The 66613-nt window shown below is 44.6% G+C and overlaps 1 protein-coding gene across 2 annotated transcripts; it reads left to right on the top strand.

Annotated features, from left to right (window-relative positions):
• The first annotated feature begins 11379 nt into the window (after positions 1-11379).
• On the top strand, positions 11380-61226 carry LOC112226676 (2-phosphoxylose phosphatase 1). 2 transcript variants are annotated; one of them, XM_042296337.1, is made up of 6 exons: positions 11380-11534; positions 12567-12710; positions 33579-33767; positions 52842-52968; positions 58945-59084; positions 59187-61226. In XM_042296337.1, exons 2-6 carry the CDS (start codon positions 12632-12634, stop codon positions 60230-60232), a joined length of 1581 nt encoding a protein of 526 aa, XP_042152271.1. In that variant the 5' UTR covers positions 11380-11534; positions 12567-12631; the 3' UTR covers positions 60233-61226. The 2 variants fall into 2 exon arrangements, with proteins under 2 accessions (XP_042152271.1, XP_042152272.1); XM_042296338.1 differs by lacking the exons at positions 11380-11534; positions 12567-12710 and adding an exon at positions 30411-30540.
• Positions 61227-66613: the final 5387 nt, after the last annotated feature.

Below are 66613 nucleotides of genomic sequence, written 5' to 3'. Positions count from 1 at the left end.
CCAGATCCTCATTGGTATGTCAAATATGATGTTCATTTTGAAGGCATAGAAGGCCCTTCTTGCCTTGTCTCTTAGCTGGCTCACAGCTTTGTGGAAGTTACCTGTGGCTCTGATGTTTAGGCCGAGGTATGAATAGTTTTTTGTGTGCTCTATGGCCATGGTGTCGAGATGGAATTTGTATTTGTGGTCCTGGCCGACTTTACCTTTTTTGGAACACCGTTATTTTTTGTCTCACTGAGATTTACTGTCAGGGCCCAGGTCTGACAGAATATGTGCATAAAATCTAGGTGCTGCTGTAGGCCTCCTTGGTTGGTGATAGAAGCACCAGATCATCAGCAAACAGCAGACCTTTGACTTCAGATTCTAGTAGGGTGATGCCGGGTGCTGCCGACTGTTCTAGTGCACTCGCCATTTCATTGATATACAGTTGAAGTCGGAAGTTTACATGCACTTAATCAAATCAAATCAAATCAAATTTTATTTGTCACATACACATGGTTAGCAGATGTTAATGCGAGTGTAGCGAAATGCTTGTGCTTCTAGTTCCGACAATGCAGTAATAACGAGCAAGTAATCTAACTAACAATTCCAAAAAAAAACTACTGTCTTATACACAGTGTAAGGGGATAAAGAATATGTACATAAGGATATATGAATGAGTGATGGTACAGAGCAGCATAGGCAAGATACAGTAGATGATATCGAGTACAGTATATACATATGAGATAAGTATGTAAACCAAGTGGCATAGTTAAAGTGGCTAGTGATACATGTATTACATAAGGATGCAGTCGATGATATAGAGTACAGTATCAACGTATGCATATGAGATGAACAATGTAGGGTAAGTAACATTATATAAGGTAGCATTGTTTAAAGTGGCTAGTGATATATTTACATAATTTCCCATCAATTCCCATGATTAAAGTGGCTGGAGTAGAGTCAGTGTCATTGACAGTGTGTTGGCAGTAGCCACTCAATGTTAGTGGTGGCTGTTTAACAGTCTGATGGCCTTGAGATAGAAGCTGTTTTTCAGTCTCTCGTCCCAGCTTTGATGCACCTGTACTGACCTCGCCTTCTGGATGACAGCGGGGTGAACAGGCAGTGGCTCGGGTGGTTGATGTCCTTGATGATCTTTATGGCCTTCCTGTAGCATCGGGTGGTGTAGGTGTCCTGGAGGGCAGGTAGTTTGCCCCCGGTGATGCGTTGTGCAGACCTCACTACCCTCTGGAGAGCCTTACGGTTGAGGGCGGTGCAGTTGCCATACCAGGCGGTGATACAGCCCGCCAGGATGCTCTCGGTTGTGCATCTGTAGAAGTTTGTGAGTGCTTTTGGTGACAAGCCGAATTTCTTCAGCCTCCTGAGGTTGAAGAGGCGCTGCTGCGCCTTCCTCACGATGCTGTCTGTGTGAGTGGACCAATTCAGTTTGTCTGTGATGTGTATGCCGAGGAACTTAAAACTTGCTACCCTCTCCACTACTGTTCCATCGATGTGGATGGGGGTGTTCCCTCTGCTGTTTCCTGAAGTCCACAATCATCTCCTTAGTTTTGTTGACGTTGAGTGTGAGGTTATTTTCCTGACACCACACTCCGAGGGCCCTCACCTCCTCCCTGTAGGCCGTCTCGTCGTTGTTGGTAATCAAGCCTACCACTGTTGTGTCGTCCGCAAACTTGATGATTGAGTTGGAGGCGTGCATGGCCACGCAGTCGTGGGTGAACAGGGAGTACAGGAGGGGGCTCAGAACGCACCCTTGTGGGGCCCCAGTGTTGAGGATCAGCGGGGAGGAGATGTTGTTGCCTACCCTCACCACCTGGGGGCGGCCCGTCAGGAAGTCCAGTACCCAGTTGCACAGGGCGGGGTCGAGACCCAGGGTCTCGAGCTTGATGACGAGCTTGGAGGGTACTATGGTGTTGAATGCCGAGCTGTAGTCGATGAACAGCATTCTCACATAGGTATTCCTCTTGTCCAGATGGGTTAGGGCAGTGTGCAGTGTGGTTGAGATTGCATCGTCTGTGGACCTATTTGGGCGGTAAGCAAATTGGAGTGGGTCAAGGGTGTCAGGTAGGGTGGAGGTGATATGGTCCTTGACTAGTCTCTCAAAGCACTTCATGATGACGGATGTGAGTGCTACGGGGCGGTAGTCGTTTAGCTCAGTTACCTTAGCTTTCTTGGGAACAGGAACAATGGTGGCCCTCTTGAAGCATGTGGGAACAGCAGACTGGTATAGGGATTGGTTGAATATGTCCGTAAACACACCGGCCAGCTGGTCTGCGCATGCTCTGAGGGCGCGGCTGGGGATGCCGTCTGGGCCTGCAGCCTTGCGAGGGTTAACACGTTTAAATGTCTTACTCACTTCGGCTGCAGTGAAGGAGAGACCGCATGATTCCGTTGCAGGCCGTGTCAGTGGCACTGTATTGTCCTCAAAGCGGGCAAAAAAGTTATTTAGTCTGCCTGTGAGCAAGACATCCTGGTCCGTGACTGGGCTGGGTTTCTTCCTGTAGTCCGTGATTGACTGTAGACCCTGCCACATACCTCTTGTGTCTGAGCCGTTGAATTGAGATTCTACTTTGTCTCTGTACTGGCGCTTAGCTTGTTTGATAGCCTTGCGGAGGGAATAGCTGCACTGTTTGTATTCAGTCATGTTACCAGACACCTTGCCCTGATTAAAAGCAGTGGTTCGTGCCTTCAGTTTCACACGAATGCTGCCATCAATCCACGGTTTCTGGTTAGGGAATGTTTTAATCGTTGCTATGGGAACGACATCTTCAACGCACGTTCTAATGAACTCGCACACCGTATCAGCGTATTCGTCAATGTTGTTGTCTGACGCAATACGAAACATCTCCCAGTCCACGTGATGGAAGCAGTCTTGGAGTGTGGAGTCAGCTTGGTCGGACCAGCGTTGGACAGACCTCAGCGTGGGAGCTTCTTGTTTTAGTTTCTGTCTGTAGGCAGGGATCAACAAAATGGAGTCGTGGTCAGCTTTTCCGAAAGGGGGCGGGGCAGGGCCTTATATGCGTCGCGGAAGTTAGAGTAACAATGATCCAGGGTCTTTCCACCCCTGGTTGCGCAATCAATATGCTGATAAAATTTAGGGAGTCTTGTTTTCAGATTAGCCTTGTTAAAATCCCCAGCTACAATGAATGCAGCCTCCGGATAAATCGTTTCCAGTTTGCAGAGAGTTAAATAAAGTTCGTTCAGAGCCATCGATGTGTCTGCTTGGGGGATATATACGGCTGTGATTATAATCGAAGAGAATTCTCTTGGTAGATAATGCGGTCTACATTTGATTGTGAGGAATTCTAAATCAGGTGAACAGAAGGATTTGAGTTCCTGTATGTTTCCTTCATCACACCATGTCACGTTGGCCATAAGGCATACGCCCCCGCCCGTCTTCTTACCAGAGAGATGTTTGTTTCTGTCGGCGCGATGCGTGGAGAAACCCGCTGGCTGCACCGCTTCGGATTGCGTCTCTCCAGTGAGCCATGTTTCCGTGAAGCAGAGAACGTTACAGTCTCTGATGTCCCTCTGGAATGCTACCATGCTACCTTAAGTTGGCGTCATTTCAACCACTCCACAAATGTCTTGTTCAACAAACTATAGTTTTGGCAGGTCGGTTAGGATATCTACTTTGTCCAGGACACAAGTAAATTTCCCAACAATTGTTTACAGACAGATTATTTTACTTATAATGCACTTTATCTCAATTCCAGTGGGTCAGAAGTTTAAATACACTAAGTTGACTGTGCCTTTAAACAGCTCAGGAAATTCCAGAACATGATGTCATGGCTTTAGAAGCATCTGATAGGCAAGTTGACATCATTTGAGTCAATTGGAGGTGCACCTTTAGGCCTACCTTCAAAGGCCTACCTTCAAACTCAGTGCCTCTTTGCTTGACATCATGGGAAAATCAAAAGAAATCAGCCAAAAAGAAGTGTAGACCTCCACAAGTCTGGTTCATTCTTGGGAGCAATTTCCAAACACCTGAAGGCACCACATTCATCTGTACAAACAATAGTACGCAAATATAAACACCATGGGACCATGCAGCCGTAATACCGCTCAGGAAGGAGACGCATTCTGTTTCCTTGAGATGAACGTACTTTGGTGCAAAAAGTGAAAATCAATCCCAGAACAACAGCAAAGGACCTTGTGACGATGCTGGAGGAAACAGGTACAAAAGTATCTACATCCACAGTAAAACGAGTCCTATATCGACATAACCTGAAAGGCCGCTCAGCAAGGAAGAAGCCACTGCGCCAAAACCGCCATAAAAAAATCCAGATTAAGGTTTGCAACTGCACATGGGGACAAGATCAGACTTTTTGGAGAAATGTCCTCTGGTCTGATGAAACAGAAATAGAACTGTTTGGCCATAATGACCATCGTTATGTTTGGAGGAAACACCATCCCAACCGCGAAGCATGGAGGTGGCAGCATCATGTTGTGGGGGTGTTTTGCTGCAGCAGGGACTGGTGCTCTTCACAAAATAGATGGCGTCATGAGGAAGGAAATTATATGGATATATTGAAGCAACATCTCAAGACATCAGTCAGGAAGTTAAAGCTTGGTCGCAAATGGGTCTTCCAAATGAACCATGACCCCGAGCATACTTCCAAGGTTGTGGCAAAATGGCTTAAGGACAACAAAGTCAAGGTGTTGGAGTGGCCATCCACAAATCCCTGACCTCAATCCTATAGAACATTTGTGGGCAGAACTGAAAAAGCATGTGCGAGCAAGGAGGCCTACAAACCTGACTCAGTTACACCAGTTCAGTTAGGAGGAATGGGCCAAAATTCACCCAACTTATTGTGGGAAGCTTGTGGTTGGCTACCCGAAATGTTTGACCCAAGTTAAACAATTTAAAGGCAATGCTACCAAATACTAATTGAGTGTATGTAATCTTCTGACCCACTGAGAATGTGATTAAATAAATAAAAGCTGAACTAAATATTTCTCTGTACTATTATTCTGACATTTCACATTCTTAAAATAAAGTGGTGATCCTAATTGACCTAAGACAGGGAATTTTTACTAGGATTCAATCTCAGGAATTGTGATAAACTGAGTTTAAATGTACTTGGCTAAGGTGTATGTCACGCCCTGGTCAAAGTATTTTGTGTTTATCTTTATGTATTTGGTCAGGCCAGGGTGTGGCATGGGGTTTTGTAATTGTGGTGTGTTTGTCTTGGGGTTTTGGTGGTGGTATTGGGATTGTAGCTTAGTGGGTTGTCTAGCAAGGTCTATGGCTGTCTGGAGTGGTTCTCAATCAGAGGCAGGTGCTTATCGTTGTCTCTGATTGGGAACCATATTTAGGCAGCCATATTCTTTGAGTTTGTCGTGGGTGATTGTCCTTAGTGTCTTACTTGTACTCTCTGTTAGTTTGCACTAGATAGGCTGTTTTCGGTTTTCATTACGTTTATTGTTTTGTAGTGTTTAGTGTTTAGTCGTGTTTACGTTTTGTTTAATAAATATGGATCGCAATCGACACGCTGCAGTTTGGTCCGACTCTCCTTCATCACCACTAGAAAACCGTTACAGAATCACCCACCACCAACGGACCAAGCAGCGTGTTAACAGGCAGGAACCACAGGAGAGGCAACAGAGGCAGCAGCAGCAGGAGCAGCAGCAGCTGCAGTGGGAGAGGCTGCACCACCTGGAGAAATGGACATGGGAGGAAGAACTGGACGGTAAAGGACCCTGGGCTCAGCCTGGAGAATATCGCCGCCCCAAGGAAGAACTGGAGGCGGCGAAAGCTGAGAGGCGCAGATATGAGGAGGCAGCACGGCGTAGCGGATGGAAGCCTGAGAATCAGCCCCAAAAATTTCTTGGGGGGCTCAGGGAGAGTGTGGCAGAGTCAGGAGTCAGACCTGAGCCAACTCTCCCTGTTTATCGTGAGGAGCCAAGGAGGAGACCAGAACCAGAGACTGTGAAGGAGTTAATGGGGAAATTGGAGGAGAGAGAAATGAGGGAGTTGCTGTGTTGGTGCTTTTTGCATGGAATTCGCCCGACGGAACGTGTTGGGGATTTGATGGCACCTGGGTTAGCGCTCCATACTCGTCCTGAGGTGCGTGTTAGTCGGCTGGTGAAGTTGGTGCCAGCCTCACGCACCAGGCCTCCTGTGCACATCCCTAGCCTTGCACATCCTGTGCCAACACTGCTCTCAAGATCTCCAGTACGCCTTCACGGTCTAGCCCATCCTGTGCCACCTCCACACTCCAGTCCTCCAGTAGCAGCTCCCCGCTCCAGGCTTCCTGTGCGTGTCCTCGATCCAGTACCACCAGTTCCAGCACCATGCACCAGGCCTTCAGTGTGCCTCGCCTGTTCAGCGCAGCCAGCGCTTTTCTCCTCTCCTGCGCTGCTGGAGTCTCCCGCCTGTTTAGCGCAGCCAGAGCCTTTCTCCTCTACAGCGCTGCCGGATCCTCCCGCCTGTTCAGCGCAGCCAGAGCCTTCCTCCTCTACAGCGCTGCCGGAGCCTCCCGCCTGTTTAGCGCAGCCAGAGCCTTTCTCCTCTCCTACGCTGCCGGAGTCTCCCGCCTGTTCAGCGCAGCCAGAGCTGCCAGCCTGCATGGAGCAGCCAGAGCTGTCAGTCCGCATAGAGCAGCCAGAGCTGTCAATCTGCATGGAGCAGCCAGAGCTGTCAGTCTGCATGGAGCAGCCAGAGATGTCAGTCTGCATGGAGCAGCCAGAGATGTCAGTCTGCATGGAGCAGCCAGAGCTGTCAGTCTGCATGGAGCAGCCAGAGCTGTCAGTCTGCATGGAGCAGCCAGAGCTGTCAGTCTGCATGGAGCAGCCAGAGCTGTCAGTCTGCATGGAGCAGCCAGAGCTGTCAGTCTGCATGGAGCAGCCAGAGCTGTCAGTCTGCATGGAGCAGCCAGAGCTGCCAGTCTGCATGGAGCAGCCAGTCTGCATGGAGCAGCCAGAGCTGCCAGTCTGCATGGAGCAGCCAGAGCTGCCAGTCTGCATGGAGCAGCCAGAGCTGCCAGTCTGCATGAAGCAGCCAGAGCTGCCAGTCTGCATGAAGCAGCCAGAGCTGTCAGTCTGCATGGAGCAGCCAGAGCTGCCAGTCTGCATGGAGCTGCCAGTCTGCAAGGAGCAGCCAGAGATGTCAGTCTACATGAAGCAGCCCGAGCTGCCAGTCTGCATGAAGCAGCCAGTCTACATGGAGCAGCCAGAGCTGCCAGTCTGCATGAAGCAGCCAGAGCTGTCAGTCTGCATGGAACAGTCAGAGCTGTCAGTCTACATGAAGCAGCCCGAGCTGCCAGTCTGCATGAAGCAGTCAGTCTACATGGAGCAGCCAGAGCTGTCAGTCCGCATGGAGCAGCCAGAGCTGTCAGTCTACATGAAGCAGCCCGAGCTGCCAGTCTGCATGAAGCAGCCAGTCTACATGGAGCAGCCAGAGATGTCAGTCTGCATGAAGCAGCCAGAGCTGTCAGTCTGCATAGAGCAGCCAGTCTGCATGGAGCAGCCAGTCTGCATGGAGCTGCCAGTCTGCATGGAGCTGCCAGTCTGCATGGAGCTGCCAGTCTGCAAGGAGCTGTCAGTCTGCACGGAGCTGTCAGTCTGCACGGAGCTGTCAGTCTGTAAGGAGCTGCCAGTCTGCAAGGAGCTGCCAGTCAGCACGGAGCCGCCAGAGCGGTCAGTCTGTAAGAAGCCGCCAGAGCTGTCAGCCTATATGGAGCAGCTAGTGCCGCCAGTCTGCCCAGCGCCGCCAGTGCCCCAGTCTGCCCAGCGTCGCCAGTCTGCCCAGCGCCGTCAGTCTGCCCAGCATCGCCAGTCTGCCCAGCATCGCCAGTCTGTCCAGCGTCGCCAGTCTGCCCAGCATCGCCAGTCTGCCCAGCGCCGCCAGTCTGCCCAGCGCCACCAGTCTGCCCAGCGCCGCCAGTCTGCCCAGCGCCGCCAGATCTGCCAGTCAGCCAGACTCTTCCAGATCTGCCAGTCAACCAGACTCTTCCAGATCTGCCAGTCAACCAGACTCTTCCAGATCTGCCAGTCAACCAGACTCTTCCAGATCTGCCAGTCAACCAGACTCTTCCAGATCTGCCAGTCAACCAGACTCTTCCAGATCTGCCAGTCAACCAGACTCTTCCAGATCTGCCAGTCAACCAGACTCTTCCAGATCTGCCAGTCAACCAGACTCTTCCAGATCTGCCAGTCAGCCAGGATCTGCCAGTCAGCCAGGATCTGCCAGTCAGCCAGGATCTGCTGAAACCACCAGCCAGCCAGGAGCTGGTAGATCTATCTACCTGCCTGAGCTTCCTCTCACTCCTGAGCTTCCTCTCACTCCTGAGCTTCCTCTCACTCCTGAGCTTCCTCTCACTCCTGAGCTTCCTCTCACTCCTGAGCTTCCTCTCACTCCTGAGCTTTCTCTCACTCCCGAGCTTCCCCTCAGTCCCGAGCTGCCTCGGTCCCGAGCTGTCCTTCAGTCCCGATCTGCTCCTCAGTCCAGTGGGGTTCTGGGTGGGGACTACTAGGCCATGGTCGGCGGCGAGGGTGGACTATCCAGGGACGAAGGGAGAGGGGACTAAGACATTAAAGGAGTGGGGTCCACGTCCCGCGCCGGAGCCGCCACCATGGACAGACGCCCACCCGGACCCTCCCTATTGTTTTGAGGTGCGTTCGGGAGTCCGCACCTTAGGGGGTTCTGTCACGCCCTGGTCAAAGTATTTTGTGTTTATCTTTATGTATTTGGTCAGGCCAGGGTGTGGCATGGGGTTTTTGTAATTGTGGTGTGTTTGTCTTGGGGTTTTGGTGGTGGTATTGGGATTGTAGCTTAGTGGGTTGTCTAGCAAGGTCTATGGCTGTCTGGAGTGGTTCTCAATCAGAGGCAGGTGCTTATCGTTGTCTCTGATTGGGAACCATATTTAGGCAGCCATATTCTTTGAGTTTGTCGTGGGTGATTGTCCTTAGTGTCTTACTTGTACTCTCTGTTAGTTTGCACTAGATAGGCTGTTTTCGGTTTTCATTACGTTTATTGTTTTGTAGTGTTTAGTGTTTAGTCGTGTTTACGTTTTGTTTAATAAATATGGATCGCAATCGACACGCTGCAGTTTGGTCCGACTCTCCTTCATCACCACTAGAAAACCGTTACAGTGTATGTAAACTTCCGACTTCAACTGTATATGTTGAAGAGTGTGAGGCATAAGTTGCATCCCTGACTCAGCCCAAGGCCCTTTGGAAAGAAATATGTGTGTTTTTTTGGTCAATTTTAACCGCACACTTGTTGTTTGTGTACATGGATTTTATAATGCCATACGTTTTCCCCCCAACACCACTTTCCATCCATTTGTATAGCAGACCCTCATGCCAAATTTAGTCAAAGGGTTTTTTGAAACCAACAAAGCATGAGAAGACTGCCTTTGTTATGCTTTGTTTGTTTATCAATTAGGGTGTGCAGGGTGAATATGTGGTTTGTCGTACGGTAATTTGGTAAAAAGACAATTTGACATTTGATCCGAACATTTTTTTAACTGAGGCAATGTACAAGTCTGCTGTTAATGATAATGCAGAGGATTTTCCCAAAGTTGCTGTTGACGCATGTCCCATTGGTAGTTATTGGGGTCAAATTTGTCTCCACTTTTGTGGATTGGCGTGATCAGTCCTTGGTTCCAAATATGGAAGAAGATGCCAGAGCTGAGGAGGATGTGAATGAGTTTAAGTATAGCCATTTGGAATTTGTTGTCTGTATATTTGATCATTTCATTGAGGATACCGTCAACATCACAGGCCTTTTTGGGTTGGAGGGTTTGTATTTTGTCCTGTAGTTCATTTAATGTAATTGGAGAATCCAGTGGGTTCTGGTAGTCTTTAATAGTTGATTCTAAGATTTGTATTTGATCCTGTATATGTTTTTGCTGTTTGTTCTTTGTTATAGGGCCAAAAAGATTGGAGAAATGGTTTACCCATACATCTCCATTTTGGATAGATTTTGTTGTTTGTTTAGCATTTTCCAATTTTCCCAGAAGTGGTTAGTCTATTCTTCAATTACATTGAGCTGATTTCTGACGCACTGTTCCTTCTTTATCCTTCGTATTTTTTTGGTGATTCACCATAGTGAAGGCGTAGACTCAGGTTTTCTGGGTCTCTATGTTTTTGGTTGGATAGGTTTCTCAATTTCTTTCTTAGGTTTTTGCATTCTTCATAAAATCCTTTGCCATTGTTATTCATTTTGTTCAGATTTCTGTATGACATTTTTGTATTTGATAAGGAAGCTGAGAGGTCAAATATAATGTTTAGGTTTCCTACTGCCAAGTTTACACCTTCACTATTACAGTGAAACGTTTTGTCCAGGAAGTTGTCTAAAAGGGATTGAATTAGTTGTTGCCTAATTGTATTTTGCTAGGTTTCCACACTACATTTCTTCAATCTATAGCATTTCTTAATATTATTCAGCTCCTTTGGCTCTCTTTCTCTCTCCCTCTCTCTCTCTCTCTCACACAGTCTGTGTGTGCATTTCTAACAACATCCCAATATTCTAATCTTCTACCCTTGATGTTCTTGCTGCTTTTCTTCTACCCCCTCCCGCCTGTCCTCATTTCCCTCCTTTCTTCATCAGCCAGGGGATCACCTCTTCTACATCATCATCAAAAGCCAGTGGTGTAAAGTACTTAACTAAAATACTTTAAAGTACTACTTAAGTAGTTTTTTGAGGTATCTGTACTTTACTATTGAAATTTTTGACAACTTTTACTTTAATTTCACTACATTCCTAAAGAAAATAATGTACTTTTTACATTTTCCCTGATAGCAAAAAGTACTTATAAAGTTATATTTTGACAGGAAAATGGTCCAATGCATACACTTATCAAGAGAACATCCCTGGTCATGCATACTGCCTCCAATAAATGTGTAAATAAATGTCAGTGTTGTAGTGTACACCTGGCTATCCGTAAAGTAAAATAAAAAAATAACATTGTGCTGTCTGGTTTGAAACTATTAATAATTTTACTTGCGATACTTAAGTATATTTAAAACCAAACACTTTTAGACTTTTACTCAAGTAATATTTTACTCTCACTTTTACTTGAGTCATGTTCTGTTAAGGTATCTTTTCTTTTACTACAGTATGACTTTTGGGTACTTTTTCCACCACGGTCAAAAGCATCGACTGATTATAGCCCTAGTATACGTAGAACTATGGGCCGGGAAAAATAACCTTCAAGCTGTTTCTCAGCAAAATGATTCCTATTTTGATGCAATCGTTTAGAATAACTTATCTCATCACAACATCATATCGGTTGATGGCCATAGAATAATGGTGATGACAGGATGATCCTCCACGTTTCACACCAGAATAGTGGAGATGCGAGACAAAAGTAGAGGGGTGCAATCGGTGGCATTGCGAAGGTTTTCCAGGAGACGGCGCAGTGAGCCATTACGTTTCAGTTGCATATGAAAAGGGGAGTAGAAGGCTAGCACAGCAAAGTGGAGCCAGCAAGCAGGACCCAGGACAGCCACACGGATAGGTAGTTCAGAGGAGTAAAAGCCGGCACGGCGCTTGGTGGATTCAAGTTCTGATTGAGATTCGCTACTTGGTAAGATGATCCGAGATAAACGACCAGCAAGCAATATGTTAATTAGGCAGTTTAGCTACATAGCATTTTCCCACGAGTTTGTCCCGAGTAGGTACATTGTAAACAAAGGCTTGGCGTTTTGTAATAACGTCGTTATTAAGGTAGCTACGAATTCACCGAAACCATTCGATTCTGCAAAAAAGCCGACAAGTTTACTACCACATATTTAGCTTTACAAGTTGTAAATTTAGCTGTTATACCGGAAGCATTGATGCTACTATAGTGCATGTGTTAGATATAACAATATGAAAGTTATCTACATAGCCAGTTCGCTAGCTAACAAATAATCCCTTCCCTTGTAGCTGGTCAGCATAGCATTGTGGCCGAGACGAGCAGACAAGCTGTCACAATGCGCCAATAATGTTTTAATTAGTGCAATCATCATGAAATAGTATCTCCTCGCTGGTAGCCTACTACAATGTTTCAGTAACGTTAATCACTACAGGAGTTCCACAGAAGAGTTTTACCACATTAAGATGCATACAGATTAGCTACATATAATAACATTCATACATTGAGAAGCAAAAACAATTTTGAGACAGTTTAGTTTGTCCAACTCTAAACCTTATAATTGTTTCATATTTGCATGAACATGTTTTGAGAGAACATCTCAAGTCATGTAGGCAGTTTCTGAGGGGAGGTGATTGAGGATAATGATTGAGGCACCATTTTTACCTCATCTAGCCATGCTCTTATTTTTAGTCTGTCTAATAGTAGGGTTGCGTTGTGTATAACTGACGTAAATGGTGGGCTTTTTACATGTTCTTTCTGCTTTTCCCTCCCTGATTGTTCCTGTATCCCTGCTCTCTCATAGGTCTATTCATAGAAGGCAGGATGTACAGGGGAAAATGCTACAAACTGTGGCTGACTACTTTCTTTAGTTCATTTGTGTGGTTCATTGTGTGCAGTAAAGTTTTTTCTTCTATAGGTTTAGAGGTGTGTTATAGGCATGTTTGTTTCATAATGTTGGTTGTTTTTGTTGTGCCTATTTAGACAGCAGGAATGGGGCAAGGTGTGGGTGGTTGACTGACAGGGAGACGGACCAATCACTTGTCAGGATGCTGGCTCGGAACCGCTTCATCCTCCTGGTGGTGGTGGGGGCGGTGCTGGCCATCGTGAGTCTCAGCCTCCAATTCTGTAAGTAAACTGTGTGTGTGTTTGTGTAGTGTATTGTAGTGTCTCTACATCTGCCATTATTTGTGGTTGGAATTTGTGTGTGATTGTTTGGTGTGTATATCCAGGTATGTTTATGTATGATCACATGGTGTGTGTGTATTATATCTGACCACGAGTGTATTCCACTCCAAGCGACCCATTTACATGGAAACAAAGACAGGTCCTCTAGAGATTCTATATTTAGACCAGTCCTATCCACTATGATACCTTGAGATACTCTTAAGTGTTCTCCCAATGACGTGTCGGTAGAAAATGGCCTCTGCCACCGTTAGGTCATTGTGCCCCATCTCCCCTGTGCATAGAAAAAAAATGTGTCCTCGATGGTAATAAATACAAGGAAACAGGCCAAGTCGATTTGATGCGTAACACTCTTACTGTGGGTGGATGGAAGAGTCCTTTCACTGTTAAATGAAAATAACATAATTAGAAAGAAGGCTAGAATATTATTGAGCTGCAGAAATAACATCCATATTTGAAAGAAAAATCCTAGTCCCAGATTATGTTGGGTATGAAATATGCTGTATAGTGCATACAGTGGGGCAAAAAAGTATTTGGTCAAAAATCAAATCAAATCAAATTTTATTTGTCACATACACATGGTTAGCAGATGTTAGTGCGAGTGTAGCGAAATGCTTGTGCTTCTAGTTCCGACAATGCAGTAATAACCAACAAGTAATCTAGCTAACAATTCCAAAACTACTACCTTATAGACACAAGTGTAAGGGGATAAAGAATATGTACATAAAGATATATGAATGAGTGATGGTACAGAGCGGCATAGGCAAGATACAGTAGATGGTATTGAGTGCAGTATATACATATGAGATGAGTATGTAAACAAAGTGGCATAGTTAAAGTGGCTAGTGATACATGTATTACATAAGGATGCAGTAGATGATATAGAGTACAGTATATACGTATACATATGAGATGAATAATGTAGGGTATGTAAACATTATATTAGGTAGCATTGTTTAAAGTGGCTAGTGATATATTTTACATCATTTCTCATCAATTCCCATTATTAAAGTGGCTGGAGTTGAGTCAGTGTGTTGGCAGCAGCCACTCAATGTTAGTGGTGGCTGTTTAACAGTCTGATGGCCTTGAGATAGAAGCTGTTTTTCAGTCTCTCGGTCCCAGCTTTGATGCACCTGTACTGACCTCGCCTTCTGGATGATAGCGGGGTGAACAGGCAGTGGCTCGGGTGGTTGCTGTCCTTGATGATCTTTATGGCCTTCCTGTGACATCGGGTGGTGTAGGTGTCCTGGAGGGCAGGTAGTTTGCCCCCGGTGATGCGTTGTGCAGACCTCACTACCCTCTGGAGAGCCTTACGGTTGTGGGCGGAGCAGTTGCCGTACCAGGCGGTGATACAGCCCGACAGGATGCTCTCGATTGTGCATCTGTAGAAGTTTGTGAGTGCTTTTGGTGACAAGTCGAATTTCTTCAGCCTCCTGAGGTTGAAGAGGCGCTGCTGCGCCTTCTTCACGATGCTGTCTGTGTGGGTGGACCAATTCAGTTTGTCTGTGATGTGTACGCCGAGGAACTTAAAACTTACTACCCTCTCCACTACTGTTCCATCGATGTGGATAGGGGGGTGTCCCCTTTGCTATTTCCTGAAGTCCACAATCATCTCCTTAGTTTTGTTGACGTTGAGTGTGAGGTTATTTTCCTGACACCACACTCCGAGGGCCCTCACCTCCTCCCTGTAGGCCGTCTCGTCGTTGTTGGTAATCAAGCCTACCACTGTTGTGTCGTCCGCAAACTTGATGATTGAGTTGGAGGCGTGCGTGGCCACGCAGTCGTGGGTGAACAGGGAGTACAGGAGAGGGCTCAGAATGCACCCTTGTGGGGCCCCAGTGTTGAGGATCAGCGGGGTGGAGATGTTGTTGCCTACCCTCACCACCTGGGGGCGGCCCGTCAGGAAGTCCAGTACCCAGTTGCACAGGGCGGGGTCGAGACCCAGGGTCTCGAGCTTGATGACGACCTTGGAGGGCACTATGGTGTTAAATGCCGAGCTGTAGTCGATGAACAGCATTCTCACATATGTATTCCTCTTGTCCAAATGGGTTAGGGCAGTGTGCAGTGTGGTTGAGATTGCATCATCTGTGGACCTATTTGGGCGGTAAGCAAATTGGAGTGGGTCTAGGGTGTCAGGTAGGGTGGAGGTGATATGGTCCTTGACTAGTCTCTCAAAGCACTTCATGATGACGGAAGTGAGTGCTACGGGGCGGTAGTCGTTTAGCTCAGTTACCTTAGCTTTCTTGGGAACGGGAACAATGGTGGCCCTCTTGAAGCATGTGGGAACAACAGACTGGGATAGCCACCAATTGTGCAAGTTCTCCAATTTAAAAAGATGAGAGAGGCCTGTAATTTTCATCATAGGTACATTTCAACTATAACAGACAAAATTAGAAAAAAAAATCCAGAAAATCACATTGTAGGATTTTAAAGAATTGATTTGCAAATTATGGTGGAAAACAAGTATTTGGTCACCTACAAACAAGCAAGATTTCTGGCTCTCACAGACCTGTAACTTCTTCTTTAAGAGGCTCCTCTGTCCTCCACTCGTTACCTGTATTTATGGCACCTGTTTGAACTTGTTATCAGTATAAAAGACACCTGTCCACAACCTCAAACAGTCACACTCCAAACTCCACTATGGCCAAGACCAAAGAGCTGTCAAAGGACACCAGAAACAAAATTGTAGACCTGCACCAGGCTGGGAAGACTGAATCTGCAATAGGTAAGCAGCTTGGTTTGAAGAAATCAACTGTGGGGGCAATTATTAGGAAATGGAAGACATACAAGACCAATCTCCCTCGATCTGGGGCTCCACGCAAGATCTCACCCCGTGGGGTCAAAATGATCACAAGAACGGTGAGCAAAAATCCAAGAACAACACGGGGGGACCTAGTGAATGACCTACAGAGAGCTGGGACCAAAGTAACAACGCCTACCATCAGTAACACACTACGCCGCCAGGGACTAAAATCCTGCAGTGCCAGACCTGTCCCCCTGCTTAACCTCTAATGACTCCCCATCCCGCATGAGGGAGCGTAATCATCGACTGACACTATTTAGCATAACGCAACGGACATCACAAGTGAAATATTTTGAGACACAGCTTAGCCTTTTGTTAATCACCCTGTCATCTCAGATTTTCAAAATATGCTTTACAGTCAAAGCTAGACAAGCATTTGTGTAAGTTTATCGATAGCCTAGCATAGCATTTTGTCTAGCTAGCAGCAGGTATCTTGGTCACGGAAATCAGAAAAGCAATCAAATTAAATCGTTTACCTTTGATGAGCTTCAGATGTTTTCACTCACGAGACTCCCAGTTAGATAGCCCATGTTCCTTTTTTCTCAAAATATTATTTTTGTAGGCGAAATAGCTCCGTTTGTTCTTCACGTTTGGCTGAGAAATCGCCCGGAAATTGCAGTCACGAAAACACCGTAAAATATTCCAAATTAGCTCCATAATATCGACAGAAACATGGCAAATGTGGTTTATAATCAATCCTCAAGGTGTTTTTCAAATATCTATTCGATAATATATCCACCGGGACAATTGGTTTTTCAGTAGGACTGATTGGAATAATGGCTACCTCTGTATTTTACGCGAGAATCACTCTGGGAGCCATCAGGTGACCAGTTGCGCAATGTAGCCGCTTACGGGTATTCTTCAACATAAATGCGTAAAACTATGTCACAGTGCTGTAGACACCTTGGGGAATACGGAGAAAAAGTAATCTGGTTGATAGCCCATTCACTGCTCAATAGGGACGCATTGGAACTCAGCGCTTTCAAAACATGAGGCACTTCCGGATTGGATTTTTCTCAGGCTTTCGCCTGCAATATCAGTTCTGTTATACTCACAGACAATATTTTTTACAGTTTTGGAAACGTTAGAGTGTTTTCTACCCTAAGCTTTCAATTTATATGCATATTCTAGCATCTTGTCCTGACAAAATATCCTGTTTCCTACGGGAACGTTCTTTTTCCAAAAATGAAATACTGCCCCCTAGTCACAAAAGGTTTTAAGCCAGTACATGTTCAGGCCCGTCTCAAGTTTGCTAGAGAGCATTTGGATGATCCAGAAGAAGATTGGGAGAATGTCATATGGTCAGATGCAACCAAAATATAACTTTTTGGTAAAAACTCAACTCGTCGTGTTTGGGGGACAAAGAATGCTGAGTTGCATCCAAAGAACACCATATCTACTGTGAAGCATGGGGGTGGAAACATCATGCTTTGTTTTTCTGCAAAGGGACCAGGACGACTGATCAGTGTAAAGGAAAGAATGAATGAGGCCATGTATCGTGAGATTTTGAGTGAAAATCTCCTTCCATCAGCAAGGGCATTGAAGATGAAACGTGGCTGGGTCTTTCAGCATGACAATGATCCCAAACACACCGCCCGGGCAACGAAGGAGTGGCTTTGTAAGAAGCATTTTAAGGTCCTGGAGTGGCCTAGCCAGTCTCCAGATCTCAACCCCATAGAAAATCTTTGGAGGGAGTTGAAAGTCCGTGTTGCCCAGCAACAGCCCCAAAACATAACTGCTCTAGAGGAGATCTGCATGGAGGAATGGGCCAAAATACCAGCAACAGTGTGTGAAAACCTTGTGAAGACTTACAGAAATCGTTTGACCTCTGTCATTGCCAACAATGGGTATATAACAAAGTATTGAGATAAACTTTTGTTATTGACCAAATACTGATAACAAGTTCAAACAGGTGCCATAAATACAGGTAACAAGTGGAGGACACAGGAGCCTCTTAAAGAAGTTGTTACAGGTCTGTGAGAGCCAGAAATCTTGCTTGTTTGTAGGTGACCAAATACTTATTTTCCACCATAATTTGCAAATAAATTCATTAAAAATCCTACAATGTGATTTTCTGGATTTTTTCCCCTCATTTTGTCTGTCATAGTTGAAGTGTACCTATGATGAAAATTACAGGCCTCTCTCATCTTTTTAAGTGGGAGAACTTGCACAATTGGTGGCAACTTTTTTGCCCCACTGTATATGTAATTTCCTCCATCACGTTCTCTCTCTCTGCTCTCCTTTCGTATTGCTCTTTTATCTTCCCTTCAATTCCTGTAGTCTATATTTTCCTGTATCGCTCTGTTGATGTTATTGCCTCCCCCTCTCTCCTCTTCCATTCCCTCTCCTGTCATCTCTCTCTGTCTCTACTTTCTTCTATTCTATCGCTCTCGCCATATCTCTCCTCCTGTTTTCGTTTCCCTCCTTCTCAGTCCTCTGTTCCGCTAAGCTTCACACCTCTCTTACTGTGGGGACTCCCTGTCGCTTGTCAAACAGGTGTCACACCTCTGCTGCCATGGCGACCCCAGTCCAGATTTCAGAGAGGTCGTAGAGGCAGGCAGAGTGTCAGAGTCATGGCAAACCATCTGTTATTGCCTGTCTGTATCACACACTGTAATCAATCAAGTTTCAGCAAAAAAAATGAAATCCACACACAAACAAATTCAATACACTAGCTTGTCTTCCCAATGTTCAAAATAATCAGAAAGAAAAGAAAGATGGAGTAAGAGAGGAAAAGTGAGAGAAGTAGCGTAAGAAAGAACAGACCAAAACAGGAAGATAACAGTCAGAGGCTAAAATAGAAAAAGAGAGAGATAACTTAAGCAGAAAACAGATAAGAGAGGGAGGGAAAGTGGAGGACAAAGAAGAATGACAATCAATGGAACATGAAGTGCTGCTGTCCCACTGGGCCTTCCCCTGTAGTAGAGGATAATGACTTGCAGTCTGATGAATAAGTTATGACAGCCTCTCTCCAACACACAGACAACCTACAGATCACATGACAGGGAAGGAGAGGGCGCTAACACAGACCATACTTTGGTTACATAAATCCCATGTTGCCTCAAGTGATCGAGAAATCAATCAAGAGTCAAGACACATTTCTCAATGACAAATTAAGGGAACCATATGAGCCTAGGCATATGCATGTGTGTCGTGCACTCGCATGCACGCAAACACTCAATGGTAACAATTTACAGAGGGATTTCATTCAGCATAATCTTTTATTGCCTTTTGTTTTTGCTAAAGGAGAAGATTAGAGGGCAGGAGCAGAGAATGGTTTTAAGTAGTGCATTAAAGTTACTTCAGCCTACAATCCCCCTCAGACAGACACACACCTCTGCTTTTGAGGGAGAGAGAGAGGGAGAGGAATGATGGTAACAGGGTCACAGAGTTCACACATTCTCAATGCAGAGTTAAGACATGCACTCACAGAATTGCAATCTTTTCTGGCATCTGTAAAGACTTGAAGCAAGAGAGCAGGGTACAGAGAGAGAGAGAGAAAGGTACGTATATAATGAGAAGAATGGAGAGGGAGAGAGGAGAGACAGGGAGAGAGACTAATCCACAGAGATGAAGTGAGAGAACATCAGAGGAAATAGAGAGAGAGAAGAGAATAATCCACAGAGATGAAGAGAGATAGAACATCAGAGGAAATAGAGAGAGGGGAGAGAATAATCCACAGAGATGAAGAGAGATAGAACATCAGAGGAAATAGAGAGAGGGGAGAGAAAGGAATAGGGAGAGAGAGAGATAGAACATCAGAGGAAATAGAGAGAGGGGAGAGAATAATCCACAGAGATGAAGAGAGATAGAACATCAGAGGAAATAGAGAGAGGGGAGAGAATAATCCACAGAGATGAAGAGAGATAGAACATCAGAGGAAATAGAGAGAGGGGAGAGAAAGGAATAGGGAGAGAGAGAGATAGAACATCAGAGGAAATAGAGAGAGAGGAGAGAATAATCCACAGAGATGAAGAGAGATAGAACATCAGAGGAAATAGAGAGAGAGAAGAGAATAATCCACAGAGATGAAGAGAGATAGAACATCAGAGGAAATAGAGAGAGGGGAGAGAATAATCCACAGAGATGAAGAGAGATAGAACATCAGAGGAAATAGAGAGAGGGGAGAGAATAATCCACAGAGATGAAGAGAGATAGAACATCAGAGGAAATAGAGAGAGGGGAGAGAATAATCCACAGAGATGAAGAGAGATAGAACATCAGAGGAAATAGAGAGAGGGGAGAGAAAGGAATAGGGAGAGAGAGAGATAGAACATCAGAGGAAATAGAGAGAGGGGAGAGAATAATCCACAGAGATGAAGAGAGATAGAACATCAGAGGAAATAGAGAGAGGGGAGAGAATAATCCACAGAGATGAAGAGAGATAGAACATCAGAGGAAATAGAGAGAGGGGAGAGAATAATCCACAGAGATGAAGAGAGATAGAACATCAGAGGAAATAGAGAGAGGGGAGAGAAAGGAATAGGGAGAGAGAGAGATAGAACATCAGAGGAAATAGAGAGAGGGGAGAGAATAATCCACAGAGATGAAGAGAGATAGAACATCAGAGGAAATAGAGAGAGGGGAGAGAATAATCCACAGAGATGAAGAGAGATAGAACATCAGAGGAAATAGAGAGAGGGAGAGAAAGGAATAGGGAGAGAGAGAGATAGAACATCAGAGGAAATAGAGAGAGGGGAGAGAATAATCCACAGAGATGAAGAGAGATAGAACATCAGAGGAAATAGAGAGAGGGGAGAGAATAATCCACAGAGATGAAGAGAGATAGAACTTCAGAGGAAATAGAGAGAGGGGAGAGAAAGGAATAGGGAGAGAAAGAGATAGAACATCAGAGGAAATAGAGAGAGAGAAGAGAATAATCCACAGAGATGAAGAGAGATAGAACATCAGAGGAAATAGAGAGAGAGAAGAGAATAATCCACAGAGATGAAGAGAGATAGAACATCAGAGGAAATAGAGAGAGGGAAGAGAATAATCCACAGAGATGAAGAGAGATAGAACATCAGAGGAAATAAAGAGAGGGGAGAGAATAATCCACAGAGATGAAGAGAGATAGAACATCAGAGGAAATAGAGAGAGGGGAGAGAAAGGAATAGGGAGAGAGAAAGATAGAACATCAGAGGAAATAGAGAGGGAGAGAATAATCCACAGAGATGAAGAGAGATAGAACATCAGAGGAAATAGAGAGAGGGGAGAGAATAATCCACAGAGATGAAGAGAGATAGAACATCAGAGGAAATAGAGAGAGGGGAGAGAATAATCCACAGAGATGAAGAGAGATAGAACATCAGAGGAAATAGAGAGAGAGAAGAGAATAATCCACAGAGATGAAGAGAGATAGAACATCAGAGGAAATAGAGAGAGGGGAGAGAATAATCCACAGAGATGAAGAGAGATAGAACATCAGAGGAAATAGAGAGAGAGAAGAGAATAATCCACAGAGATGAAGAGAGATAGAACATCAGAGGAAATAGAGAGAGGGGAGAGAATAATCCACAGAGATGAAGAGAGATAGAACATCAGAGGAAATAGAGAGAGGGGAGAGAATAATCCACAGAGATGAAGAGAGATAGAACATCAGAGGAAATAGAGAGAGGGAGAGAAAGGAATAGGGAGAGAGAGAGATAGAACATCAGAGGAAATAGAGAGAGAGAAGAGAATAATCCACAGAGATGAAGAGAGATAGAACATCAGAGGAAATAGAGAGAGAGAAGAGAACAATCCACAGAGATGAAGAAGATAGAACATCAGAGGAAATAGAGAGAGGGAGAGAATAATCCACAGAGATGAAGAGAGATAGAACATCAGAGGAAATAGAGAGAGGGGAGAGAATAATCCACAGAGATGAAGAGAGATAGAACATCAGAGGAAATAGAGAGAGGGGAGAGAATAATCCACAGAGATGAAGAGAGATAGAACATCAGAGGAAATAGAGAGAGGGGAGAGAATAATCCACAGAGATGAAGAGAGATAGAACATCAGAGGAAATAGAGAGAGAGAGAATAAACCACAGAGATGAAGAGAGATAGAACATCAGAGGAAATAGAGAGAGGGGAGAGAATAATCCACAGAGATGAAGAGAGATAGAACATCAGAGGAAATAGAGAGAGGGGAGAGAATAATCCACAGAGATGAAGAGAGATAGAACATCAGAGGAAATAGAGAGAGGGGAGAGAATAATCCACAGAGATGAAGAGAGATAGAACATCAGAGGAAATAGAGAGAGGGAAGAGAATAATCCACAGAGATGAAGAGAGATAGAACATCAGAGGAAATAGAGAGAGGGGAGAGAATAATCCACAGAGATGAAGAGAGATAGAACATCAGAGGAAATAGAGAGAGGGGAGAGAAAGGAATAGGGAGAGAGAAAGATAGAACATCAGAGGAAATAGAGAGGGGAGAGAATAATCCACAGAGATGAAGAGAGATAGAACATCAGAGGAAATAGAGAGAGGGGAGAGAATAATCCACAGAGATGAAGAGAGATAGAACATCAGAGGAAATAGAGAGAGGGGAGAGAATAATCCACAGAGATGAAGAGAGATAGAACATCAGAGGAAATAGAGAGAGGGGAGAGAATAATCCACAGAGATGAAGAGAGATAGAACATCAGAGGAAATAGAGAGAGAGAGAAGAGAATAATCCACAGAGATGAAGAGAGATAGAACATCAGAGGAAATAGAGAGAGAGAAGAGAATAATCCACAGAGATGAAGAGAGATAGAACATCAGAGGAAATAGAGAGAGGGGAGAGAATAATCCACAGAGTTGAAGAGAGATAGAACATCAGAGGAAATAGAGAGAGGGGAGAGAATAATCCACAGAGATGAAGAGAGATAGAACATCAGAGGAAATAGAGAGAGGGGAGAGAAAGGAATAGGGAGAGAGAGAGATAGAACATCAGAGGAAATAGAGAGAGAGAAGAGAATAATCCACAGAGATGAAGAGAGATAGAACATCAGAGGAAATAGAGAGAGAGAAGAGAATAATCCACAGAGATGAAGAGAGATAGAACATCAGAGGAAATAGAGAGAGGGGAGAGAATAATCCACAGAGATGAAGAGAGATAGAACATCAGAGGAAATAGAGAGAGGGAGAGAATAATCCACAGAGATGAAGAGAGATAGAACATCAGAGGAAATAGAGAGAGGGGAGAGAATAATCCACAGAGATGAAGAGAGATAGAACATCAGAGGAAATAGAGAGAGGGGAGAGAATAATCCACAGAGATGAAGAGAGATAGAACATCAGAGGAAATAGAGAGAGGGGAGAGAAAGGAATAGGGAGAGAGAGAGATAGAACATCAGAGGAAATAGAGAGAGGGGAGAGAATAATCCACAGAGATGAAGAGAGATAGAACATCAGAGGAAATAGAGAGAGGGGAGAGAATAATCCACAGAGATGAAGAGAGATAGAACATCAGAGGAAATAGAGAGAGGGGAGAGAAAGGAATAGGGAGAGAGAGAGATAGAACATCAGAGGAAATAGAGAGAGGGGAGAGAATAATCCACAGAGATGAAGAGAGATAGAACATCAGAGGAAATAGAGAGAGGGGAGAGAATAATCCACAGAGATGAAGAGAGATAGAACTTCAGAGGAAATAGAGAGAGGGGAGAGAAAGGAATAGGGAGAGAGAGACATAGAACATCAGAGGAAATAGAGAGAGAGAAGAGAATAATCCACAGAGATGAAGAGAGATAGAACATCAGAGGAAATAGAGAGAGAGAAGAGAATAATCCACAGAGATGAAGAGAGATAGAACATCAGAGGAAATAGAGAGAGGGAAGAGAATAATCCACAGAGATGAAGAGAGATAGAACATCAGAGGAAATAGAGAGAGGGGAGAGAATAATCCACAGAGATGAAGAGAGATAGAACATCAGAGGAAATAGAGAGAGGGGAGAGAAAGGAATAGGGAGAGAGAGATAGAACATCAGAGGAAATAGAGAGGGGAGAGAATAATCCACAGAGATGAAGAGAGATAGAACATCAGAGGAAATAGAGAGAGGGGAGAGAATAATCCACAGAGATGAAGAGAGATAGAACATCAGAGGAAATAGAGAGAGGGGAGAATAATCCACAGAGATGAAGAGAGATAGAACATCAGAGGAAATAGAGAGAGGGGAGAGAATAATCCACAGAGATGAAGAGAGATAGAACATCAGAGGAAATAGAGAGAGAGAAGAGAATAATCCACAGAGATGAAGAGAGATAGAACATCAGAGGAAATAGAGAGAGGGGAGAGAATAATCCACAGAGATGAAGAGAGATAGAACATCAGAGGAAATAGAGAGAGAGAAGAGAATAATCCACAGAGATGAAGAGAGATAGAACATCAGAGGAAATAGAGAGAGGGGAGAGAATAATCCACAGAGATGAAGAGAGATAGAACATCAGAGGAAATAGAGAGAGGGAGAGAAAGGAATAGGGAGAGAGAGAGAGAATACAGGAACGAAAGCCAAACTAACAGTGACGTGTTTTGGAGTATAGCTATGAGGCAGTGACATGGAGACAGACAGACCACAGGGATTAGAGGCAGACAGACAGATAGACCACGGGGAGTAGAGGCAGACAGACAGATAGACCACAAGGAGTAAAGGGAGACAGACAGATAGACCACAGGGAGTAGAGGCAGACAGACAGATAGACCACGGGGAGTAGAGGCAGACAGACAGATAGACCACAAGGAGTATAGGGAGACAGACAGATAGACCACAGGGAGTAGAGGCAGACAGACAGATAGACCACGGGCAGTAGAGGCAGACAGACAGACAGACCACAGGGAGTAGAGGCAGATAGACCACAAGGAGTATAGGGAGACAGACAGATAGACCACGGGGAGTAGAGGCAGACAGACAGATAGACCACGGGCAGTAGAGGCAGACAGACAGAGACCACGGGGAGTAGAGGCAGACAGACAGACCACGGGGAGCAGAGGCAGGCAGACAGAGACCACGGGGAGTAGAGGCAGACAGACAGATAGACCACGGGCAGTAGAGGCAGACAGACAGAGACCACAGGGAGTAGAGGCAGACAGACAGACCACGGGCAGTAGAGGCAGACATACAGAGACGACAGGGAGTATAGGCAGTCAGACAGACAGACCACGGGGAGTAGAGGCAGACAGACAGATAGACCACGGGGAGTAGAGGCAGACAGACAGACCACGGGGAGTAGAGGCAGACAGACAGACCACGGGGAGTAGAGGCAGACAGACAGACAGACCACGGGGAGTAGAGGCAGACAGACAGACAGACCACGGGGAGTAGAGGCAGACAGACAGATAGACCACGGGGAGTAGAGGCAGATAGACCACAAGGAGTATAGGGAGACAGACAGACAGACCACGGGGAGTAGAGGCAGACAGACAGACAGACAGACCACGGGGAGTAGAGGCAGACAGACAGACAGACCACGGGGAGTAGAGGCAGACAGACAGGTAGACCATGGGGAGTAGAGGCAGACAGACAGACAGACCACGGGAGTAGAGGCAGACAGACAGACAGACCACGGGGAGTAGAGGCAGACAGACAGAAAGACCACGGGGAGTAGAGGCAGACAGACAGGTAGACCACAGGGAGTAGAGGCAGATAGACCACGGGGAGTAGAGGCAGACAGATAGACCACGGGGAGTAGAGGCAGACAGACAGATAGACCATGGCGAGTAGAGGCAGACAGACCACGGGGAGTAGAGGCAGACAGACCACGGGGAGTAGAGGCAGACAGACAGATAGACCACTGGGAGTAGAGGCAGATAGACCACGAGGAGTAGAGGCAGACAGACAGAGCCCACGGGGAGTAGAGGCAGACAGACAGACCAGAGGGAGTAGAGGCAGACAGACAGATAGACCACGGGGAGAAGAGGCAGATAGACCATGGGGTGTAGAGGCAGATAGACCATGGGGAGTAGAGGCAGATAGACCACGGGGAGTAGAGGCAGACAGACAGATAGACCACTGGGACTAGAGGCAGATAGACCACGGGGAGTAGAGGCAGACAGATAGACCACGGGGAGTAGAGGCAGACAGACAGATAGACCATGGCGAGTAGAGGCAGACAGACCACGGGGAGTAGAGGCAGACAGACCACGGGGAGTAGAGGCAGACAGACAGATAGACCACTGGGAGTAGAGGCAGATAGACCACGAGGAGTAGAGGCAGACAGACAGAGCCCACGGGGAGTAGAGGCAGACAGACAGACCAGAGGGAGTAGAGGCAGACAGACAGATAGACCACGGGAGAAGAGGCAGATAGACCATGGGGTGTAGAGGCAGATAGACCATGGGGAGTAGAGGCAGATAGACCACGGGGAGTAGAGGCAGACAGACAGATAGACCACTGGGAGTAGAGGCAGATAGACCACGAGGAGTAGAGGCAGACAGACAGAGCCCACGGGGAGTAGAGGCAGACAGACAGACCAGAGGGAGTAGAAGCAGACAGACAGATAGACCACGGGGAGTAGAGGCAGACAGACATATAGACCACGGCGAGTAGAGGCAGACAGACCACGGGGAGTAGAGACAGATAGACCACGGGGAGTAGAAGCAGATAGACCATGGGGAGTAGAGGCAGACAGACAGATAGACCACGGGGAGTAGAAGCAGACAGACAGATAGACCATGGGGAGTAGAGGCAGACAGACAGATAGACCACGGGGAGTAGAAGCAGATAGACCATGGGGAGTAGAGGCAGACAGACAGATAGACCACGGGGAGTAGAAGCAGATAGACCATGGGGAGTAGAGGCAGACAGACAGATAGACCACGGGAGTAGAAGCAGACAGACAGATAGACCATGGGGAGTAGAGGCAGACAGACAGATAGACCACGGGGAGTAGAAGCAGATAGACCACGGGGAGTAGAGGCAGACAGACAGAGACCATGGGGAGTAGAGGCAGATAGACAGATAGACCACGGGGAGTAGAAGCAGATAGACCACGGGGAGTAGAGGCAGACAGACAGATAGACCACGGGGAGTAGAGGCAGACAGACAGATAGACCACGGGGAGTAGAGGCAGACAGACAGATAGACCATGGGGAGTAGAGGCAGACAGACAGATAGACCACGGGGAGTAGAAGCAGATAGACCACGGGGAGTAGAGGCAGACAGACAGATAGACCATGGGGAGTAGAGGCAGACAGACAGATAGACCACGGGGAGTAGAGGCAGATAGACCACGGGCAGTAGAGGCAGACAGACAGATAGACCACGGGGAGTAGAAGCAGATAGACCACGGGCAGTAGAGGCAAACAGACAGATAGACCACGGGAGTAGAGGCAGATAGACCACGGGGAGTAGAGGCAGACAGACAGATAGACCATGGGGAGTAGAGGCAGACAGACAAATAGACCATGGGGAGTAGAGGCAGACAGACAGATAGACCACGGGCAGTAGAGGCAGACAGACAGATAGACCACGGGCAGTAGAGGCAGACAGACAGATAGACCATGGGCAGTAGAGGCAGACAGACAGATAGACCATGGGCAGTAGAGGCAGACAGACAGATAGACCACGGGCAGTAGAGGCAGACAGACAGATAGACCATGGGGAGTAGAGGCAGACAGACAGATAGACCATGGGGAGTAGAGGCAGACAGACAGATAGACCACGAGGAGTAGAGGCAGACAGACAGATAGACCACGGGCAGTAGAGGCAGATAGACCACGGGGAGTAGAGGCAGACAGACAGATAGACCACGGGCAGTAGAGGCAGATAGACCACGGGCAGTAGAGGCAGATAGACCATGGGGAGTAGAGGCAGACAGACAGATAGACCATGGGGAGTAGAGGCAGACAGACAGATAGACCACGGGGAGTAGAAGCAGATAGACCACGGGCAGTAGAGGCAGACAGACAGATAGACCACGGGGAGTAGAAGCAGATAGACCACGGGCAGTAGAGGCAAACAGACAGATAGACCACGGGGAGTAGAGGCAGATAGACCACGGGGAGTAGAGGCAGACAGACAGATAGACCATGGGGAGTAGAGGCAGACAGACAGATAGACCATGGGGAGTAGAGGCAGACAGACAGATAGACCACGGGCAGTAGAGGCAGACAGACAGATAGACCACGGGCAGTAGAGGCAGACAGACAGATAGACCATGGGCAGTAGAGGCAGACAGACAGATAGACCATGGGCAGTAGAGGCAGACAGACAGATAGACCACGGGCAGTAGAGGCAGACAGACAGATAGACCATGGGGAGTAGAGGCAGACAGACAGATAGACCATGGGGAGTAGAGGCAGACAGACAGATAGACCACGGGAGTAGAGGCAGACAGACAGATAGACCACGGGCAGTAGAGGCAGATAGACCACGGGGAGTAGAGGCAGACAGACAGATAGACCACGGGCAGTAGAGGCAGATAGACCACGGGCAGTAGAGGCAGATAGACCATGGGGAGTAGAGGCAGACAGACAGATAGACCATGGGCAGTAGAGGCAGACAGACAGATAGACCACGGGCAGTAGAGGCAAACAGACAAATCATACATGTTTAGAACTGATAATTGTCGTGACAGTAGTGTGTGGTATTGGTCGTGACAGTAGTGTGAGGTATTGGTCGTGACAGTAGTGTGTTTTATTGGTCGTGACAGTTTTGTGGTATTGGTCGTGACAGTAGTGTGTTTTATTGGTCGTGACAGTAGTGTGAGGTATTGGTCGTGACAGTAGTGTGAGGTATTGGTCGTGACAGTTGTGTGGTATTGGTCGTGACAGTAGTGTGAGGTATTGGTCGTGACAGTAGTGTGTTTTATTGGTCGTGACAGTTGTGTGGTATTGGTCGTGACAGTAGTGTGTTTTATTGGTCGTGACAGTAGTGTGAGGTATTGCTCGTGACAGTAGTGTGAGGTATTGGTCGTGACAGTTGTGTGGTATTGGTCGTGACAGTAGTGTGAGGTATTGGTCGTGACAGTAGTGTGTTTTATTGGTCGTGACAGTTGTGTGGTATTGGTCGTGACAGTAGTGTGTTTTATTGGTCGTGACAGTTGTGTGGTATTGGTCGTGACAGTAGTGTGTTTTATTGGTCGTGACAGTAGTGTGAGGTATTGGTCGTGACAGTAGTGTGAGGTATTGGTCGTGACAGTTGTGTGGTATTGGTCGTGACAGTAGTGTGAGGTATTGGTCGTGACAGTAGTGTGTTTTATTGGTCGTGACAGTTGTGTGGTATTGGTCGTGACAGTAGTGTGTTTTATTGGTCGTGACAGTTGTGTGGTATTGGTCGTGACAGTAGTGTGGGGTATTAGTAGTGTGGGGGTATTGGTAGTGACAGTTGTGTGGTATTGGTCGTGACAGTAGTGTGGGGTATTAGTAGTGTGGGGTATTAGTCGTGTGGGGTATTGGTCGTGACAGTAGTGTGGGGGTATTGGTCGTGACAGTAGTGTGGTATTGGTCGTGACAGTAGTGTGTGGTATTGGTCGTGACAGTAGTGTGGGGTATTGGTCGTGACAGTAGTGTGGGGTATTGGTCGTGACAGTAGTGTAGGGTATTGGTCGTGACAGTAGTGTGGGGTATTGGTCGTGACAGGAGTTTGGGGTATTGGTCGTGACAGTAGTGTGTGGTATTGGTCATGATAGGAGTGTGGGGTATTGGTCGTGGCAGTAGTGTGTGGTATTGGTCGTGACAGTAGTGTGTGGTATTGGTCGTGACAGGAGTTTGGGGTATTGGTCGTGACAGTAGTGTGGGGTATTAGTAGTGTGGGGTATTAGTCGTGTGGGGTATTGGTCATGACAGTAGTGTGGGGTATTGGTCGTGACAGTAGTGTGGTATTGGTCGTGACAGTAGTGTGGGGTATTGGTCGTGACAGGAGTTTGGGGTATTGGTCGTGACAGTAGTGTGTGGTATTGGTCGTGACAGTAGTGTGTGGTATTGGTCGTGACAGGAGTGTGGGGTATTGGTCGTGGCAGTAGTGTGTGGTATTGGTCGTGACAGTAGTGTGTGGTATTGGTCGTGTCAGTAGTGTGTGGTATTGGTCGTGACTGTAGTGTGTGGTATTGGTCGTGACAGTAGTGTGTGGTATTGGTCGTGACAGTAGTGTGTGGTATGTTTTGTGGACCCGTTTTAATTCTCTGGTGTGAGAGATGCAGGGAGGAAGAGCAGTCGTGGTCCATCCTGTGTTTAAGGTTTACTGTAGCAGCTGACTCTTTACCACAGTGCAGGCGGTGTAAAACACTGAGGTGTAAGGCTGGAAGGAAGCCCTCATCAGTGTAATGGGCTCACCTTTTTCAACTCTCAGCCAATGCATACAGTCAGAACTACCTGCTAAACCCCTAATTACTGGCCCTGCTGTATGTTTCTTAAGGCCAGCTAGTTGTTGCGTAGACCTGGCCCATTGATGTTGTGTGTGTACTGTAGGAAGATGCCTTAGGCTAGCATGTGTATTGCTTTGGTAGTATACCCTGTGTTTATGTGTGTGTGTGTGTGTGTGTTTATGTGTGTGTGTGTTCATGCTCCAGGCATGTAAACAACTGTGTGTTTGCGGGTGTGTGAGTTGGCGTTGATGCCCTGGGCTTGTGCGGCTTGTGTGTGTGTTTCTTCTCTTCAGTGTGTGTGTGTGTGTGTGCGTGCGTGTGTGTGTGTTTGTGTGTGTTTCTTTAGAGTGTGTATGTGTGTGTTTCTTCAGTGTCTGTGTGTGTGTGTTTCTTCAGTGTGTGTGTGTGTGTCTTTCTTCAGTGTGTGTGCTCCTAGTCTGAGGTAGTCTGTTGTCTGTTACAAAAGGCCCTTTGTGTGGGCGACTGTGGCAGACCAGGGTAGTGAGCAGGCCTCCAATTGGGCCGTGGGTCTGCCTAGTACGTAGGCGTGTGTGTGTTTGTCGGTGAGTGTGTGTGCGGGGAGAGGGGGACCAGTTCAGTGAATGGGTTCCAGTGTGTGTCTGGCCCTCTATCCAGTGAGCAGATCTCAGAATGCTCTCTTTCGCTCACACACACCTCTTCCTCCTCTTCCTCTTCACCGGTGAGTCTATACTGATGCTAACTGACATTCTATACTGATGCTAACTGACCTTCTACACTGATGCTAACTGACCTTCTATACTGATGCTAACTCACCGTCTATACTGATGCTAACTCACCGTCTATACTGATGCTAACTCACCGTCTATACTGATGTTAACTGACCTTCTATACTGATGCTAACTGACCTTCTATACTGATGCTAACTCACCGTCTATACTGATGCTAACTCACCGTCTATACTGACGCTAACTGACCTTCTATACTGATGCTAACTGACCTTCTATACTGATGCTAACTCACCGTCTATACTGATACTAACTCACCGTCTATACTGATGCTAACTGACCTTCTATACTGATGCTAACTCACCGTCTATACTGATGTTAACTGACCTTCTATACTGATGCTAACTTACCATCTATACTGATGTTAACTGACTGTCTATACTGATGCTAACTCACCATCTATACTGATGCTAACTCACCATCTATACTGATGTTAACTCACCATCTATACTGATGCTAACTCACCATCTATACTGATACTAACTCACCATCTATACTGATGCTAACTCACCATCTATACTGATGCTAACTGACCATCTATACTGATGCTAACTCACCATCTATACTGATGTTAACTCACCATCTATACTGATGCTAACTCACCATCTATACTGATACTAACTCACCATCTATACTGATGCTAACTCACCATCTATACTGATGCTAACTGACCGGTGTTAACTGACTGATGTGAACATTTGCTAGTAACATTCTAACCTCAATCTATGACCAAGAGTTTTACCAGAGAATTGGATTTCTACGTATGCTATATAATTTGACACGTCAAGTTTTCCTGGTCATGGTTACACTGTTTTTCTACCTTCAAATGTCTTTCCCGTTTCCACTCCACTCTGTGGCTCGGTACATTCAACATATCAATACCTCTCACATGGGGAGTGTGGGTTAATATGGATACCCTCACTTTAAGATAGTGTGGTTTGTATTTAGGCTAGTTCCTCTGTAGTCTGTTTCTAAAGAAATCGAATAAGCAATGGAACTATACCACCGTAGCTTTATCATCTAAGGGTGATGTGTGACCAATGCTGGATCTAGAACTGTGGTGTTTCTACAGTCTGTTAGTTATTAGTTAGTAAGATAGTGAAAACATGATGTAACAATTTTATGACAGGAAGTGAAATACCCTGCCTCCAACGTCTATCTCCACCCCTTGCTCTCTCTGTCTGCTGTGTTCAGGAAATCTGAACGAGGTTCAACCCAATGCCCTACCCTCTATCTCCCACCGTTACCCCCTACCTCCTACCCACTACTCCCTATCTTCCTACCTCCTAATCTTACCTCCTACCCCCTACCTTCCTACCTCCTACCCTTACCTCCTACCAATATCTTCCTACCCACTACTCCCTACCTTCCTACCTACTACCCATACCTTCCAACCTCCTACCCCTACCTTCCTACCCTTACTCCCTACCTCCCACCCTTGACCTCCTACCACTACCCCGTACCTCCCCAGCCATCCCCAACACCCAGCAGTTCTGTCCAGCAACACTGTTGACTTTATGATTTCAGCTGGAACTTGGAGGGGGGAGCTGGTGAAACTCTGTGTGTGTGCTTGACTATGAGAGGGTGAGAGTTATGTGAGCCTGTGTGTATGTGTGTGTTTCTATGTTCCTGTACAAGTGTATGTGTGTGTGTCTGTTGGGGAGAGATTGTTTAAAGGTTGTTATAGGAATGAAAGGGCCTCTCTCCTTGATGATTAGAAAGCGTCTTGCTCTCTCTCTATTTGCAAAGTGAGGTAATATTTACCTACTCCACTGCCTGGCTTCAGGACAACCAGGGTTTCTGAGGTAAGTGTGTGTGTGTGTGTGTGTGTGTGTGTGTGTGTGTGTGTGTGTGTATTCCCAGGATCCTGCATTTCTGAATGGAACTGCAATGGTTCCCACACCGCTCTCCCCATTGGGCCGCCTGGCCCAGGGGTCACAGGTTAATGGCTGTCAAGGCAACCCTGTGGTAGTGGTTAGGGGTTCTGTACAGGGTTCTGCTGCTGTTCACATGTAAATGGGCTAGGGCTGAGGGGAGGCTGGGCTGAGGGTAGGCTTGGCTAGGGCTGAGGGGAGGCTGGGCTAAGGCTGGGCTGGGGCTAGGGCTGGGCTGAGGGGAGGCTGGGCCTAAGACTGGGCTGAGGCTGGGCCTAAGACTGGGCTGAGGCTGGGCCTAAGACTGGGCTGAGGCTTGGCCTAAGACTGGGCTGAGGCTGGGCCTAAGACTGGGCTGAGGCTAATAGATGTTATAGACCTTTATACAGGAGAGTCCTTTGAGCAATGGATGTCAATGTTGTTTGTTACTACGGTTAGGTCTGCTTTGGTGTTGCTTGTTACTACGGTTAGGTCTGCTTTGGTGTTGTTTGTTACTACGTTTAGGTCTGCTTTGGTGTTGTTTGTTACTACGGTTAGGTCTGCTTTGGTGTCGTTTGTTACTACGGTTAGGTCTGCTTTGGTGTCGTTTGTTACTACGGTTAGGTCTGCTTTGGTGTTGTTTGTTACTATGGTTAGGTCTGCTTTGGTGTCGTTTGTTACTACGGTTAGGTCTGCTTTGGTGTCGTTTGTTACTACGGTTAGGTCTGCTTTGGTGTTGTTTGTTACTATGGTTAGGTCTGCTTTGGTGTCGTTTGTTACTACGGTTAGGTCTGCTTTGGTGTCGTTTGTTACTACGGTTAGGTCTGCTTTGGTGTTGTTTGTTACTATGGTTAGGTCTGCTTTGGTGTCGTTTGTTACTACGGTTAGGTCTGCTTTGGTGTCGTTTGTTACTACGGTTAGGTCTGCTTTGGTGTTGTTTCTTTGCTAACTTTCCTCCCGCTCTCACATTCTCTCTCTCTCTCTCTCTCTCTTTCTCTCGCTATACTTCTCTCTCTCTCTCACTCAATCCCTCCTCTGCTCTTTCATTCAGTCTCTCTCTTCCTGACAATCTCTTGAACATTGAGGAATTGACCCCCCCCCTTCTCCTCTATCTGCAGTGCACCTAATCCCCACTACGCCCATGGGTGAGGAGCGCCACCCCCAGGATCAGGGTCAAGTTCAGGGCCAGGGGAAGAGCAGGAAGAGAGTGATCCCTGTCCCTCCCACAGAGGATCCTGATCCAGACCCCATCACTGAGGCTTATGGCTACTGCAACACCCCCGACCGCTCTGAACAGGCCTGGGAGGGTGAGACACGCACACACACACACAGAGACACACACACACACACATATAGGGGCCTGGGAGGGTGAGACACGCACACACAGGCCTGAGAGGGTGAGACACGCACACACACACACAGAGACACACACACACACACATATAGGGGCCTGGGAGGGTGAGACACGCACACACAGGCCTGGGAGGGTGAGACACGCACACACAGGCCTGAGAGGGTGAGACACGCACGCACACACACACACACTCACAGGCCTGGGAGGGTGAGACACGCACGCACACAGGCCTGAGAGGGTGAGACACTCACACACACACACACACACACACACACTCACACAGGCCTGGGAGGGTGAGACACACACACAATCTAATCTGCTGTTCCTTTGGTAAGTGGGAAGAAAGAGCAATGTTTCAGTCCTCTGCAGTCTGCTAGCGTGTTAGCCATTTGCTCAACCAATCAGCGAACACAGGTCAAAGGGTTTAGAACAGAACCATATGGAGTCAGTCAGTAACAAGGAAGGCTTAGCCATGTGGAGAAATACAGAACATTTAGATGTGTTGTGTCATGTAAAGAGAATTGATAGACTGGTGTTGGGTCATGGTTAGCTAGAGTATAGAGAGGGTTAACCTCTTGAACCTCTGGGGGCAGTATTTCATTTTTGGATGGAAAACGTTCCCATTTTAAACAAGATATTTTGTCACGAAAAGATGCTCGACTATGCATATAATTGACAGCTTTGGAAAGAAAACACTCTGACGTTTCCAAAACTGCAAAGCTATTGTCTGTGAGTGCCACAGAACTAATGCTACAGGCGAAACCAAGATGAAATTTCATACAGGAAGTGAGCCAGATTTTTGAGGCCCTGTGTTCCAATGTCTCCTATATGGCTGTGAATGCGCAAGGAGAGAGCCTACACTTTCTGTCGTTTCCCCAAGGTGTTTGCAGCATTGTGACGTATTTGTAGGCATATCATTGGAAAATTGACCATAAGAGACTACATTTACCAGGTGTCCGCTCGGTGTCCTCCGTCGAAACTATTGCGTAATCTCCAGGTGCGTTCATTTTTCCATTTTGAACAGAGGAGAAACCAAACTGCCACGAGTGACTTATCATCGAATAGATATGTGAAAAACACCTTGAGGATTGATTCTAAACAATGTTTCTGTCGATATTATGGAGTTAATTTGGAAAAAAGTTTGCGTTGTAATGACTGAAATTTCGGGGGGTTTTCTCAGCCAAACGTGATGAACAAAACGGAGCGATTTCTCCTACACAAATAATCTTTTTGGAAAAACTGAACATTTGCTATCTAACTGAGAGTCTCCTCATTGAAAACATCCGAAGTTCTTCAAAGGTAAATTATTTTATTTGAATGCTTGTCTTGTTTTTGTGAAAATGTTGTTTCTGAATGCTAGGCTTAATGCTATGCTAGCTATCAATACTCTTACACAAATGCTTGTGTAGCTACAGTGCCTTGCGAAAGTATTCGGCCCCCTTGAACTTTGCGACCTTTTGCCACATTTCAGGCTTCAAACATAAAGATATAAAACTGTATTTTTTTTGTGAAGAATCAACAACAAGTGGGACACAATCATGAAGTGGAACGACATTTATTGGATATTTCAAACTTTTTTAACAAATCAAAAACTGAAAAATTGGGCGTGCAAAATTATTCAGCCCCTTTACTTTCAGTGCAGCAAACTCTCTCCAGAAGTTCAGTGAGGATCTCTGAATGATCCAATGTTGACCTAAATGACTAATGATGATAAATACAATCCACCTGTGTGTAATCAAGTCTCCGTATAAATGCATCTGCACTGTGATAGTCTCAGAGGTCCGTTAAAAGCGCAGAGAGCATCATGAAGAACAAGGAACACACCAGGCAGGTCCGAGATACTGTTGTGAAGAAGTTTAAAGCCGGATTTGGATACAAAAGATTTCCCAAGCTTTAAACATCCCAAGGAGCACTGTGCAAGCGATAATATTGAAATGGAAGGAGTATCAGACCACTGCAAATCTACCAAGACCTGGCCGTCCCTCTAAACTTTCAGCTCATAGAAGGAGAAGACTGATCAGAGATGCAGCCAAGAGGCCCATGATCACTCTGGATGAACTGCAGAGATCTACAGCTGAGGTGGGAGACTCTGTCCATAGGACAACAATCAGTCGTATATTGCACAAATCTGGCCTTTATGGAAGAGTGGCAAGAAGAAAGCCATTTCTTAAAGATATCCATAAAAAGTGTTGTTTAATGTTTGCCACAAGCCACCTGGGTTCGCGCCCAGGCTCTGTCGTAACTGGCCGCGACCGGGAGGTCCGTGGGGCGACGCACAATTGGCCTGGCGTCGTCTGGGTTAGGGAGGGCTTGGTCGGTAGGGATGTCCTTGTCCCATCGCGCACCAGCGACTCCTGTGGCGGGCCGGGCACAGTGCACGCTAGCCAAGGTTGCCAGGTGCACGGTGTTTCCTCCGACACATTGGTGCGGCTGGCTTCCGGGTTGCATACACGCTGTGTTAAGAAGCAGTGCGGCTTGGTTGGGTTGTGTATCGGAGGATGCATGACTTTCAACCTTCGTCTCTCCCAAGCCCGTACGGGAGTTGTAGCGATGAGACAAGATAGTAGCTACTACAACAATTGGATACCACGAAATTGGGGAGAAAAAGGGGTAAAAATTCAGCAAAAAAATAAATAAAAATGGCTAGGTATCCCCCTTACCCCCGTCAATGTCAATTTCTTGTTCTTAAACGATGAGAGAAGTGCTACACCTGGTGGAGAGAGATTGTAAGACAGAAATAGTTGCTTTATGCGTGCTGTACGCTATGGCGGTTGCGCACATTTGTACGGATTTCACGATACAGTTAAATGTGTTGTTTTACAGAGTCAGCCATAGTAGTACAGTACCCCTGGAGAAAAGTAGGGTTAACTGTCTTGCTCAAGGGCACATAGACATATTTGGTTGATACGGTCATGGTTAACTAGATAGAGAGGATAAAGAGTCATGGTTAGAGGATAGAGAGGATAAAGAGTCATGGTTAGAGGATAGAGAGGATAAAGGGTCCGGGTTAGAGGATAGAGAGTCATGGTTAACTAGATAGAGATGATAAAGAGTCATGGTTAGAGGATAGAGAGGATAAAGAGTCATGGTTAGAGGATAGAGAGGATAAAGAGTCATGGTTAGAGGATAGAGAGGATAAAGGGTCATGGTTAGAGGATAGAGAGGATAAAGGTCCGGTTTAGAGGATAGAGAGGATAAAGAGTCATGGTTAGAGGATAGAGAGGATAAAGAGTCATGGTTAGAGGATAGAGAGGATAAAGAGTCATGGTTAGAGGATAGAGAGGATAAAGAGTCATGGTTAGAGGATAGAGAGGATAAAGAGTCATGGTTAGAGGATAGAGAGGATAAAGGGTCCGGGTTAGAGGATAGAGAGGATAAAGAGTCATGGTTAGAGGATAGAGAGGATAAAGAGTCATGGTTAGAGGATAGAGAGGATAAAGAGTCATGGTTAACTAGATAGAGAGGATAAAGAGTCATGGTTAACTAGATAGAGAGGATAAAAGTTCAGGGTTAGAGGATAGAGAGGATAAAGAGTCATGGTTAACTAGATAGAGAGGATAAAGAGTCATGGTTAGAGGATAGAGAGGATAAAGGGTCCGGGTTAGAGGATAGAGAGTCATGGTTAACTAGATAGAGAGGATAAAGAGTCATGGTTAGAGGATAGAGAGGATAAAGAGTCATGGTTAGAGGATAGAGAGGATAAAGGTCCGGTTTAGAGGATAGAGAGGATAAAGAGTCATGGTTAGAGGATAGAGAGGATAAAGGTCCAGTTTAGAGGATAGAGAGGATAGAGAGGATAAAGAGTCATAGTTAGAGGATAGCGAGGATAAAGGGTCCGGGTTAGAGGATAGAGAGTCATGGTTAACTAGATAGAGAGGATAAAGAGTCATGGTTAGAGGATAGAGAGGATAAAGAGTCATGGTTAGAGGATAGAGAGGATAAAGGTCCAGTTTAGAGGATAGAGAGGATAAAGGTCCGGTTTAGAGGATAGAGAGGATAAAGAGTCATGGTTAGAGGATAGAGAGGATAAAGAGTCATGGTTAGAGGATAGAGAGGATAAAGAGTCATGGTTAGAGGATAGAGAGGATAAAGAGTCATGGTTAACTAGATAGAGAGGATAAAGAGTCATGGTTAACTAGATAGAGAGGATAAAAGTTCAGGGTTAGAGGATAGAGAGGATAAAGAGTCATGGTTAACTAGATAGAGAGGATAAAGAGTCATGGTTAGATGATAGAGAGGATAAAGGGTCAGGGTTAGAGGATAGAGAGTCATGGTTAACTAGATAGAGAGGATAAAGAGTCATGGTTAGAGGATAGAGAGGATAAAGAGTCATGGTTAGAGGATAGAGAGGATAAAGGTCCGGTTTAGAGGATAGAGAGGATAAAGAGTCATGGTTAGAGGATAGAGAGGATAAAGGTCCAGTTTAGAGGATAGAGAGGATAGAGAGGATAAAGAGTCATAGTTAGAGGATAGCGAGGATAAAGGGTCCGGTTAGAGGATAGAGAGTCATGGTTAACTAGATAGAGAGGATAAAGAGTCATGGTTAGAGGATAGAGAGGATAAAGAGTCATGGTTAGAGGATAGAGAGGATAAAGGTCCAGTTTAGAGGATAGAGAGGATAAAGGTCCGGTTTAGAGGATAGAGAGGATAAAGGTCATGGTTAGAGGATAGAGAGGATAAAGAGTCATGGTTAGAGGATAGAGAGGATAAAGAGTCATGGTTAGAGGATAGAGAGGATAAAGAGTCATGGTTAGAGGATAGAGAGGATAAAGAGTCATGGTTAACTAGATAGAGAGGATAAAAGTTCAGGGTTAGAGGATAGAGAGGATAAAGAGTCATGGTTAACTAGATAGAGAGGATAAAGAGTCATGGTTAGAGGATAGAGAGGATAAAGGTCCGGTTTAGAGGATAGAGAGGATAAAGGGTCCGGGTTAGAGGATAGAGAGGATAAAGAGTCATGGTTAGAGGATAGAGAGGATAAAAGTTCATGGTTTGAGGATAGAGAGGATAAAGGGTCCGGGTTAGAGGATAGAGAGTCATGGTTAACTAGATAGAGAGGATAAAGAGTCATGGTTAGAGGATAGAGAGGATAAAGAGTCATGGTTAGAGGATAGTGAGGATAAAGGTCCGGTTTAGAGGATAGAGAGGATAAAGAGTCATGGTTAGAGGATAGAGAGGATAAAGGTCCAGTTTAGAGGATAGAGATGATAAAGGTCCGGTTTAGAGGATAGAGAGGATAAAGAGTCATGGTTAGAGGATAGAGAGGATAAAAGTTAATGGTTAGAGGATAGAGAGGATAAAGGGTCCGGGTTAAAGGATAGAGAGTCATGGTTAACTAGATAGAGAGGATAAAGAGTCCTGGTTAGAGGATAGAGAGGATAAAGAGTCATGGTTAGAGGATAGAGAGGATAAAGGTACGGTTTAGAGGATAGAGAGGATAAAGAGTCATGGTTAGAGGATAGAGAGGATAAAAGTTCATGGTTAGAGGATAGAGAGGATAAAGGTACGGTTTAGAGGATAGAGAGGATAAAGAGTCATGGTTAGAGGATAGAGAGGATAAAAGTTCATGGTTAGAGGATAGAGAGGATAAAAGTTCATGGTTAGAGGATAGAGAGGATATAGGTCCGGTTTAGAGGATGGAGAGGATAAAAGTCCGGTTTAGAGGATAGAGAGGATAAAAGTTCATGGTTAGAGGATAGAGAGGATAAAGGGTCAGGGTTAGAGGATAGAGAGGATAAAGGGTCAGGGTTAGAGGATAGAGAGGATAAAGAGTCATGGTTAGATGATAGAGAGGATAAAGGGTCATGGTTAGAGGATAGAGAGGATAAAGGGTCAGGGTTAGAGGATGGAGAGGATAAAAGTTCATGGTTAGAGGATAGAGAGGATAAAAGTTCATGGTTAGAGGATAGAGAGGATAAAGGTCCGGTTTAGAGGATAGAGAGGATAAAGGTCCGGTTTAGAGGATAGAGAGGATAAAAGTTCATGGTTAGAGGATAGAGAAAGGGTCAGGGTTAGAGGATAGAGAGGATAAAGGGTCAGGGTTAGAGGATAGAGAGGATAAAGAGTCATGGTTAGATGATAGAGAGGATAAAGGGTCAGGGTTAGAGGATAGAGAGGATAAAGAGTCATGGTTAGATGATAGAGAGGATAAAGGGTCAGGGTTAGAGGATAGAGAGGATAAAGTGTCAGGGTTAGAGGATAGAGAGGATAAAGGTTCATGGTTAGTTGGAGGATAGAGGATCATGGTTAGAAGATAGAGTGGATAAAGGGTCAGGGTTAGAGGATAAAGAGGATAAAGAGTCATGGTTAGAGGATAGAGAGGATAAAGAGTCATGGTTAGAGGATAGAGAGGATAAAGAGTCATGGTTAGAGGATAGAGAGGATAAAGGGTCCGGGTTAGAGGATAGAGAGGATAAAGAGTCATGGTTAGAGGATAGAGAGGATAAAGAGTCATGGTTAACTAGATTGAGAGGATAAAGAGTCATGGTTAACTAGATAGAGAGGATAAAAGTTCAGGGTTAGAGGATAGAGAGGATAAAGAGTCATGGTTAACTAGATAGAGAGGATAAAGAGTCATGGTTAGAGGATAGAGAGGATAAAGAGTCTGGGTTAGAGGATAGAGAGTCATGGTTAACTAGATAGAGAGGATAAAGAGTCATGGTTAGAGGATAGAGAGGATAAAGGTACGGTTTAGAGGATAGAGAGGATAAAGAGTCATGGTTAGAGGATAGAGAGGATAAAAGTTCATGGTTAGAGGATAGAGAGGATAAAAGTTCATGGTTAGAGGATAGAGAGGATATAGGTCCGGTTTAGAGGATGGAGAGGATAAAAGTCCGGTTTAGAGGATAGAGAGGATAAAAGTTCATGGTTAGAGGATAGAGAGGATAAAGGGTCAGGGTTAGAGGATAGAGAGGATAAAGGGTCAGGGTTAGAGGATAGAGAGGATAAAGAGTCATGGTTAGATGATAGAGAGGATAAAGGGTCATGGTTAGAGGATAGAGAGGATAAAGAGTCATGGTTAGAGGATGGAGAGGATAAAAGTTCATGGTTAGAGGATAGAGAGGATAAAAGTTCATGGTTAGAGGATAGAGAGGATAAAGGTCCGGTTTAGAGGATAGAGAGGATAAAGGTCCGGTTTAGAGGATAGAGAGGATAAAAGTTGATGGTTAGAGGATAGAGAGGATAAAGGGTCAGGGTTAGAGGATAGAGAGGATAAAGGGTCAGGGTTAGAGGATAGAGAGGATAAAGAGTCATGGTTAGATGATAGAGAGGATAAAGGGTCAGGGTTAGAGGATAGAGAGGATAAAGAGTCATGGTTAGATGATAGAGAGGATAAAGGGTCAGGGTTAGAGGATAGAGAGGATAAAGTGTCAGGGTTAGAGGATAGAGAGGATAAAGGTTCATGGTTAGTTGGAGGATAGAGGATCATGGTTAGAAGATAGAGTGGATAAAGGGTCAGGGTTAGAGGATAAAGAGGATAAAGAGTCATGGTTAGAGGATAGAGAGGATAAAGAGTCATGGTTAGAGGATAGAGAGGATAAAGAGTCATGGTTAGAGGATAGAGAGGATAAAGGGTCCGGGTTAGAGGATAGAAGGATAAAGAGTCATGGTTAGAGGATAGAGAGGATAAAGAGTCATGGTTAACTAGATAGAGAGGATAAAGAGTCATGGTTAACTAGATAGAGAGGATAAAAGTTCAGGGTTAGAGGATAGAGAGGATAAAGAGTCATGGTTAACTAGATAGAGAGGATAAAGAGTCATGGTTAGAGGATAGAGAGGATAAAGGGTCTGGGTTAGAGGATAGAGAGTCATGGTTAACTAGATAGAGAGGATAAAGAGTCATGGTTAGAGGATAGAGAGGATAAAGAGTCATGGTTAGAGGATAGAGAGGATAAAGGTCCGGTTTAGAGGATAGAGACGATAAAGAGTCATGGTTAGAGGATAGAGAGGATAAAGGTCCAGTTTAGAGGATAGAGAGGATAAAGAGTCATAGTTAGAGGATAGCGAGGATAAAGGGTCCGGGTTAGAGGATAGAGAGTCATGGTTAACTATATAGAGAGGATAAAGAGTCATGGTTAGAGGATAGAGAGGATAAAGAGTCATGGTTAGAGGATAGAGAGGATAAAGGTCCGGTTTAGAGGATAGAGAGGATAAAGAGTCATGGTTAGAGGATAGAGAAGATAAAGGTCCAGTTTAGAGGATAAAGGATAAAGGTCCGGTTTAGAGGATAGAGAGGATAAAGAGTCATGGTTAGAGGATAGAGAGGATAAAGAGTCATGGTTAGAGGATAGAAGGATAAAGAGTCATGGTTAGAGGATAGAGAGGATAAAGAGTCATGGTTAACTAGATAGAGGGATAAAGAGTCATGGTTAACTAGATAGAGAGGATAAAAGTTCAGGGTTAGAGGATAGAGAGGATAAAGAGTCATGGTTAACTAGATAGAGAGGATAAAGAGTCATGGTTAGAGGATAGAGAGGATAAAGGTCCGGTTTAGAGGATAGAGAGGATAAAGGGTCGGGGTTAGAGGATAGAGAGGATAAAGATTCATGGTTAGAGGATAGAGAGGAGAAAAGTTCATGGTTTGAGGATAGAGAGGATAAAGGGTCCGGGTTAGAGGATAGAGAGTCATGGTTAACTAGATAGAGAGGATAAAGAGTCATGGTTAGAGGATAGAGAGGATAAAGAGTCATGGTTAGAGGATAGTGAGGATAAAGGGTCCGGTTTAGAGGATAGAGAGGATAAAGGGTCCGGGTTAGAGGATGGGGAGGATAAAGAGTCATGGTTAGAGGATAGAGAGGATAAAAGTTCATGGTTTGAGGATAGAGAGGATAAAAGTTCATGGTTAGAGGATAGAGAGGATAAAGGTCCGGTTTAGAGGATAGAGAGGATAAAGGTCCGGTTTAGAGGATAGAGAGGATAAAAGTTCATGGTTAGAGGATAGAGAGGATAAAGGGTCAGGGTTAGAGGATAGAGAGGATAAAGGGTCAGGGTTAGAGGATAGAGAGGATAAAGAGTCATGGTTAGATGATAGAGAGGATAAAGGGTCAGGGTTAGAGGATAGAGAGGATAAAGAGTCATGGTTAGATGATAGAGAGGATAAAGGGTCAGGGTTAGAGGATAGAGAGGATAAAGTGTCAGGGTTAGAGGATAGAGAGGATAAAGGTTCATGGTTAGTTGGAGGATAGAGGATCATGGTTAGAAGATAGAGTGGATAAAGGGTCAGGGTTAGAGGATAAAGTGTCATGGTTAGAGGATAGAGAGGATAAAGGGTCATGATTAGAGGATAGAGAGGACAAACGTGTCATGGTTAGGGGATAGAGAGGATAAAGGTTCAGGGTTAGAGGATAGAGAGGATAAAGGGTCATGGTTAGAGGATAGAGAGGATAAAGGGTCAGGGTTAGGGGATAGAGTGGATAAAGGGTCATGGTTAGAGGATAGAGAGGATAAAGGGTCAGGGTTAGAGGATAGAGAGGATAAAGAGTCATGGTTAACTAGATAGAGAGGATAAAGAGTCATGGTTAGAGGATAGAGAGGATAAAGGGTCCGGGTTAGAGGATAGAGAGTCATGGTTAACTAGATAGAGAGGATAAAGAGTCATGGTTAGAGGATAGAGAGGATAAAGAGTCATGGTTAGAGGATAGAGAGGATAAAGGTCCGGTTTAGAGGATAGAGAGGATAAAGAGTCATGGTTAGAGGATAGAGAGGATAAAGGTCCAGTTTAGAGGATAGAGAGGATAAAGAGTCATAGTTAGAGGATAGCGAGGATAAAGGGTCCGGGTTAGAGGATAGAGAGTCATGGTTAACTAGATAGAGAGGATAAAGGGTCATGGTTAGAGGATAGAGAGGATAAAGGGTCAGGGTTAGAGGATAGAGAGGATAAAGGGTCAGGGTTAGAGGATAGAGAGGATAAAGGGTCAGGGTTAGAGGATAGAGAGGATAAAGAGTCATGGTTAGAGGATAGAGAGGATAAAGGGTCAGGGTTAGAGGATAGAGAGGATAAAGAGTCATGGTTAGAGGATAGAGAGGATAAAGGGTCAGGGTTAGAGGATAGAGGGATAGAGAGGATAAAGGTTCATGGTTAGTTGGAGGATAGAGGATCATGGTTAGAAGATAGAGTGGATAAAGGGTCAGGGTTAGAGGATAAAGAGGATAAAGAGTCATGGTTAGAGGATAGAGAGGATAAAGAGTCATGGTTAGAGGATAGAGAGGATAAAGAGTCATGGTTAGAGGATAGAGAGGATAAAGGGTCCGGGTTAGAGGATAGAGAGGATAAAGAGTCATGGTTAGAGGATAGAGAGGATAAAGAGTCATGGTTAACTAGATAGAGAGGATAAAGAGTCATGGTTAACTAGATAGAGAGGATAAAAGTTCAGGGTTAGAGGATAGAGAGGATAAAGAGTCATGGTTAACTAGATAGAGAGGATAAAGAGTCATGGTTAGAGGATAGAGAGGATAAAGGGTCCGGGTTAGAGGATAGAGAGTCATGGTTAACTAGATAGAGAGGATAAAGAGTCATGGTTAGAGGATAGAGAGGATAAAGAGTCATGGTTAGAGGATAGAGAGGATAAAGGTCCGGTTTAGAGGATAGAGAGGATAAAGAGTCATGGTTAGAGGATAGAGAGGATAAAGGTCCAGTTTAGAGGATAGAGAGGATAAAGAGTCATAGTTAGAGGATAGCGAGGATAAAGGGTCCGGGTTAGAGGATAGAGAGTCATGGTTAACTAGATAGAGAGGATAAAGAGTCATGGTTAGAGGATAGAGAGGATAAAGAGTCCTGGTTAGAGGATAGAGAGGATAAAGGTACGGTTTAGAGGATAGAGAGGATAAAGAGTCATGGTTAGAGGATAGAGAGGATAAAAGTTCATGGTTAGAGGATAGAGAGGATAAAAGTTAATGGTTAGAGGATAGAGAGGATAAAGGGTCCGGGTTAAAGGATAGAGAGTCATGGTTAACTAGATAGAGAGGATAAAGAGTCATGGTTAGAGGATAGAGAGGATAAAGAGTCCTGGTTAGAGGATAGAGAGGATAAAGGGTCGGGGTTAGAGGATAGAGAGGATAAAGATTCATGGTTAGAGGATAGAGAGGAGAAAAGTTCATGGTTTGAGGATAGAGAGGATAAAGGGTCCGGGTTAGAGGATAGAGAGTCATGGTTAACTAGATAGAGAGGATAAAGAGTCATGGTTAGAGGATAGAGAGGATAAAGAGTCATGGTTAGAGGATAGAGAGGATAAAGGGTCCGGGTTAGAGGATAGAGAGGATAAAGAGTCATGGTTAGAGGATAGAGAGGATAAAGAGTCATGGTTAGAGGATGGAGAGGATAAAAGTTCATGGTTAGAGGATAGAGAGGATAAAAGTTCATGGTTAGAGGATAGAGAGGATAAAGGTCCGGTTTAGAGGATAGAGAGGATAAAGGTCCGGTTTAGAGGATAGAGAGGATAAAAGTTCATGGTTAGAGGATAGAGAGGATAAAGGGTCAGGGTTAGAGGATAGAGAGGATAAAGGGTCAGGGTTAGAGGATAGAGAGGATAAAGAGTCATGGTTAGATGATAGAGAGGATAAAGGGTCAGGGTTAGAGGATAGAGAGGATAAAGAGTCATGGTTAGATGATAGAGAGGATAAAGGGTCAGGGTTAGAGGATAGAGAGGATAAAGTGTCAGGGTTAGAGGATAGAGAGGATAAAGGTTCATGGTTAGTTGGAGGATAGAGGATCATGGTTAGAAGATAGAGTGGATAAAGGGTCAGGGTTAGAGGATAAAGAGGATAAAGAGTCATGGTTAGAGGATAGAGAGGATAAAGAGTCATGGTTAGAGGATAGAGAGGATAAAGAGTCATGGTTAGAGGATAGAGAGGATAAAGGGTCCGGGTTAGAGGATAGAGAGGATAAAGAGTCATGGTTAGAGGATAGAGAGGATAAAGAGTCATGGTTAACTAGATAGAGAGGATAAAGAGTCATGGTTAACTAGATAGAGAGGATAAAAGTTCAGGGTTAGAGGATAGAGAGGATAAAGAGTCATGGTTAACTAGATAGAGAGGATAAAGAGTCATGGTTAGAGGATAGAGAGGATAAAGGGTCTGGGTTAGAGGATAGAGAGTCATGGTTAACTAGATAGAGAGGATAAAGAGTCATGGTTAGAGGATAGAGAGGATAAAGAGTCATGGTTAGAGGATAGAGAGGATAAAAGTTCATGGTTTAGAGGATAGAGAGGATAAAGGGTCAGGGTTAGAGGATAGAGAGGATAAAGGGTCAGGGTTAGAGGATAGAGAGGATAAAGAGTCATAGTTAGAGGATAGCGAGGATAAAGGGTCCGGGTTAGAGGATAGAGAGTCATGGTTAACTAGATAGAGAGGATAAAGAGTCATGGTTAGAGGATAGAGAGGATAAAGAGTCATGGTTAGAGGATAGAGAGGATAAAGGGTCATGGTTAGAGGATAGAGAGGATAAAGGGTCAGGGTTAGAGGATAAAGGGTTATGGTTAGGGGATAGAGTGGATAAAGGGTCAGGGTTAGAGGATAGAGAGGATAAAGAGTCATGGTTAGAGGATAGAGAGGATAAAGGGTCCGGGTTAGAGGATAGAGAGGATAAAGGTCCGGTTTAGAGGATAGAGAGGATAAAGGGTCATGGTTAGTTGGAGGATAGAGGATCATGGTTAGAAGATAGAGTGGATAAAGGGTCAGGGTTAGAGGATAAAGAGGATAAAGAGTCATGGTTAGAGGATAGAGAGGATAAAGAGTCATGGTTAGAGGATAGAGAGGATAAAGAGTCATGGTTAGAGGATAGAGAGGATAAAGGGTCCGGGTTAGAGGATAGAGAGGATAAAGAGTCATGGTTAGAGGATAGAGAGGATAAAGAGTCATGGTTAACTAGATTGAGAGGATAAAGAGTCATGGTTAACTAGATAGAGAGGATAAAAGTTCAGGGTTAGAGGATAGAGAGGATAAAGAGTCATGGTTAACTAGATAGAGAGGATAAAGAGTCATGGTTAGAGGATAGAGAGGATAAAGGGTCTGGGTTAGAGGATAGAGAGTCATGGTTAACTAGATAGAGAGGATAAAGAGTCATGGTTAGAGGATAGAGAGGATAAAGAGTCATGGTTAGAGGATAGAGAGGATAAAGGTCCGGTTTAGAGGATAGAGAGGATAAAGAGTCATGGTTAGAGGATAGAGAGGATAAAGGTCCAGTTTAGAGGATAGAGAGGATAAAGAGTCATAGTTAGAGGATAGCGAGGATAAAGGGTCATGGTTAGAGGATAGAGAGGATAAAAGTTCATGGTTAGAGGATAGAGAGGATAAAGAGTCATGGTTAGAGGATAGAGAGGATAAAGGTACGGTTTAGAGGATAGAGAGGATAAAGAGTCATGGTTAGAGGATAGAGAGGATAAAAGTTCATGGTTAGAGGATAGAGAGGATAAAAGTTCATGGTTAGAGGATAGAGAGGATAAAGGGTCAGGGTTAGAGGATAGAGAGGATAAAGGGTCATGGTTAGAGGATAGAGAGGATAAAGAGTCCTGGTTAGATGATAGAGAGGATAAAGGGTCGGTTTAGAGGATAGAGAGGATAAAGAGTCATGGTTAGAGGATAGAGAGGATAAAAGTTCATGGTTAGAGGATAGAGAGGATAAAGGTAAGAGGATAGAGAGGATAAAGAGTCATGGTTAGAGGATAGATAAAAGTTCATGGTTAGAGATAAAGGATAAAAGTTCATGGTTAGAGGATAGAGAGGATAAGGTCCGGTTTAGAGGATGGAGAGGATAAAAGTCCGGTTTAGAGGATAGAGAGGATAAAAGTTCATGGTTAGAGGATAGAGAGGATAAAGGGTCAGGGTTAGAGGATAGAGAGGATAAAGAGTCAGGGTTAGAGGATAAAGGATAAAGTCATGGTTAGATGATAGAGAGGATAAAGGGTCATGGTTAGAGGATAGAGAGGATAAAGAGTCATGGTTAGAGGATGGAGAGGATAAAAGTTCATGGTTAGAGGATAGAGAGGATAAAAGTTCATGGTTAGAGGATAGAGAGGATAAAGGTCCGGTTTAGAGGATAAAGGTCCGGTTTAGAGGATAGAGATAAAAGTTCATGGTTAGAGGATAGAGAGGATAAAGGGTCAGGGTTAGAGGATAGAGAGGATAAAGGGTCAGGGTTAGAGGATAGAGAGGATAAAGAGTCATGGTTAGATGATAGAGAGGATAAAGGGTCAGGGTTAGAGGATAGAGAGGATAAAGAGTCATGGTTAGATGATAGAGAGGATAAAGGGTCAGGGTTAGAGGATAGAGAGGATAAAGTGTCAGGGTTAGAGGATAGAGAGGATAAAGGTTCATGGTTAGTTGGAGGATAGAGGATCATGGTTAGAAGATAGAGTGGATAAAGGGTCAGGGTTAGAGGATAAAGAGGATAAAGAGTCATGGTTAGAGGATAGAGAGGATAAAGAGTCATGGTTAGAGGATAGAGAGGATAAAGAGTCATGGTTAGAGGATAGAGAGGATAAAGGGTCCGGGTTAGAGGATAGAGAGAATAAAGAGTCATGGTTAGAGGATAGAGAGGATAAAGAGTCATGGTTAACTAGATAGAGAGGATAAAGAGTCATGGTTAACTAGATAGAGAGGATAAAAGTTCAGGGTTAGAGGATAGAGAGGATAAAGAGTCATGGTTAACTAGATAGAGAGGATAAAGAGTCATGGTTAGAGGATAGAGAGGATAAAGGGTCTGGGTTAGAGGATAGAGAGTCATGGTTAACTAGATAGAGAGGATAAAGAGTCATGGTTAGAGGATAGAGAGGATAAAAGTTCATGGTTAGAGGATAGAGAGGATAAAGGTACGGTTTAGAGGATAGAGAGGATAAAGAGTCATGGTTAGAGGATAGTGAGGATAAAGGTACGGTTTAGAGGATAGAGAGGATAAAGAGTCATGGTTAGAGGATAGTGAGGATAAAGGTCCGGTTTAGAGGATAGAGAGGATAAAGAGTCATGGTTAGAGGATAAGATAAAGGGTCCGGGTTAGAGGATAGAGAGTCATGGTTAACTAGATAGAGAGGATAAAGAGTCATGGTTAGAGGATAGAGAGGATAAAGAGTCATGGTTAGAGGATAGAGAGGATAAAGGTCCGGATTAGAGGATAGAGAGGATAAAGAGTCATGGTTAGAGGATAGAGAGGATAAAGGTCCAGTTTAGAGGATAGAGAGGATAAAGGTCATGGTTTAGAGGATAGAGAGGATAAAGAGTCATGGTTAGAGGATAGAGAGGATAAAGAGTCATGGTTAGAGGATAGAGAGGATAAAGAGTCATGGTTAGAGGATAGAGAGGATAAAGAGTCATGGTTAACTAGATAGAGAGGATAAAGAGTCATGGTTAACTAGATAGAGAGGATAAAAGTTCAGGGTTAGAGGATAGAGAGGATAAAGAGTCATGGTTAACTAGATAGAGAGGATAAAGAGTCATGGTTAGAGGATAGAGAGGATAAAGGTCCGGTTTAGAGGATAGAGAGGATAAAGGGTCAGGGGTTAGAGGATAGAGAGGATAAAGATTCATGGTTAGAGGATAGAGAGGAGAAAAGTTCATGGTTTGAGGATAGAGAGGATAAAGGGTCCGGGTTAGAGGATAGAGAGTCATGGTTAACTAGATAGAGAGGATAAAGAGTCATGGTTAGAGGATAGAGAGGATAAAGAGTCATGGTTAGAGGATAGTGAGGATAAAGGTCCGGTTTAGAGGATAGAGAGGATAAAGAGTCATGGTTAGAGGATAGAGAGGATAAAGAGTCATGGTATTAGGATGGAGAGGATAAAAGTTCATGGTTAGAGGATAGAGAGGATAAAGGGTCATGGTTAGAGGATAGAGAGGATAAAGGTCCGGTTTAGAGGATAGAGAGGATAAAGGTCCGGTTTAGAGGATAGAGAGGATAAAAGGTCATGGTTAGAGGATAGAGAGGATAAAGGGTCAGGGTTAGAGGATAGAGAGGATAAAGGGTCAGGGTTAGAGGATAGAGAGGATAAAGAGTCATGGTTAGATGATAGAGAGGATAAAGGGTCAGGGTTAGAGGATAGAGAGGATAAAGAGTCATGGTTAGATGATAGAGAGGATAAAGGGTCAGGGTTAGAGGATAGAGAGGATAAAGTGTCAGGGTTAGAGGATAGAGAGGATAAAGGTTCATGGTTAGTTGGAGGATAGAGGATCATGGTTAGAAGATAGAGTGGATAAAGGGTCAGGGTTAGAGGATAAAGAGGATAAAGAGTCATGGTTAGAGGATAGAGAGGATAAAGAGTCATGGTTAGAGGATAGAGAGGATAAAGAGTCATGGTTAGAGGATAGAGAGGATAAAGGGTCCGGGTTAGAGGATAGAGAGGATAAAGAGTCATGGTTAGAGGATAGAGAGGATAAAGAGTCATGGTTAACTAGATTGAGAGGATAAAGAGTCATGGTTAACTAGATAGAGAGGATAAAAGTTCAGGGTTAGAGGATAGAGAGGATAAAGAGTCATGGTTAACTAGATAGAGAGGATAAAGAGTCATGGTTAGAGGATAGAGAGGATAAAGGGTCCGGGTTAGAGGATAGAGAGTCATGGTTAACTAGATAGAGAGGATAAAGAGTCATGGTTAGAGGATAGAGAGGATAAAGAGTCATGGTTAGAGGATAGAGAGGATAAAGGTCCGGTTTAGAGGATAGAGAGGATAAAGAGTCATGGTTAGAGGATAGAGAGGATAAAGGTCCAGTTTAGAGGATAGAGAGGATAAAGAGTCATAGTTAGAGGATAGCGAGGATAAAGGGTCCGGGTTAGAGGATAGAGAGTCATGGTTAACTAGATAGAGAGGATAAAGAGTCATGGTTAGAGGATAGAGAGGATAAAGAGTCATGGTTAGAGGATAGAGAGGATAAAGGTCCGGTTTAGAGGATAGAGAGGATAAAGAGTCATGGTTAGAGGATAGAGAGGATAAAGGTCCAGTTTAGAGGATAGAGAGGATAAAGGTCCGGTTTAGAGGATAGAGAGGATAAAGAGTCATGGTTAGAGGATAGAGAGGATAAAGAGTCATGGTTAGAGGATAGAGAGGATAAAGAGTCATGGTTAGAGGATAGAGAGGATAAAGAGTCATGGTTAACTAGATAGAGAGGATAAAGAGTCATGGTTAACTAGATAGAGAGGATAAAAGTTCAGGGTTAGAGGATAGAGAGGATAAAGAGTCATGGTTAACTAGATAGAGAGGATAAAGAGTCATGGTTAGAGGATAGAGAGGATAAAGGTCCGGTTTAGAGGATAGAGAGGATAAAGGGTCCGGGTTAGAGGATAGAGAGGATAAAGAGTCATGGTTAGAGGATAGAGAGGATAAAAGTTCATGGTTTGAGGATAGAGAGGATAAAGGGTCCGGGTTAGAGGATAGAGAGTCATGGTTAACTAGATAGAGAGGATAAAGAGTCATGGTTAGAGGATAGAGAGGATAAAGAGTCATGGTTAGAGGATAGTGAGGATAAAGGTCCGGTTTAGAGGATAGAGAGGATAAAGAGTCATGGTTAGAGGATAGAGAGGATAAAGGTCCAGTTTAGAGGATAGAGATGATAAAGGTCCGGTTTAGAGGATAGAGAGGATAAAGAGTCATGGTTAGAGGATAGAGAGGATAAAAGTTAATGGTTAGAGGATAGAGAGGATAAAGGGTCCGGGTTAAAGGATAGAGAGTCATGGTTAACTAGATAGAGAGGATAAAGAGTCATGGTTAGAGGATAGAGAGGATAAAGAGTCCTGGTTAGAGGATAGAGAGGATAAAGAGTCATGGTTAGAGGATAGAGAGGATAAAGGTACGGTTTAGAGGATAGAGAGGATAAAGAGTCATGGTTAGAGGATAGAGAGGATAAAAGTTCATGGTTAGAGGATAGAGAGGATAAAGGGTCCGGGTTAAAGGATAGAGAGTCATGGTTAACTAGATAGAGAGGATAAAGAGTCATGGTTAGAGGATAGAGAGGATAAAGAGTCCTGGTTAGAGGATAGAGAGGAGAAAGAGTCATGGTTAGAGGATAGAGAGGATAAAGGGTCAGGGTTAGAGGATAGAGAGGATAAAGGGTCAGGGTTAGAGGATAGAGAGGATAAAGGGTCAGGGTTAGAGGATAGAGAGGAATAAAGGGTCAGGGTTAGAGGATAGAGAGGATAAAGGGTCCGGGTCAGAGGATAGAGAGGATAAAGAGTCATGGTTAGAGGATAGAGAGGATAAAGGGTCAGGGTTAGAGGATAGAGAGGATAAAGAGGATAAAGGGTCAGGGTTAGAGGATAGAGAGGATAGAGAGGATAAAGGGTCAGGGTTAGAGGATAGAGAGGATAAAGGGTCAGGGTTAGAGGATAGAGAGGAGAAAGGGTCAGGGTTAGAGGATAGAGAGGATAAAGGGTCAGGGTTAGAGGATAGAGAGGATAGAGAGGATAAAGGGTCAGGGTTAGAGGATAGAGAGGATAAAGGGTCAGGGTTAGAGGATAGAGAGGATAAAGGGTCAGGGTTAGAGGATAGAGAGGATAAAGGGTCAGGGTTAGAGGATAGAGAGCCATGGTAAAAATGTTTTATCGAAATTGAAAACTATTATTATTTTTTAAATAGTTGAACCCAAACCAAACCTTGAGTGTTCTGCACAGGCCAGAAGACTCAAGGCCACTGTGGTCTCGAAGAACATCTGACTGCTTAAATGGTTGGTCTCTCAGTCAGTCAGGACAGTACTATAATCTTTATTCAAACCATGCACTCTCACAAACTCATGACAGCAACACTTCATATCAATAAGGATTGGAGTTACTTGTATCACATACTAATACAAGGTTATCTGTAAACCACTTCCTCTGATGTTGTATCAGAGGAAAAATGTATTTTATTATAAATCATCACTATTACTACCTTAACTAGCTTTACTATGACAGCTACAACCACTACTACTTCTATGATGATGGTGATGATGATGGTGATGTTGTTGATGGTGTTGATGATGATGGTGGTGATGATGATGGTGGTGATAGTGATGGTGGTGATGATGATGGTGGTGATGATGATGATGAATGTGTGGTCCTCTCCCCTCCCAGGACACAGCCCTGTGGACTACAAGCTGCTTTCTGTCCAGGTGATGATTCGCCATGGCGACCGTTACCCCCTTTACGCCATCCCCAAAACCAAGCGGCCTGCCATCGACTGCACCCTGTCCCCAAAGAGGTGAGAGCTATGCCCACTGACTGAACATCCAATGATGATGCAACAAATAGTCTCTCGTCTCCTATTATTCATTCATTAAGGCCTTCTGTTAAATAAAGATGTCCTCCTGAATGAACTGGAGGCTACTGTAAATGTTAGCTATACCCTCCAGCTCCACAGTTTCCATTACATCATTTGATCATTAGATAATTACATCATTAGAGCATTAGATCATTAGATTAGATCAAATGCAGTTTTGACTGCAGCCAGAAAATGATACCACTTTGTCTTGTGAAATTACCCCCCCCCCCGTCCTTTGAAGAGTTTCTGGTTAGCATGTCAGTGGAAAACTTAAGCAATAATTGCTATGAAGAAGAGGGGAATGTGAGAAGAGAAAACAAGCTGTTGTTGTTAGTCAAAGTGATTAGCCATGGTTATGCAGTGTGTGATGTGGAACTACAAGATGTTCAGTCTGACTGTGTTAGATGTAGTGCTGAGATGTGTTGTGTTTGCTATGTAATTATCAAGAGTGTCAGGGACGTGCATGTCCTGCCTGGGGCCACAGGTTCACTTTCAATGGCACCTAGGAGCATCAGAGTGATCCTACTACACGTTGAGCTCTAACACAGAGACATTCATTATTTCAAAGTGTGACAATGTTGACTGTCCAACAGTCATTCTGTCTCTCCATTTTACTTTTATCACTCTCATTTTCTCCCACTTGTTTTCCCTCCAGACTGTCACTGTGGTGTTGTGTTTGCTGTTCTGCTGCCACTCTCTGGTGCAGATGGATGCATGCACACACACACACACACACACACACACACACACACACACACACACACACACACACACACACACAGACAAGGTTTTGCTGCCTCTTATCTCACTTGATTTGAAAAACACGATTTTCCATGCTGCTGTGAAGAAGCAATACTGTCTCTGTCAGAAATAATCCCCACTGAGAAATGAATTAGCACATGATGTGTGGACTATTTCTGACAAACATTTTGATATCCTCTCTCTTTTTCATGTTCTCATCTTCCCATATCATTTTCTATCTCTGTGTACAACTGTCTTTTATTCTGTGTTCACCCCCCATTCATATGTCATCCTGTCTCATCCCACTGCTCCGCTCTGCCTCTCATCATGCAGATGGCAGTTTCTGATAACATATTATTTATAGAGAGGGAAGTCATTGCTGTGGCTCTTGCTGCACATTCTCAAAAACAAAGATCAGGGCAGGAAGGGCTCTTTCAGACCTGGCTTCCCTCAGTCAAAAGTGTGTGTGAAAAGAGTGTGTGTGAGAGAGATTGTTTGTGTGTGTGAGGGCACTTGGGTTCTATCTACTTTGATTGGCACAACAGAGGGATCCCCGGTGACTTCATTCTAAACAGATGGCTGATAAATTCCTCCCCAATCCTCTTTTTGGGATATCTTGGTGTATGGCCATTTGCAAATTCAACATGGGCATTTCATTCTGAGCTGATGGGTCTTGCAGAGGAAGAGTCAGTAATCTGAGTCATCTGTGGCCACTGGGCCTGGCCTTCACAGAGCTGAGAGGACTGGTGAATGTCTGCTATGAAGACAAACTTTGGCTAGAAGATAATTACACATCTTCACTAATGTTTGGCATGTCACAAGAAGGCATAACCCAAATCACAGGAGGTTAGTGGCACCTTATTTGGGCTCGTTGTAATGACTGGAGTGGAATCAGTGGAATGGTATCAAATACATCAAACAAGGTTTCCATGTGTTTGATGCCATTCCATTTACTCTGTTCCAGCCATTATTATCAGCCATCCTCCCCTCAGCAGCCTCCTGTGACTCAAACCCACATGAGCGCTCGTGTATTCTGAGTTTGAGTCTGTACTCGCGCTCTCTCTCTCTGCCTTTCTGTCTCTCTCCCTCTTTCCCCCAGTGCACCTCTCTCTCTGACCAGTATTCAATGCCATCTGGCTCTCAGCACCGACATTCCACTCCAAGTTAGAGCTGAAAGGAGCGAGGGAGAGAGGGAGGAGAGAGAGACAAATGGATAGATGCAAGGTGACACAGCCAAGCGGAGAGAGTGGGAAGGATTCATGGAGAGAAAACAAGAGTGTGAGACAGAGAGAGAGAAACGGAGAGAGTGAGGGATGAAGGTAGACTTGGGGATGTTGAACTATGGACCTCCTGAGAGAAGATCTTTGTTTTGCTGGAGCTACAATAAATCAAATCAAATGTTATTGGTCACATACACATGGTTAGCAGATGTTAATGTGAGTGTAGCGAAATGCTTGTGCTTCTAGTTCCGACAGTGCAGTAATATCTAACAAGTAATCTAACAATTCCCCAACAACTACCTAATACACACAAATCTAAAGAGAGGAATACAAATGTGTACATATAAACTACCGTTCAAAAGTTTGGGGTCACATATCCTTGTTTTTTAAAGAAAAGCTATTTTTTTGTCCATTAAAATAAAATAGATCAGAAATACAGTGTAGACATTGTTAATGTTGTAAATGACTGACTATTGTAGCTGGAAACGGCAGATTCTTAATAGAATATCTACATACTGTAGGTGTACAGAGGCCCATTATCAGCAACCATCACTCCTGTGTTCCAATGAACAGTCAGTGGCTCGGGTGGTTGTTGTCCTTGATGATCTTTTTGGCCTTCCTGTAAACATTGGGTGCTGTAGGTGTCCTGGAGGGCAGGTAGTTTGCCCCCGGTAATTGCGTTGTGCAGACCGCACCACTGTCTGGAGAGCCTTGCGCTTGAGGGTGGTGCAGTTGCTGTACCAGCCGGCGATACAGCCCAACAGGCTGTAAAAGTTTGTCAGGGTTTTAGGTGACAAGCCAAATTTCTTCAGCCTCCTGAGGTTGAAGAGGCACTGTTTCGCCTTCTTTATCACACTGTCTGTGTGGGTGGACCATTTCAGTTTGTCTGTGATGTGTACTCCGAGTAACTTAAAACTTTCCACCTTCTCCACTACTGTCCCTTCGATGTGGATAAGAGGGTGCTTCCTCTGCTGTTTCCTGAAGTCCACGATCATCTCCTTTGTTTTGTTGACGTTGAGTGAGAGGTTGTTTTCCTGACACCACACTCCGAGTGCCCTCAATAGATACAGCAGACGTGTGTTTGAGCAGGCTGTTTTGTCTCTGGGGTGTGTGTGGATTATGTGTGTGTGCTTGGGAGAGAGAGATTTACATTTATAAAGGTCTTATTTATAAAGGTCTACAATCTGGGTCTGTTTTTATTTTGACCAGTGTGTAATTATGGGGATCTATTCTGCGCTAGCATATGGGTTATAGGCAGGATCCTAGGGGACTGTTCGAGTGTGTGTCTGCATGTAATTCCCCATAGCTGGCACGAGCATGCCAAGTCGACCCACTGTCTCTGTCTGTCTGCGGTCTCTCCAGCTGGAAACTATTTTCTCTCTCTCTCTCTCTCTCTCTCTCTCTCTCTCTCTCTCTCTCTCTGTCTCTCTCTCTCTCTCTCTCTCTCTCTCTCTCTCTATCTCTCTCTCTCTCTCTCTCTCTCTCTCTCTCTCTCTCTCTCTCTCTCTCTCTCTCTCTCTCTATCTCTCTCTCTCTCTCTCTCTCTCTCTCTCAAAAGTCAATAGAATAGAAGAATGTTAAATCTAACACCAGCATATTTATTTAGAGACTGGAGCTGCCTGGCAAACGTTAGTTAGAGACTGGAGCTGCCTGGCAAACGTTAGTTAGAGACTGGAGCTGCCTGGAAAACGTTAGTTAGAGACTGGAGCTGCCTGGAAAACGTTAGTTAGAGACTGGAGCTGCCTGGAAAACGTTAGTTAGAGACTGGAGCTGCCTGGAAAACGTTATTTAGAGACTGGAGCTGCCTGGAAAACGTTAGTTAGAGACTGGAGCTGCCTGGAAAACGTTAGTTAGAGACTGGAGCTGCCTGGAAAACGTTATTTAGAGACTGGAGCTGCCTGGCAAACGTTAGTTAGAGACTGGAGCTGCCTGGAAAACGTTAGTTAGAGACTGGAGCTGCCTGGAAAACGTTAGTTAGAGACTGGAGCTGCCTGGAAAACGTTAGTTAGAGACTGGAGCTGCCTGGAAAACGTTAGTTAGAGACTGGAGCTGCCTGGAAAACGTTAGTTAGAGACTGGAGCTGCCTGGAAAACGTTAGTTAGAGACTGGAGCTGCCTGGCAAACGTTAGTTAGAGACTGGAGCTGCCTGGCAAAGGTTAGTTAGAGACTGGAGCTGGCTGGAAAACGTTATTTAGAGACTGGAGCTGACTGGAAAACGTTAGTTAGAGACTGGAGCTGACTGGAAAACGTTATTTAGAGACTGGAGCTGCCTGGCAAAGGTTAGTTAGAGACTGGAGCTGCCTGGCAAACGTTATTTAGAGACTGGAGCTGACTGGAAAACGTTAGTTAGAGACTGGAGCTGCCTGGCAAACGTTATTTAGAGACTGGAGCTGCCTGGAAAACGTTAGTTAGACACTGGAGCTGCCTGGCAAACGTTAGTTAGAGACTGGAGCTGCCTGGCCAACGTTAGTTAGAGACTGGAGCTGCCTGGCAAACGTTAGTTAGAGACTGGAGCTGCCTGGCAAATGTTAGTTAGAGACTGGAGCTGCCTGGCAAACATTATTTAGAGACTGGAGCTGACTGGAAAACGTTAGTTAGAGACTGGAGCTGCCTGGCAAATGTTAGTTAGAGACTGGAGCTGCCTGGCAAACTTTATTTAGAGACTGGAGCTGCCTGGCAAACGTTAGTTAGAGACTGGAGCTGCCTGGCAAACGTTATTTAGAGACTGGAGCTGACTGGAAAACGTTAGTTAGAGACTGGAGCTGCCTGGCAAACGTTAGTTAGAGACTGGAGCTGCCTGGCAAACTTTATTTAGAGACTGGAGCTGCCTGGCAAACGTTAGTTAGAGACTGGAGCTGGCTGGAAAACGTTAGTTAGAGACTGGAGCTGCCTGGCAAACGTTAGTTAGAGACTGGAGTTGCCTGGCAAACGTTACTTAGAGACTGGAGCAGCCTGGCAAACGTTATTTAGAGACTGGAGCTGCCTGGCAAACGTTAGTTAGAGACTGGAGCTGCCTGGCAAACGTTATTTAGAGACTGGAGCTGACTGGGAAACGTTAGTTAGAGACTGGAGCTGCCTGGCAAACATTAGTTACAGACTGGAGCTGCCTGGCAAACGTTAGTTAGAGACTGGAGCTGCCTGGCAAACATTAGTTACAGACTGGAGCTGCCTGGCAAACATTAGTTACAGACTGGAGCTGCCTGGCAAACGTTAGTTAGAGACTGGAGCTGCCTGGCAAACGTTAGTTAGAGACTGGAGCTGCCTGCTGAATGTTAGGGATGGGCTGCTTGGCAAACGGGATTTCATGATGTAATACTATTCTGTGGTGGAAGGCATAGATTTAGGGTCAATGTTTCAACCAATCATGACAAACCTTGTCGAATCTGAGACTAATGATAGGATGTGATGTGGTTTTGGATGATGTCTCAGAACTGGATTGCTATGGAAACCAGTGTCCCTGTGTGTATGTGTGCATGCTCATGTATGTGTGTGTGTGCGTACTCATGTGTACCGTTGAACCTGCCACCCCATAAATAATCTTTAATCTGTAAAACTATGGTGCGATTGAGCTGCAGCTCCCAGATTTGATGTATTAAACTGTAATCCTCTATCATCTCTAATCGTTTAGATCTTTGACTGATCATCCCCTGCCCTGACTGTACACTGACCTCACTGTGAGGTAAAGATGATGCTCTTGTCTCTGTAGCCATGTCCCTGCTGATTGTGTTTATATAGCCCTCATACTCTATCTACCGCACATCGAACTAGGCTCAGTCAGTGTTGTGTTAGACAGCTCCCTGGTGGTAGAGACATAACAGTGCAAGACTGCATACAACTTTAACTCTAGTTTTCACCCCATACAAAGGGTTCTTTCCTTCTACATGTCACATATTAATCATGTCACTTAACACCCCCCCCTCCCCTCCCCTCTCTTTCATCTCTCTCCCCCTTCCAGGAAGCCCTCCCACCCCCAGCTAAAATCTTTCATTGGTCACATGGCCCAGGGGGGGCATGGCCGCTGGGAGGGGACTCTCAGCTCGTTGCCCCGTCTCCCTAACCACAGCGCTTGTGAGATGGGCGAGCTCACTCAGACAGGTAACCAACCAATCAATCACATTAAAGATATGTAAAGAACCACCCGAACAGGCTGGTTTTATATCTGAAATGTGCAACCAATCTCTGTCTTTCCCTCTTTAGGTGTAGTGCAGCATTTACGCAATGGCCAGCTCCTTCGCCAAGCCTACAAGCGCCACAAACTCCTCCCGCCCGATTGGTCGACCAAGCAAGTGTGGGTGGAGACTACGAGCAGGAGCCGCACCCTCCAGAGCGGTATGGCTCTTCTGTATGGGTTCCTGCCAGACTTTGACTGGAGCCTTCTGACAGTCCACCACCAGTGGAGCACGTTGTTCTGTGGTTCAGCCTGCGACTGTCCTGCTAGGAACCCCTATCTGGAGGAGGAGCAGAGGAGACAGTACCGCCTCAGAGCGGCAGACACTGAACTGGAGAGGACCTACGCAGACATGGCCCGTACGCTAGGTCTGCCCCCGCGCCAGCTCAGAGCTGCCAACCCTATAGACTCTCTGCTGTGCCACCTGTGCCACGGCCTGTCCTTCCCCTGTGTGTCAGCAGGGAGTGCTCTCGGCAGTGGGGGCTGTCTGACTCTGGCCCAGTTCGCTGTGATCCGGAGGCAGCAGTTAGAGGACGAGGTGGACAGGAGGAGGGTGGGACTGTATCGCCGCTACGCCGTGCTCGCCATGCACCCCTACCTCAACCGCACCGCCAACAGGTTGGAGCGCGTCGCCAAGGCCTACGCTCCGGGCCGAAAACCCCGCGCTGGAGAGGAGGTGTTCACCCTGTCCTCGGCTCACGACGTCACCGTGGCGCCGTTACTAAGCGCCCTGGGCTTGGAGGAGGCATTGTTCCCGAGGTTTGCAGCAAGGGTTGTGTTTGAGTTGTGGAAGAGTCCGCACACAACGCAGAGACCACGTAAGGGGCAACGACAGAGTCAGAATAAGGCTTCTGGGGTGAAAGGGGAGAGGTCAAAAGGTGGTAACATGTTTGTGAGGGTTCTGTACAACGGAGAGGACGTAACATTCCATACCACCTTCTGTAGCTCACATGACCGCCATGCCACACAACCGCTATGCCCCCTGGGTAACTTCCTGTCTTTCGTCAGGAAAGACATGTTCGGTGTCCTCAACGCCACGTCCTACCACGACGCCTGCTACCGACGGACAGGCTGACTGACAGAGGGATGGAGAGAGAAAAGGAGGAGAGGAAGTGAGTCATTTAGCTGATTTTGGAATTTGTTAATAGCTCTTTTCCCACTTTGATGGTCTATTGAACTATTTTAATGTCTTAAAACTTTGACATTTTTCTAAAGTCAAAAAACATTCCTAGAAAGCATAGATACTGATCATACATGTCAGGCACACACAAACACACTGCAAAAATACATATTTTCACCAACAAATTCCTATACACAAACACTATATACACACTCTTCATGCCTTCTTGATCAGATGTATTTGTCAATGAAGTTGGACTTCTAAACTGACAGCCTTGTGGTGTTGACAATCACACCCGGATACTTAACCTGCAAATATACACATTTGAACGTTGACCTTTCTACCATTTTTAAGTTTTTGAAATGTTTGTGGGGTGAAAGTTAAGTACTCAAACACTTTATTCGCACATTCCTGCATTCCAACTGGGAATGTTGAGATTCCGCTTTTCCCAAATTCCTGCATAGAAAAGAGGAACATTGAAACTGGAAACACGAATGCTGGATTAGTTCATATAAATGTTGAAACTGCCAATTATAATTTGTCTCGATATTGTTCTTACATTTTGATTAAAATGGTGCTGGAGGGTTGTTTTTTCTGTATAACTAATTCATTTGAGTTTACTGCTAAAAAAAGAGCTCAGCCACATACTGTACTTTCAGGCTGATTTCAATGTTAAGAATTAAGTCATCCCAACAATTTACACTCAATGTTTACTCAATAATGAAAATATTCCACACCTTAGTAAAGGCTAGTTTTTATGGTACTTGGATTTCACTGCTGCTGTAAGATGGTTGATATGTCATCAGTAAATTGTACATTTTTCCACTACATGAAGGAAACCATTTTTCTATTTTTATTAATGATGTTCATAATTTTGAATAATTACAATTTTTACTGTAAAGCACATTACACAGTCTGCAAAGAAGTAATAAAACTTGTTTCCTCACAACGGTCTCTGTATTGTGTGAAAACGTATGAGCTAACTTATTACTGTTCTGAATTCCCCAAGTCTCAGACTAGACATAATATAGGAAACATAAATCCAGGACAATCAAATTAGTATGATATGGTATGTTTGAAATGGATACATAAGATAGAAGGTTACTTAGGCTAAAACAAAAGGTGCTTGGTCGGGATGGATGGGCGTATAACAAAAAAGTCCTTCAGGAATTCAACCTTTTGTGAAGGAATTGTGCAGGTTTCCTGCAGGAATCCTGTAGGCTTGGCAAAATCCTGCAGAAAATGTCCATGATGACTAGTCCTGCAGAAATCCTGCACAAACATAACAATTCCTTCAGGAATCCTGCAGGGTCAAAACCTGCAGGATGTTGATATTCCTGTAAGACCAACTAAATCCCAGCATGAATCCTGCAGAACAATTCCTGTGGCAATTCCAGTAGGACCATGACAATTCCTGCAGGAATCCTGCAGGACCAAAACCTGAATAATTTTGATATTCCTGCAGGATATGGCAATTCCTGAAGGACCAAGTAAATCCCAGCATGAATCCTGCAGAACCGAATCCTGCAGGATTTTGATATTTCTGCAGGATATATCAATTCCTGCAGGACAAATTCCAGCACATATTCCTAGGACCATATCGGTCTAGTCTCAGTCCTGACTTAAATTTTCTTGAAAATCAAACAAGGTTTGAATATTGCTGTCCATCAATGATTCCCAACCAAATTGAATGAGCTTGAGCAATTTGACAAAAACAATATGTTGCCCTAAGAGTTGTCCAAAGTTGGTAGAATCTTAATAAAAATTATTCACAGCTGGCTGCCAAATGTGCTTCTACCAAGTAATAACACAGAGGGGTGGAGACTTATACAATTATGATTTTTCTACAACTTTATTTTACTTTGAAAATGTGTAGGTTGTGTAGATCTGTATGTAAAAAAATGTAATCCCTTATAGATTTAATTTTAAGACAGAATAATGTTTAAAAAAAGTTCAAGGGGCTGTAGACTTTATATAGGCACTGTACAGAGAAATCAACATTGATTTTGAATATTGATATTTATGGGTTCTCAACTTTCAGATAAGTATTTTCATTATTTAACATGCAATGAACTACACGGAGGGAAAAGTGCACTGTGCATTCAGCACCACGGACAGAACTCTTGTTAACGGGTATGCACAAAAACACAAGAACGAGGGAGAGCTCAACATTACATTTAAACTACTCAATCAGTGTGAGGAGTGAAGTCTCTGATGGGCTTTGACTAGAGCAGTGAAGTCAGGTATAGTTTCTGACATCGCTATGTGCAGGATTGCTGAGAGGTGAGAGTCAGTAAGAGATGATCTGTGCCTTGACTTGTTATTTGTGACCCAATTCAGGAAACTAGGCATATGTCGCAAGTCATGACTTTACAGGAGAGCCTTTTGAACATGAAACATTTTTTTTAATCAAAATGCATTTTTGGCAGAAATTCCTTCTCGACCATGTGAACTTTCATATGCCTTAATTTCAAACTTGTATGTCATTTGTAAATAAGAATAAAATTGTTAAATTACGAGCCTAGTTGGTTTAGCCACAGAGAAAGCCAGCGACCTTCCCACTAGCCATGATTGGCTGAGATAATGAGTGGGCTGGACATGCCAAGAGATGAGTTTGGATTGGTCTGCAGTGTTGCATCTTGTGTCTATAAAATGAGCTGCTCGTAATGCAGTTTTTTTTAAAGATATAACTTTAGCCATGGAGAGCTGTGAATATGATGCTACTGCTCTCAATAACATTTCTGCCCTGAATTTATCAGGATCTGTCACGGATCCCTCCGGAACTTTCATGCAACTTTCATTACGCACACCTGTCCCCTATTCCCACTGATTAGTACTTGTATAAGTGTGCCCTTTGGTTTCCATTGGGCTGTTGTTACAATGTCTGTTGGTGCGTGTGAGTACCTGTGCTGTGTGTTTTGGCTTTTGTGCCATTATGGATTGCGCAGATGATTACGGGTCTCATCCCATGTGTTAATCATTGTGCACATGTGTTATTTATTCGAGGTACTCCTTGCTCTTTTGTTTTGGGTTTCTACCCTGTTTTTGTTACGTGTTAGTTTGGTCTTCGTCCCCATGTTTTTACACCGCACGTTGTAATTTGGGTGCAATAAAAAAACTATTACACATTCCTGCGTCTGTCTCCCGACTCATTCATACTGACGTGACACTATCGACAAAAGGTCAGTGAGAAAAAGTTGTGATGGACTACTATCTGGACGATCGTGCCATGCAATGCTGACTCTCTCACTCTGAAAATAACACGTTTTGAAATCAGTGGAACACAACCGGCCAAACAATCTGTGCAAACTAAACAGAAACAACACAGGCTATTTTATAAAATGGGTAGCAGTCTGCCGTGAAGCTTTCATCCATGTATACAGGTAAGAATCTAGCTACAGAATCAGATATACGTTTCTAAAGCTTGCTGTTAGCTAGTCAGCTGGAGTTCGATGGCTTCAGCTTTATATGATAGCTTGCCATCGGTTTGTATTGATAGTAACGTTACTCTATAGATTGGGATTATATTTCATATTGTAGCTAGCTAACGTTAGCGTGACATGTCTTAACAAAAGACCCCAGTTAGCTAGCTAACGTCAGCCGAGGTTAGGTGGCTGGCTTGCTCGCTAACATTAACTTGTGTAAGAAGTGTGTGTAACGTTAGTGTAGTTTTCTCAGAATGCCATTTCACATTGCTAGTCATAGCCTAATGTTAGCTAGCTAACATATTGGTTAACTTTAGCTATGACAATCTGTCTGTATTGCTAGTTAAAGCTTGCTGTTAGTTAGCCAGCTGACGTTAAACAGTAGCTACAGCAGCTAACATTCCCTGTATGAACTGTGTAGTGATATCTCAGAATACCATTTCGCATCTATTGTATAATAATGCTAAAATATTTGATGCTGGAAGAAATTCCAGACAATCGGTGGAACACGCCTCACTCTAATCAACTAGGTATACAGTCATCAAAAAGAGAGCTGGCCTAAGCAAGCAAAGGCAGCAGCGCAGTCATCAACAACATGCACCATTTCTTCACCAACTACAGAGTTGGGAAAACACCTGTGGCTCTGAATTGTGAAACTGCAATGGCCAAAACAAGAACAAGTTTGTGCTTTGGTATTGTCCCTGGGGGACCGTGCACAAGCTCCACTACAATCTGGACCCTCACTTCCTGATCACAGGCCACACCAAGTTTGCCCATGACTGGTGCTTTCAGCCTCATCAAGCACCGCTTCAGAAAGACCAGAGTGAACACTTTGTTAGAGATTGCTGGTGTTGTGAAGGACAGCACTGTGACAGAGGTCAACATCACACAGCTGGTTGGACTGGAGGATGGTACGGTGCTGGTGGAAAGCTATGGCTGGCAACAACACCTGACTCTGTACTTCAGGCTGCTGCAACAGATCAAGCAGTACCAGCACTTCAGGTAAAACATAATTTTCATTGTATGAGGTTATTCTTATCTAAACCTGGGAGGTGAATTGATGTTGTGTAGTGTTGTAATGTCTTCAGATTTTTTTGTTATTCCCTGTTTTACAGCTTCAATGGTCTGGAGCCTGGTGTTGTCGCCAAGGAGCGTTCAGACTGTCGGGACCAGGTTTCGGCTGCTGCGCATTCTTCCTCCCATAGATGGTCTGCCTGTAAAAGCACCACCTGGACTGGACACAGCTAGACAAACTATCTTTGTGACAAGATCAGGGAGTTTTGCGACGAAGAAGCTATGGACATCACATGCCCTGCACCAAAGTCAAGTGCAGGACAGAAACAGGCTCACCGAATATAGATTCCCTTGTTCATGCGTGGTTTGGACGGACCAGTCATCAGCACTATCTGCAGTGCCTCTATTCACATGACTCTCTCCTAACACACACACACCATACGATGCTGCTACATTTTTTTATCCTGCTGCTCAGCCACTTTACCCCTGATTATATACATATAACTACCTGATCTATAACTGATATCATTATTGATATTATTCTTGTACATACTGTACATGTTATTTATATTGACACTATCTATTTCTGATATTGCTGCTATGCAAGTAACCATTAGGCTGTACCGTTTACACCTTCTGTAGAGACCATCCACTTAGAAAAATATTGATATATAATGAATATTGATGTATGGTCGTAACATGATTTTTGTAACATACCACAACAATATCATGTGACTGTATCAAGTGTCCACCACATAAAAAGGATGCATGCTCCATATATTTATGTACTGTACATGTGCACCTCACTCAGGTTACATGGCCTTGAGTTGAAACCTATTTATGGAACATTGTGATAAGTGCATATGTAACAGCATTTAATGTATGCTAATGTACTGGTGTGAAGGCATCTGGGCAGTGGTGTAAAAATACTTCCAAGTACTACTTAAGTAGTTTGTGGTATCTGTACATTACTTTACTATTTTATATTTTTGGCTGCTTTTACTTCACTACATTCGTAAAGAAAAATAATGTACTTTTTACTCAATACATTTTCCTTGACACCCAAAAGTACAGCAGAATTGTCCAATTCACACACTTATCAAGAGAACATCCCTGGTCATCCATACTGCCTCTGATCAGGCTGACTCACCAAACACAAATGCTTTGTTTGTAAATTTGTTGGAGTGTGCCCCTGGCTATCGTCAATAAAAAAATAATTGTGCCATCTGGTTTAATAAGGAATTTGAAATGAATTATACTTTTACTCTGACAATGTGGTACTTTTTCCACCACTGGATGTGGCTGGGGGTTATAATATTTATTTCACATGACCATCAATTTAGACAAGTGTGTCTGGGTAAGTGTCTAATATTTATAAAAAATGTATCTGGACACTGTTTACCTGGAATTGTTCCTTATTGTAGGCTACTACTTTTCCTACAAGACTCACTGTTTAGTACATGACCTGTCGTGGAAATGTCCTCTATTTACCTAATCATGAGAGCAAACCACACACAAGTCAGAGTTAGTTATCAAAGTCCATTTTTAATTATATGAGCTCTATCACAACCCTGTGACTCTCAGGCAATTCAGTGTCTATCAATGAATTCTCTGAGAGCCCCCCTACATTGCAACTGAGATCCTTTAATAGCAAAGAACACACATAGTCAGACAACATAGACATAATAAATCGTTCAGCTTTGTCTCCTTACTCAAACCCAGAACCATAAACCAATCCTCCATATCAACAGGCATATATCAAATTGTCATTTAGATACAACCAATTCTAAATACAACCAATCCTGGACAAACTCACGGAGAGCATAGAATGATTCCAGACACTGCCATCCCTGATGGGAAAAGTAGGGAGTGACTGGCACACAGACACAGTGGAGCA

Source organism: Oncorhynchus tshawytscha, linkage group LG13, assembly GCF_018296145.1.
Source record: "Oncorhynchus tshawytscha isolate Ot180627B linkage group LG13, Otsh_v2.0, whole genome shotgun sequence".
NCBI lineage: Eukaryota > Metazoa > Chordata > Actinopteri > Salmoniformes > Salmonidae > Oncorhynchus > Oncorhynchus tshawytscha.
The sequence above is the reverse complement of the archived record's forward strand: the minus strand, read 5'-3'. Positions and strand labels throughout refer to the sequence as shown.

What these genes read in the sequence shown, in the direction of transcription:
- LOC112226676 (XM_042296337.1), top strand. Translation starts at nt 12,632, where the DNA reads ATGCTGGCTCGGAACCGCTTCATCCTCCTGGTGGTGGTGGGGGCGGTG. An exon ending in GAGTCTCAGCCTCCAATTCT is followed by an intron (nt 12,711 to 33,578) that starts GTAAGTAAACTG and finishes CTCTATCTGCAG; the next exon opens with TGCACCTAATCCCCACTACG. An exon ending in TGCACCCTGTCCCCAAAGAG is followed by an intron (nt 52,969 to 58,944) that starts GTGAGAGCTATG and finishes TCCCCCTTCCAG; the next exon opens with GAAGCCCTCCCACCCCCAGC.